General features: G+C 38.0%; 7 protein-coding genes and 1 pseudogene across 8 annotated transcripts; 6 read left to right on the top strand and 2 right to left on the bottom strand.

The window, feature by feature from the left end:
* Positions 1–7512: 7512 nt before the first annotated feature.
* LOC132281707 (uncharacterized) lies at positions 7513–8067 on the top strand. The gene has a single exon (XM_059783381.1). It carries the CDS (start codon positions 7513–7515, stop codon positions 8065–8067), a length of 555 nt encoding a protein of 184 aa, XP_059639364.1.
* A 28605-nt stretch (positions 8068–36672) lies between these two features.
* Positions 36673–45926, bottom strand: LOC132284005 (uncharacterized). 2 transcript variants are annotated; one of them, XM_059786068.1, is made up of 2 exons: positions 41105–45926; positions 36673–37508 (listed from the first exon to the last, which is right to left on the bottom strand). In XM_059786068.1, exon 1 carries the CDS (start codon positions 43838–43840, stop codon positions 42632–42634), a length of 1209 nt encoding a protein of 402 aa, XP_059642051.1. In that variant the 5' UTR covers positions 43841–45926; the 3' UTR covers positions 36673–37508; positions 41105–42631. The 2 variants fall into 2 exon arrangements, with proteins under 2 accessions (XP_059642051.1, XP_059642050.1); XM_059786067.1 differs by having other exon boundaries at positions 36758–37508; positions 38940–45926.
* Positions 44983–45081, top strand: LOC132287484 (small nucleolar RNA R71; annotated as a pseudogene).
* A 4518-nt stretch (positions 45927–50444) lies between the features above and the next one.
* Positions 50445–52640, top strand: LOC132281706 (exocyst complex component EXO70B1-like). Its single transcript, XM_059783380.1, has 2 exons — positions 50445–51916; positions 52022–52640. Exons 1-2 carry the CDS (start codon positions 50607–50609, stop codon positions 52353–52355), a joined length of 1644 nt encoding a protein of 547 aa, XP_059639363.1. The 5' UTR covers positions 50445–50606; the 3' UTR covers positions 52356–52640.
* Positions 52641–53180: 540 nt separating this feature from the next.
* On the top strand, positions 53181–54761 carry LOC132281704 (exocyst complex component EXO70A1-like). Its single transcript, XM_059783379.1, has one exon. It carries the CDS (start codon positions 53181–53183, stop codon positions 54759–54761), a length of 1581 nt encoding a protein of 526 aa, XP_059639362.1.
* A 1174-nt stretch (positions 54762–55935) lies between these two features.
* LOC132281703 (exocyst complex component EXO70A1-like) lies at positions 55936–57654 on the top strand. The gene has a single exon (XM_059783378.1). It carries the CDS (start codon positions 55936–55938, stop codon positions 57652–57654), a length of 1719 nt encoding a protein of 572 aa, XP_059639361.1.
* Positions 57655–59932: 2278 nt separating this feature from the next.
* Positions 59933–60721, top strand: LOC132281702 (exocyst complex component EXO70C1-like). The gene has a single exon (XM_059783377.1). It carries the CDS (start codon positions 59933–59935, stop codon positions 60719–60721), a length of 789 nt encoding a protein of 262 aa, XP_059639360.1.
* Positions 60722–68093: 7372 nt separating this feature from the next.
* LOC132284004 (uncharacterized) lies at positions 68094–70827 on the bottom strand. The gene is made up of 2 exons (XM_059786066.1): positions 69236–70827; positions 68094–69133 (listed from the first exon to the last, which is right to left on the bottom strand). The coding sequence occupies exons 1-2, from the start codon at positions 70568–70570 to the stop codon at positions 68318–68320; spliced, it is 2151 nt and encodes a 716-aa protein (XP_059642049.1). The 5' UTR covers positions 70571–70827; the 3' UTR covers positions 68094–68317.
* Between the last annotated feature and the right edge of the window lie 1262 nt (positions 70828–72089).

Below are 72089 nucleotides of genomic sequence, written 5' to 3'. Positions count from 1 at the left end.
GCAAATAAAATTAAATTGCCTCCACGCGGGCTCACGATTTATCTAAGAATTAAAAAACTTGCCACCATGCGGGTCGACGATTTAACTAGAGATTGAGTTAGAAAGATCTCACAAAGGGTCCTTAAGCAACTTCAATTCATTTTCAATTTTCAAGCCTTGCTATGCTTTGCAATTATTTTTAGATTTTAGCCCTTTTTGCTTTTACTTAACTTCATTTGACTTCCTTGCTTTTAATTCTCCTTTCCTCAACTTCCTTTGCTCAATTCACCTAGCCAAATAAGAACAAACACAATAAATAACAAAAAATAAAGTAAAGAAAAGACACGATCAAAAGAGTACTAATTCCTAATTATTTCCAAAACACAGCGCTGCCAATTCAATCCCTTGCAACGGCGCCAAAAACTTGGTGTGGTCATCGATGTACAACCAAATTTGTGCAAAATAGTGTGGCCAAGTTTTAAATTTATAAATGCCACTACTACCTCTAACTAAAAATATAGCTAGGGTGAGTAGGGATCGTCCCAAGAGATTGTGGGTGCACTAGCAATGGAAACAATATATAGGTTAGTAGGTCGAGTGATCAAAAGTGGATTGTTTGGTTGGTTAGACTACAAACTAAACTAAAAAAGTTCAATGTAAAATAAGCAATTTAAATGAAATTTAGAGAAAACAAGAGAGTGAGGTCTTGGGGTCTAGAGGTCACCACTAAACATCACCACTCTAGAAATTCAATGTATAATTAATGAGGGGAAACATGTGTTGCAATTTGAGAGTGTGTGATTGATTGTTTCAACAAACATGGATGACCAATTAAACATATATTGTCTAAGTAACCTAGTAAATAGCATAATACATCAAACTAAGCCATTAATATTTCCTTTAAGCTCACAATCCAAACACATTACATGGTTAGAGAATAATACTGCTTGCATTTATAAGCATGGAACATCAAACAACAAGCATATATTGTCCTCCTATCTAACAACTAAGGTAACTATACTACAACTAAGCTAAGGGCATGAAAATTAAACTAAATAAACTAAGGGAGAGGCACAATCCATCAAGACATGAGTATGAACCATCAAATAAACCACAATAGTATTCTATTAAGCACTATGCATTGACAATCTATAGATCCATAGCATCAACACACATAAACATGCATCAATAATACAAAAACTAGAGATAAACACATGAACATCTATTCTAATATACATAGACATATAGATAGAGTGAAATGATCAATTGGAAGTATTAAACTACACAAATCATTGAATAAATAAGATTTATATATAAAATAAGTGTCAAGACAAGATTATAACACAAATCCCCTCAAAATACAAAGCATTAGAGTCTAGAAGGCATGCTTAGGGCTAACTCTAGCCCCAAGAAGATATTTAGCCACTCATTGAAGTAGCCATCCAACCCTCAAGGGCTATCTCCATGGTAGGAATGACCTATTTCTTGATGGAAACCCTAGAAGAATGGAAGAACTCCCAAGAATGTATCTCTAACCTCTCCACCTCTTTTTTTTTCCTCTCTAAGAATGTTTCTAAGTATATATGTAAAAAGTAGCTCAAATCTTTATATAGGTAGCTCAAGTGTCATACCCAATGGTCTGGACTCGTGCACAAGGGCTCCTCCAATGATTACACCATGAGACAACTTTTAATGAGATGAAACTTATTTTTTTTCGGACTTGAGGAGGTTCGATCGATCGAACTGCGGTGAGATCGATCGAACTTAGGTGAGATTCATCGAATGCTGCAAAGATCGATCATCCTTGGTGGCAGCTTTTTGAATAAAAACAAATCTCTGAGATATTTTGGGATATTTTGGGAAAGAGACAAAAGTGATAGGTGGGGTGGTAGGTGAGGATAAGATCAAGCAATTTCGATTGATCAAAGGAATGTTGGATTGATCAAAGATGATGGAATCTTTTGGATAAGAACAAGGGCTGGGATCCATCTTGAAATGTCTAGATCGATCTTGCTTTGATCGATCGAAGGAATGTTGAGATCGATTGAAATTGCTGTTTTCCACACTCTGCTTCCACTTTGCTCCTTTCTTCCATCCAGCTTGAGTTAGCTTCTTTATGCTCTTATTGGGCTGAATTAGCTTATTTTTGGGATAAGCACCTGAAAAGGGCAATAACATGAAATTAGTCTAAGACGGGAAAATAAGATAGAAAAAGGTCCTAGAATACCAAAGCTTAAGGGGTTTAAATGCGCACTTTTCAGCGTATATCACTACCTAGTGCGCACTATGTTGTAGGGAGAACTCTTATCTCCCGTATTAGAGCCGAGCCCTAGTCGTCATATTTTTCACGTCTTTACAAGCTTTCCTAAAATTAATAAGTTTATGACATATACTCAACAACAATGCATGAAACTACCTACCAAGCACAAGCAGGGTGAAACCACACAAACCATGTCCTAAGGTTTCATATCTACAATGGCACACATCATGTTGAATCTTTAATGTGTAATTCGTTACACATACAATTATATACATATTGTCAAGCCTTCAATGTGAGACTTGCTACATCAAATAATGATACTATAAACCAACTAAATCAAGCTACTATCACGTATGTCACAAGTACTAAATATTCTACAACTTAGTAACAAGCTTCTAAGATAAGCATAGTAATACACAAGATAAATCTCTAGGAATTAACAAGTTATTAAATCAAATAACATCTCTTTACAATATTTATAAGCTATATATACTTTGAATTTCTAAATATTAATTAAATCAAGTTACTATCATACTAGTTATAATTACTAAATATACTATAATCTAGTAATAAGCCTTCAAGGTAAACATTATTGATATTATTCAAGATTTCATTATCACAACAACAAAATATCTAAAATTTAGAAATCTAGTAAATGAAACAATTTACTTACAACATGATATACAAATATATATATATATATATATATATATATATATATATATACACTAAACATGCTTTTAAATCATTAAACCCTAAGTCAAATCAAAGGTTTTCCATCTATATGCAAGATTATGATTCAATAAGCATGTACACAATATATATTAAGCCCCAAAAATAATTGAAACATTTAGGAAATCAACATACAACAACCCCTACCTCACTGGAGAATTGAATCTCTAGAATCCAAAGCAAACAAGTGTAAAATGTAAAACTAAGCAAAGGTGTTCTAGAGAATGAATAGATGAAGGTTTAATCTTCAAGGTGGAAGACCAAAGCTTCAAAGGAAAGGACTAAAAAATGAGATGTGGAGGCTAAGGTTTCAAGGTTTAACTATGGTGGTGGCTAGGGTAAGAGAGAGAGAAGGAAGAGAAGTTAATGGAGAATAGTGTATTCCTCCACTAACTAAGCACTATGTGTGCTAGCATTACCTCTTACATACACAAAACTCATCTCACCCCTCCACTTGTCAACTAACAAGACCTTCCCACAAGATTACATCCTAAGCCTACACTTGTCACCATCTAAAGCCTCCTCCCAAGGCTTAATCCAAGCCTTACACTTGCCCTCATCCAAGGCCAACAAGTGTACCAATCCTAAGTCAACAAATGGGTGAGTCCTCACCCTTCACATGTCATCATTCAAGGCTTCCAAGTGTCACCAATGACAAGCCTACAAGTGGACCAATGAAACTGTGACACTTGTCACACTTTCTAAAAATTGTAAAAAGGTCCCTCCTCCAAAATATCTCACAAATAAATTATAAAAAGGTCCCTAAGGTAAAAAATAATTACAAAAGTTAATTACACAATTACCCCAAAAAGCAAAAATGTTTCCGAAGAAACCATGCATCCATACCCTTACATGAAATGCAAACAAGTAGAATGTTTTTCTACAAAAGTAAAATTACGCAGTTAATGGAAATTAAATGTAATGGATGCTTGCAAAGCTGGAATTAAATCCGAGTACAAACCATAAAGTTACACGAAAAGAAACGATAAAAAGAAAATGAACGGAAAAAGAAAAATACCGGAAAAAGAAAGAAGATGACGCGGTCCCCACGAGGACAATACCAATCTCCAAAAAAAAGAGTGTCGGGAACTATTCTTGAGCACTCAAGATAACCCGAAGGGACAAAACCCGAACACAGAAAAGACATTTCAACGGAAAAAAGAAAATCCATAAAAATGGGAAAAAGAACCGATAATTACAAGGAGAATGTGCAAAGCAGATAATATCTACATGAGTTACGACAGGTAGTGACAGATATGAATAATATCATAAATAAAAATATACAAAATAGACAATATTTATATGAGTTTATACGAATCATACGTATATAAAATGGATATATAATGTCAACATGAATTGAAATTGAAATATGTGGTTATGTCAAACATGTATAATGATAAGGCATGGAAGTCAAAGAAAATTTCAATGGCATGGAATATCAAAAAGTGTACTAGGATGACTTAGATGGCATAGAAGACTACTCTCCAATAAGAAAATTAAATGCCCTGCAGATTGAGAAAATAAGCATACTTTATTTCAAAGAAAATTAAATTAAAATTATAGCTCACTTCTGATGCATTGGTCAAAGTTGTCACGTTTTTTTTTTTTTTTTTTAATCTGATCGTTAGTACTTTGAACTTGTAGTTGTAAGATAAATTTTGAATATATGCAATTAATTATACACATTATTCAAATTTGGGTATTTTTATGCTGGGTGAGAATCCGGCTCAGGATTGCCATTATTGTTGTAAGATAAATTTTGAATATATGCAATTAATTATAAACATTATTTAAACTTGGGTATTTTTATGCTGGGTGAGAATCCAGCTCAGGACTGCCATTATTGAACCCCTGAGACCCCTTAACATTGAACCAATCGCGCAGGTTAAAGCTGTTAATTTCAATAACTTGAAACATCATCATTGAACCTCATACTGTAGGTTTTTTCAACTTTATAAAATGCATACATCAACATTTTTCTTTTGCTAGGAAATGGAACTCAAATCAAGTGCAAACTGTTGATGAAAAGTCAGGCTTTTTTGCATGCTTACGTCTTTACATACTAGTCTTTATGAATAGTTCAATTCATTTGCGTCTTTACTTACCATATTTTCTTAGATATATACAAACTTGCTTCGAGTCTAGATGAATTCAGAATGGAGGAATCAAAAGTTATTATTGTTGTTATTATGTATGTATGTATGTATGTGAGGATACCAAAAATGACCTAGGCCGAGCATAACCCAGATTACTAAAAGTTGGATCCGGGAAGAACACTTGACCCAGTCGGATAACTACAAATCAAGCCCAGTATCTACTAAAAGCAATCCTTAAGCCCAATCTCAGAGCAAAGAAAATGGGCCCATATCCAAGACGAGCCCAAAGGATCGGCCCAACATGAAGAACTAAGTAGGAAGCTTCTAGAACAATTGTAAAGGTCTATAAATAGAGTGAAAATAGAGGGTAAGGGGTTAAGATATTTTGAAGTGTAAAAACTAATCTTTCTAAATTAAGAGAGTTTGTTTCTTGCATCTTCAATGGCGTCGTCGGTGGGAATCGAGGGAAGGATCCAGTTGATCATCGAGTTTGCTGCAAGCAAATTGATCGTTTTCTCAGAAGATCAAGATTGATTTACAGAATAGAAGCTTGATTTTTGGAAATTGGATTCTAATCTAGAAGATCGTGATCTGTTTTGCGGAGGGTTAATCCTGATTGTTGAAGGCTAGATCCGACGAGTTCGCGACAGGAAATATTCATATCCAGTCGGCAGAAATCGGAATTCGGTCAAGCCAAGGCCAGATTTAGTACATTCACGTCAGTAAAGTTTAGATCCGATCAAGAATTCTTGGTTCATGACTCTGCTCCGATCAGGAATGATGTTAGGGGATGAAAGTTCTTATCCACAGGAAAATGAACAACACGCTAAGCTTGACGAATTAATGAACATGATTAAAACTCTAAGAAGAGAGAATACGGAATTAAGAACAGGAATAGAGCGTTGAGAGGTTCCGGTTATTCCACGGCCGCCTTTGGTAGGAGAGAAAATTCAACAACCAAATGTTGCTCACCAGGGAGAACAAGAAGGAAACGTTCACCTGGATCTTCATTGCAAAGAGATCAGGCCAGAAGATTTTTCACCAAATGTCCATCATATGGATGATCTAGAAGGATCTATCCATTTGGATCCACATCGCGAACGGATCAGGTGAGAAAAAGTCATGGAGATTGATCCATACCGTTAATGGATCAGGTGAGAAGAAGCCATGGAGATCTCCGCACCATGAAAGGATTAGGCGAGAAGAAGCTATGGAGTTTAGTCGCAATAAGGCTGCGTCATCGTGGCAGAGGGAGTTAACGGAGGAAAAGTTGTTCAATCCGCTCTACCAATCGTCAATGGCCACGTATGACTACAGAAGTTCAGGCAAGAGATCTGTTGAGCAGAAGATAGTACCAAAGGAGAGTGAAACCCTGCGTTCAGTAGCTCTGACTATCAATTCGCCGTTTACAGATTGAATCTTGAGTGCTCCAAATCCAAAAAAGTTCTCCATGCCAATTTTTACTTTGTTCGATGAAACGAGCGATCCGATCGAGCATGTTTATTATATTCAACTGAAAATGCCTCTGAACACAGAAAATAATCCTTTAATATGCAAGGTTTTTCCTACAAACCTGACCATACTGGCCCTTAATTGGTTCAAGAACTTAGCAAGAGGCTCGGTGGAAAGCTTCCGGAACTTATGCGACAGATTCATAAGTCAGTACTATGAAAACAGGCATCCAACAAAGGATATCTCAAGTTTATTTACAATGAAACAACTGGAAGGTGAATGTCTCCAAGCTTTCCTCACTAGGTTTAACCTAGTAAAGAGCATGGTAATAGAGTGCCATCCGTCTACAGCGGTTTAAGCGTTCAAACTGGCTACGACTCGAGGAACACTGTTCTACATGAATCTAGTGGTGAATATGCCGAGGACCATGGATGAGTTGAACGAGAGAGTTAATAGTTTTATGCACTTGGAAGAAAAGGAAGCTGCTAACGCAAGGAAGACGTCCATGGTCATGACAAAGGAGAAGACCAAAACAAAGATCAGACAAAAGCAAGTTGTACCACAGCGTCCGACCTCCTAGAAAGTAGAAAAGAGGCCTAGAGAAGAGGAATCGGTCACTCCACTCAAAGTCACCTTGGTGAAGTTATTTCAAGAAAATAAAGATAAATTTTGCCCTCCCTTGTAATCAAACAACCGCTCGAACAAAGTGATCAATCTAAATATTGTGTTTTTCATTGTGATTTTGGCCATTTGACTAATGGATGTAGGAATTTAAGAAGAAAAGTGGAGATACTGATAGCAAAAGGAGAATTTACTGGTTACATTCAAGGACCAGCAGTGGAGCAGAACTGACCAGCTGAGCAAGTGAAAAGAAATCAGTAGCCAAACTACCATGAAGCTCAGCCTGTTCGGATAATAAATGCAATTCATGGCCGTCCTGAGCCGACCGAAGAGTCAGAAGAATTGTTTTGAATGCATCTCCGTCAAGCACAAATGAAGAAAATGATAGGCAGTGTAAACGCTCTGCACCAGCAAAACAGTTCAGTTCAGATAAAGTTTGACAGAATGGATTTGTTGCGAGTCCAAATCCCTCATAAAGATCCACTAGTCATTAGCTTGTTGGTAGCAGAATGCTTGGTACGAAGAATGTTGATTGATCCGAGGAGCAACGCGAATGTCATGATAAGAGTAACATTTGACTGGCTCGAGATTAAACCAAAAAAGCTCAAACCTACAGGAAATCCATTGTTGGGATTCAATGGGAAGTGCGTGGAGCCTATTGGTATAGTCGAGTTACTAGTACGTGCGGCCGAGAGAGAATTGATGGAAAGCTTTGTAGTTGTTGAGATTCACCCATCTTACAATCTTTTGATGGGAAGATGGTGGATTCACAGAGTCCAAGGTGTTCCTTTGACTTTGCACTGGGTAATGAGATGCTTAAGTCTAAATGGGAACAAGGTTATTGATATTCATAGGGACCAAGTAGCAGCCAAAGAGTGCTACTCTGTAACTCTGAAAGCTAGCGGGAAGGGAAAAGCTCCCGTCTGAACAGAAAGTTCGGGATAGCAATTACAGGGCCTCCACCCAAAGAGATTGGGGAGGAGGAAGATCCTTCGGTCCTTACTGAAGAACCCTCATGGATGTACAAATTAATCTTCTGAGGCCGGACAGAGCCACAAGAGTATCAGGGCTTGAAGAGGGGGAGAAACGGCAGCTAGTTGATTTCTTGTCTCAGAACGCAGACGTGTTTGCATGGAGCCATTCAGATATGCCAGGAATTGATCTGTAACAACCTCGAATTTTCTAAATAAAATTCCTCAATTTATTCAAATCAAAATGCTTCATTATACACCCAAGATCTCAAAAGATATTGATACAACAATAAATTTTCTCAAATAAATAATACAACATCTCTGATTAAATAAAATAATTCCTCAACACCGACTTTTCCATCTAAGCACGCAACTAGCAATCCTCGGTACCTGAAATTGGAAGGGGGTGAGACGGGGGAAGTCCCAGTAGGAAAAACCATAACAAGGATTTCAAAGAGTTTTATGAAAAATTAGCTTCACAAAAATATACATATACTTTTAAACAAAATACATATATGCAATTCTAAAAAAATAACAGTCAATAAAATATTTGAAACAAAATCATCCAAGCCATTCAAGGTATAAAGAACCCTATACTGCAAAATAAATAATCAACATTGATTATCCAAGTCTGTCCATCTCCATGCTCTCGGCTCTGTGCATTTCTCTATGCTCATAAAATCTAGGCATTCTCTCTATATCTCTAAGTTTTTTTCTTTGTGTGTACAACTCTAATCTCTTTACTGAATACTCAGTAGTGCACAAACACACCAAATATATAGGCAATCCACCCACATATAACAAAATAAAGATTTGTAAATCCAACAAATCAAGACCCAACATCATTAATAATTAATCTCAACAATTAAAAATGATAAAAATAAATATAAATTAAAAACTTAAAAATCCGGGTTGTCACATTCTCCACCACTTAAAAAGAATTTCGTCCCAAAATTCAGATCCCATAGTCTTCGTATACCCAAAAACAACAAAAGTGGCAAAACAAAATCCAAAATCCTTACCCAAGGCGATGTGAGATACCGTGACATGAAAAACGTTGTGGTAGCTGACAATGCTAGTAACCCGCCCACACGCTCCGTAATCGTTGTGGTAGAAAGTTGTGATACCCCTCAACTCCGAGACATGGGTTGATTAGGCCCAAGCCCAAACCCGAGGGAATATCAAACAATTAAAGTATTTAAATGAACACAGAATACAAAATGAAATAAGAATAATGAATAACGCTGAAGGAATACTAAATAATAAATCCTTATTAATTAATCCAATAATAAACCTCCAATAACAAAATCCTCTGATACCAGTAATTAATTAAAATTACAACTTGGAAATCCATCATGTGGACCCCTAATCCAAAATCCAACTGAAATAAAATAATATCTGACTAAAACAATAATAAGAAAATTATACTTTAAGATGGAGGAGCTAATAGATCGTCTCTACTAAGTATGAACAATCCTTAAGTTTGGAACTGACGAACACTTGAAAAATAATAGTGGGTCAGGCTCACAAACAAGTTCTAATCTACTACATCCCAAACAGAGACTCAAAACTCATATACATCCTAATCAATTCAACAATAGTTACATAGTTCGTATATATATAAATACACACTAAAGGAACCTCACTAGAATATAGGGTCGTCTCAACCTGAATAGTAGGCAACATGCAAAACGCACATATGGTGAGCATGAGTACCCAGACCTACCAGGATACACAACTACACAATATCTAACTAAACATCTCTAGCAATATACGCACCCTAACCATGATTCTGAGATTCAAGCTCATATCATGGCATATAACTCTCTCTATATATATATATATAATCCGTCTTATCCAAACATAAAATAAAATCTGGTATGTCATCTAACTGATTCAGTTGACTTGACATGAAAATATATAGGAATTAACATTTTAGTTAATCCATTTCGTTATATATGAATAGGTAGGACTTAACTTTTTTAGTTAATCCGTCCATAATATGCCACCATCCCATGCAGATGCATATAATGCATACAATCCATAAATGACGCTACAATTATGATATCACATCAAATAAATCCATACATAGCATGATATAAATCATACAGATATTCCTTTGCATTTAATTGAACAACAAATAACAATTCTAAGTAACATGCATTTAATTTATCTCATAAAAATCAAAATGCATCTCAAATAATTGTACTCCTTCATAATCTGATCAAATTTATTTAAAACAAAATAATTGATTAAAATAATTTAATCCAACCATATTTAATTAATTTAAACTTTAAAATTAATTAAATTTTATACTTAACATATGTACTTAAGTCATATTTTTAAAATCCTCCATAATCTAATTTAACAATTTAAAAATCATTAAAACAAATTAAACAATATATATACACACACAATATACAAAACCCATTACATAAATTATATATACTATAATTTCAGAGTTTATCATACAAATAGGCTCAATTAATTAAATTAAATATCCTGGAATTAATCTAAGTCTATACAGAATATGAATCAAAAGGGAAGAGAAGAAAAGAACTTGCCTTAAGGATTTTAATAAAAACCTTAGCCTCCTTCTTCTGCTTTTCCTTCTTTTTCTTCATTCTTTCTCTCTCTAAACTCTCTTCCTTTTTCCTCCAAAATATACTACGTGATTTAATCTCTAGCCCCCTTTTACTAACTTATACTTATAGGCTAAATAAAATAACCTAGTCCTTTTCCCAATTCAAGTCAACTTAATAAAAGAAAATAATAAAATTAAAATATTAAAAAGGTAACTAAAAATATATTACATATATAATCTATGTATATCCTTATTACACAAATATGTAATATATATATATCATATTGTTAATACAAAGTTATTTAATTAACAAACTCAATTAAACACACAATCAAATAGTCAAATAATCAAGTAAATAAATAAAATGCAATTAAAACATTAAAAATAATACCTAGACTATCCTTTTAAAATTAGGGGTATTACAAAAGTCAATGCCTTCACCTACCCACAAAAATAAAACAAATAGTGAACCCGGGAAATATGTCCAATCACAAAAATTAATTATCCAAGTAGCTGCCAGTGAACGGCATCCGAGCACACACACTCAGCTACGAGTAGTAGCTTACTAGAACTAAACACTCGCCCACTCACACCCATCAAATGCATCATCACTACATTCATACTTCCGACTGGGTACATGCTCTGATACCACCTGTGACGGCCTTGGTTTTTCAAGCTGGTGCGTCTTGTGATGAATCATATTTGACCCAATAACGAATCCGAAATGCGGAAGCGAAAACATAAACAAGGTCTCTAAGAATATATAACATCCCTAGGATTCCAAGGTGACTTTCCAAGAGGCCACGGAACTCAATTAGAACCAAGCGGAAGAAAATGATCAGAAAAGACCAAATAAGCCCTCAAGGGCAAAATGATCTTTTTACATGGAAACAACGTCTCTAGAAATGTATATCATCCCTAAGACACAAGCGTGACTTTCCATGAAGTCACGGAAACAAAAGGAAAACAAGCGGAAGTAACTTAAAAAGAAAAACAGAAAAGTTTAGCCCCAAGGGCAAAATAGTAATTTTTAGAAAGATTTGGGTGCCACCGAACACACGGTTGAAAAGACAACGAAAAATTAATCAAGTTAGACTCAAGAATCACTTGATTCAGAGTCCAGAGGGAAGAGAAAAGTCAAAACAAAATACGACCTATCCGAACCTCAAAATGCAAAGAAAATGCTTTAAATGGAAAATTTGAGACCAACACGAATCCATTTCATACAAATGTGATATTTTGTGCAAGGTAAGCATTCATGCAAATGTAATATACATATTTACACGCGTTCTAATGGCCTACGGCCTCAATAGTCGCTAAATACAAAATATCACCTATTAAACCTCAAATTTTGCCTAAAATGGCTTTTAAAAGAGAACCTTGAAACTAAAAATTGTTGATGAGCACTGAAAAGTGCACATTTAAACCCGTTAAGCTTAGGTATTCTAGGACCTCTATCTATTTCATTTTTTCGCTTTAGATTGATTTCATGTTATTTCCGTTTTCAGGCACTTATCCCCAAAATAAGGTAATTCAGCCAAATAAGAGCATAATTGAAGCAATCTTGAGATGAATGAAAGAAAGGAGCAAAGTGGAAGCAAAATGAAGCAAATGGTGGAAGTTCAGCAAAGTTCGATCGATCACAGAATTTCTTCGATCGATCTGACATAGATCGATCTCTGTACTCCAAAGTGTATCTAAGCTCTTTTGTCCTTATCCAAAGATCCCACAATGTTCTATCAATCCAACATTTATCAGATTAATCGAAAAGATTCCATCTTATCCTATTGTACCACCCCACCTACCACTTTTGTCTCTTTCCCAAAATATCTCAAAAATATCTCAGATTTGTCTTTATCTAAAAAGGCACCGCCATGGGAGGATTGATCCAGCCAAAGTTTGATAGATCTCAGCCAAGTTCGATTAATCTCAGCATAGGTTTGATCGATCAAACCCTCTCAAGTGCGAATTAAATCAATTTTCAGCTCATTAAAAGTTGTCTCATGGTGCAATCATTAGAGGAGCCCTTGTGTACGAGCTTAGACCATTGGGTGTGACATTTGAGCTACCTATATAAGGATTATGAACCACTTTTACATATAAATTTTTTAGATACAACATTTGATATCATATTCTTAGAGAGGAATAAAAGAAAAGAGGAGGCTAAAGACACATTCTTGGGAAGTCTTCCATCTACCTCAATAAAAAGAGCATTTCTACCATGGAGATAACTCTTGAGGGTTGGAGGACATTATCCATGAGTGGCTAGACATCCTCTTGGGGCTAGAGTTAGCACGAAACATGCCTTCTTTACCTTGATTTATGTATTTTTGAGGGGATTTATGTTGTAATACATGTTTTGACATTTTTATGTACATAGATCTTGTTTATTCAATGATTTGTGTGGTTTAATTCTTCCAATTGATCATTTCATTCTATCCATATATCTATGTATGCTAGAATAGATGTTCATGTATTTATCTCTAGCTCTTGTGTTGTTGATGCATGTCTATGTGTGTTGATGCTATAAATCTAGAGATTGTCAAGACATAATGCTTAATAGAATATTGTTGTGGTTTATTTGATGGTTCATACTCATTTCTTGATGGATTGTGCCTTTCCCTTAGTTTAATTAGTTTAATTTTCATGTCATTAGCTTAGATGTAGTGTAGTTACCTTAGTTATTAAATGGGAGGACAATCCATGCTTGTTGTTTGATGTTCCATACTTATGAATACAAGTAGTATATTTCTCTAATCATGTGATGTGTTTGGATTGTGAGCTTAAAGGAAGGATTAATAACTTAATTTGATATATTGTGCTATTCATTGTGTTGTTTAGACAATATATACTTAATTGGTTATCCATACTTGTTGAAACAACCACACACACTCACTATTGTTGCAACATATGTTTTCCCCCTCATTAATTATGAATTAAGTGTATAGAAAGTTAATGCTTAGTGGTGACATTTAAGTCCCAAGATCTCTCTCTCTTGTTTTCTCTATCCTTTAAGTACTTGTTTTATATTGAGCTTGTTTAGTCTTAATTGTAGTTTAATCAACTAAACCAACCACATTTTGATCACTCGACCTACTAACCCTAATCTTGTTTCCATAGTAACACGACCCACCAATCCCTTGGGACGATCCCTACTCACCCTAGCTATATTTTTAGTTAGAAGTAGTAGTGGCTTTTATAAATTTAATACTTGGCCACATTGCAAACCAAACTCTTAGTTCATTTCTTTGCAAACTTTTGGTGCAACGCGATGGCAACTATAACGACCCTGGTTTTTAGGCCAACATGTCCTGTGATGAACTGAAGATTCACCCGATAACGGATTCAGATGCAGAAGCAAGAAACAAGACTCTAAGAAGTCAAAGTGACCTTACATGAGGTCGTGCAACTCAATGAGAACTGACGCGGAAGCAAAAGATCAGAAAAATAACAATTAAACCCCCAGGGGTAAAATGGTCATTTCCAAAACTATGGATTCGGGTGCCACCGAGCTCACCGCTGGAAAGAAAATGAAAAACTAATGAAGGTGGACTTAAGAATCACATGATTCGGGGGCCGGTTGGAGAAGATATGAAACTCTATAGTTTCATAAAATCAAACTTTTGGGTTTTTGAAATCAATGCGGTAAGGGTACTTTACATGGGTTGAAATGGTCCTTTCAGACCAAACAAAATGCAACCGAGCATACCATTAGATAGACCAGGAAAAATTAATGAATCTAAACTCAAGAATCACTTGATTTGAAGTCCGGACGAAAAAGATATGAAACGTCAAAGTTTCAAAAAAACCAACTTTTGGGTTTAAAAACAGTGTGGCATGGGTATTTGACAAGGGGTAAAATGGTCTTTCAAGATAGAATTGGATGCAACCGTGCATATCGTTGGATAGACAAGCAAAAGTTAATAAACTTAGACTCAAAAATCACTTCATTTGGAGTCCGGATGATGAAGATATGAAGCCTCAAAGTTTCAAAAAAATAGACTCACTTTCCGGGTCAAAAATCTGGGCATGAATAGTGTTGTAAAAGCAAGCCACATTTGATTTTTTTTTTCCAGAACTGAGGCTATGAACGGACCCTTAAACGAGTTTTTCTGGAAAAACACGAAGAAAAAATCCCTATTAAAATCACGTTTTTTACCCAATATTGCGAAAGAAACCAAAAAAAATCACGATGTAAAGTCCCTAAAATGCCCCTTGAACAGCATAGGTCAAGATGGACCCAAAAAGCTGCTACATGAGTTTTTTTCACAATCTGCCCACAACAGAGAGCAAAAACGGGTTAGAAGATGAATTTTTCTGAAAAATCATAAAGAAGAAACCCCTATCAAAATTGAGATTTCTACGTGACTCTCGAGAGAATTAAAAAAAAATGTAATGTAGAATGCCCGAAATGCCCCTCCATGAAATTTGGTCATGGAGGTACAAAAAGCTGCTAAAAAAAAAAAACAGAAAGCTGAACTTTGCGATCGATTTCCGGCACCAAGACGACATTTTCTGGAAAAACACAAAAAAGAAACCCCCCCCCCCCCCTAAAATCATTTTTTCTAAGCGGCCATGTCAAAAGAAGAAAATAAAATTAATGTGAAAGGTCCATAATGCCCTTATGTTAGATTATGCAAAAAAAAATGTGAATTTCACAAGAGGCTCAAATCACCAAGGACGAGGTTTTACCCAGAAACAACCATGCATGCAAACGTAAATTACCTATTAGGTCATGCTACAACGGTCCACGACTTAAAAATACCACTGATACAAAATCTGACCCCCCCAACGGGCAAAAAGGCAAAAATGGAACTTGGAATGAAAACACGAAATCCAAAAATATAAAACGGGGTCAAATGACCGTTTGGCCCTTGGCCATACTTCAAACATAATTTATGAGACCCTATGAAAGAATGAAAACGGAATTCCCACACCCGATGCAACCATGGTGAGACAATGACTTGGCGTTTTTCAATATTTTCCTAATATTTCAAGAAGTTAGAAAGTTCAAAAAATTCAATATACAAGTGAATGGCCTCCGGCCTCATCTCATACATGTTAAATACATTGAAAGGAGTGCACTTAAGTACATATTACATACATGGAATCAAAGAATACAAGTTTTACATATAAGTCTACAAAATGACATTTCATGCTAACATTTGCATGAAATGAAAACTTAAAGCTACACGACATCCAAGGAATGCTAAGCATCACGAACCAAGTCTTCTTACCTGAAATATGCCCCAGTAACGTAGGGGTGAGAAACATAAAGCTACTCGTAGGAGATGAGCATGCATCAACCTAGCATTTTACAATTTTATCACCTTAAGGTGAAACATGTCAAAGGGGCTCATGCCACCTAACTTCTATGTCAAAGTAAGACTCAGGGCGCATCCTAAGCTATCATGGACCATGAGCAACAAGAATCATGATACATATACACATATGAAACAAGTCAAGTTTGGGATAATCCAAAGAACACGATAAGAAAGATACTTGAATACAGATCAACATGACAAGTTTACCATCTTCCATGAATCATATTATCTATGCAATTAAACAAGGTTAGGGACAATCCATACAACACGACACGAAAACAATGGAATATAAGGATCACATTATCAATGTAATTTACATGATTGGAATTAAACCAATTAACACGATGAGAATTATACGCGGAATCAAGAATAAGGCATAATATCTATGCAAGTATACAAGGATGGAACATTCCATATAACATGACAATAAGTATGCTCGGACATATGTTAACAAGAATTACATTATCGATACAATTAACATGACAAGGAGTATACTTGAAATCATGAATGGGGCATAATATCTATGCAATGAAACAAGATTGGAGCATTTCACATAACACGACAAGTTTAAATCTTCAAGGAATAGCAACTTGAAATTTAAAGAGTGAGATCAACCAATGTGGAAACTCTGATATCGCCCGGATTAAAACCGTACTCTTGAGATCACTTCAAGGCTACTAACCCATGGGTACCTTTCCCCTAGTGCGCACTATAATTGTAGGAGGACATTCCCCCTTACTAGAACCAAGTTCTAGCCATGATAATTCTTGATTGATATCCCAAGTCCCAAAATCAACAAGTTGTGCAAGTCAAGATTGTATCAAATACAAGAAATGCATTAACCACGTTTCATACACAACCAAGATTTTGGAACATACAAGTCATGCCCTAAGTACTCAACTATGATGGCATGTGAAATGTCAAGAAATCATAGTATGCATCTATATACATTATAACCAAGGTACATAGCATAAGGATTCCATTGAAGTAGATATACCACAAGTATAAGATACATGATTCAAGTACTCACTAAGCAACACATGTGTAAGTAAACCATTCCAAGACAAATGAGCAAGTTCATTAAATACATTAATGAAACCAAGATACAAGGGATCACGATGCTTGATAAAAGGTACAAGTTCTTGAAATGCAAGTCAAATTCACAAGCTTAATAAGAATTCAATAACAAGGCATGATTAACTCGATGGAAACATACAAGGGAATTTAATCTACTTAAGGGATTAAATTATCAAGGTTACAAGGCAAGTCAAGGATCATGTCATGGACGAATTTAATGTCAAATTACAAGTTCATTGCATACAAGACACCACTACGTGAGTTAAGTCCATAAAACCATCGAATGGATTTTAATTAATTCCATTAATTAAAATCTCTAGTTTTTGAAAGTCTTCCAAATGATCTCAATTTTAAATATGTTATACAACATACCAAGACATGATTTAAAAACACGATACAAGTGAATTCCATGCAATGAATGGCCATGAGCATTAAACTTTAATACTAGAAAAATAATAAATAATAGATTTCAAAACCTAACCAAATATTCTAGATTTAATATATGTGAAACCATATAGCATGCATACCAAGAATATCAAGCCGGAATTCCAATGGGATGAATAGTACACCCGGAATAAATTAATTAATCAAATTAATTAAATATTACTAGATTTCAAAACAATTCCAATTTCTCTCAATTTAATCTATGTTGAAGAGCATGTTAGGACCTAATATAATATGCTAACATATATTGATTCAAAGCTAGTTAAGGCTATATGAATTAATCTTTCACCTAAGATAAATATTAAATAAAGCTTTAGTACTTATTTAAATGCTCTAATTTTAATACACAACAATGAGCATATCATGGGGCAATATAATATCATGCTACATGTTTAAACCAAGTCACGAGCAACCGAGAAAATTAGATCCCGTACAAGAAAAATAAATAATAAAATTTCTAAATTTTATATTTAATCATGCAAACAAGTAGTATAAGCATCACAAGCATACTATATAACGAGAATTTAAACCTAGAACATCCCCTACCTCAATTTGAGATGAAAATCTCAAATCCCCACCGAAACGAAAGTGCTCCGAATCCTATGATACCGAGAGGTTTTGTCGGGGACAACACTGTGAACAAGAATCCATAAGAAGCCCCATGAAAATCCCAACTTGACTCCAAACCTAAACTCAAAAAATCATCGAAAATGGATTCTAATAAGGGCATAAGATGCGCGGCGTCAAGACAAGCATTAAACGTTAAGGCCGAAGACTTTATATCAAAGAAAAGTGAACCAAAAGAGGAGAGAAAAGATGGCAGCCATGGAAGGCTGTGGGATCTAGTCCAGAACGTGTGGGGAAGAAGAGGAAAATTATGTTTTAATTTTTCAAACCCCCTATTTATAGAAAATCACAAAAAGTGCCCTGAAAGGGCCCCGCCGGGTTTGGAAAAGTGGATTTTGAGCAGACACTCTCAAACGGAAAAACTCCATGGACAAAAAAGATTTAAAATGATAAAATATGAACAACGGAAGAAACGGCATCGAAAACTGAGTTTCGAGCAGAAAGTTATGCCCCGAACAAGTTCGGCGGCAACCGGGTCTAAAAATTCTGAAACTGGAGAAAAACGACCAGAACGGAATTCTAAGAGTCCATGACTCGACGAAATGTGAAAATGAATCCCGTACGAGGATCCAGGCTCTAGACGAGACATTTTGCAATAACTTTCGTTAATTGCACAATGGCCCCTACAAAAAGGGTTAACTGCGAAACTACCCCAGAATGAAAATATCTTCCAAAAGATATTTTCTTAGATAACCCAGAAATAAAATATCTTCAAAAGATATTTACGAAAAACACCCAAAGAAATGAAAAAGATTCTAAAGAATTGTGCATCCATGCCCTTGTGGGCACCGGGAGCAACCAAAGTACTTCTTACAAAAGTAAAGATACGTATTTCGAGAAAACCACTCAAGATGAAGGCACGTGAAGTCAAAAACCAATTCCGAGCATGAGAAGTGAGGTTGTGCCAAAAATTGACAAACGGAGATAAGACAGAATAGGGAAAAGGACGAAATAGCGCATAGTGTTCAAAAGTGAAAATGCATAAATGACTCAGTCCTTAAAGGAAGTTGTCAATTCACATGAAAGAGTCTCAGAAACCAATTCTGAGCACTCGAGATGACACTAAGCGACATAAAACAGAGCTCAGAAAAGAAAATTAAATGAAAAAAAAATTATCCATAAAATTTCAGGAAAAAAGAAAGGAAGGCAAATGACCGGGTCGTTACAGCAACCACCAAGTTTTTGGCGCCGTTGCCAGGGATTAATTTTAGGCAACATCGTATTGTGGAAACAATTAGGAATTAGAACTCTTTTGATCGTGTCTTTACTTTATTTTTATTTTTGATTACTTATTGTGTTGGTTCTTATTTGACTAGGTACATTGGGCCAAGAAAAGTGAGCAAAGAAGCATTCTAAGCAAAGAGCTAAGCAAAAGAAAGGAAAAAGCTAAGAATCTAAAAATTTGCAAAGCTAAAGTTTGAAAAATAATTTGAAGTGCTTAAGGACCCTTTGTGAGCTCTTCCTAAACTCGATCTCTAGTTAAATCGTCGGCCCACGTGGAGGCTTGTTTTTCATTTCTAGATAAATCGTGAGCCCACGTGGAGGCAATTTACTTTTCTTGCATAATTGTTGAAAGCATGGGAGTATGGGATCATTGTATGTGGCGGAAGTTTGTTGATTGATTTGTTGTGAAGGTGAAGTGATTGCTTACTATTCGTTGCTTGTTTGTGTTTTGTTTGTGCATGCATGGTCGGAGATCATTAAATCCTACTCTTGTCCCACTAAATTTTTAACTTGAATCCGTTATTCAAAATCCTAGGGGAAGAGGTAATTCTAGTCATTCCATTTCATCAATGGAAGACCATAATGAGGACCATTTGGAGGACCTTGGTCACATAAACCAACAAAGTATCCTCCACCCCAATGTGTATCATGACAACATCCAAGTTCCATTAGGCAAGTCGAGGCCATTCATTCACCCACCACAACAACAAGGCCAAGTCTCAATGATAATGCCTAGACCAATGTATGCTCCACAACCTCCCATAATCCAAGGCAATCAAGGTGCTCATATAGCACCACCAATTGTAAATCCCCCTCTTGCTTTCCGTGATCATTATGTGCCGAATGAATATAATGCACCCACATGCATTCAATTGCCACCATTTGGAGCACATCACTATGAGATTAAATCACAAACCATTCAAATGCTTCCTAACTATCGTGGACTTCCAAGTGAAGAACCTTACAAGCATTTGGATGAGTTTCTTGAAGTGTGTTCCACCGTGAAATACACGGACATGCCGGAAGAGGATTTAAGTCTTAAACTTTTTCCATTTACCCTTAAAGACAAGGCAAAATATTGGTTCAACAATCTTAGGCCTTTTTAGATAACTTCTTGGGCAGAAATGCAACAAGAGTTCTTGAAGAAGTACTATCCGGTTTCTAAGACCAATGCCATGAGAACCTTAATTCTAGCATTTAATACGTAAAACTGACTTTCCTCCACAAACCACGTTGTTTTCTATATGGAAGACATCCCAACCAACCATTTCCAGATAGTAACTCAAAGACACGAGTTCAACCATTTACTAAATTCGACTACCGCCTTCAAACCATGCGCAATCCCCTACAAAAGAGAGTACGTCTCTCCAATGTATCCTTAAAGAAGACCAGGTCTTATTATATAACATCGCTTTACGTCAGACCAACCAATGAGAGGTCTGTACAACATACTATCCAAAATCCCAAACATTGTCGCACTAACCCCCTTATACCAACAACATCACAGATAATAACTGAAAAGCTAAGTAACGCTTTCAATTACCCATGCCAACCTAGGATATATATCCTAAGCATATTTGTCATGATCCAATATTATAGTGTGATTAAATCTCCCATTTAGAGATACGAAGCATAGTTGTTGCTCCAACACGTTCAAAGACTCCGTTGCCATAGCAATGTTTAATCCTTATAAGAGATAACCACCTACTATAACTCCGTTATTAGTGCAATGTAGAACTGACATAACACGCCAAAACAACACCACTCACAGTGATGTCCACCATCGAACTTGCTTATCCACAACTCTTAATCCATATGGAATTAAAATTCCAAACAATGTCGGTACTTTCTACCAACCATCTACCTCCTGATTAGTCCTACTTCCCTGTTGATATAGGAAGTGGCTAAAACCTCCAATGATATTCGAGCCTCAATTTTCCACCTTGTTAGCAGGTGATACACTTTGAGACAGTGATGTTCATGTCTCTATCCGTACCGGCTCACCAAGACGAATCTGGTAAGTCGTGTTGTAACTCCTATCCATTTGACTGCACCGTAAAATTTATGAATTTTACATCTCAGTCACTCCGACCGTCCAGGAATCAGTAAGACATCTACCAAGCCTCCTTCAGTACCTTAAACTCCTCTGAGTAAAGTACAACTTCCTGTGGGGTCAGCTCAAATATTCTAAGTTGATCGCCTCCCTTTCCCTGGTAACAACAAGCGTTAATATTTCCACATACTAAAACTCAATTACCTTCTCGGCTGATAATATCATCCTCCTCCCTATTACTTTCACCAGATGAAGCTTAATGCAAAGTGTGAATCACCACATCTATCCATCCAAGCCGTTTCATAATTAATGCCATTCGTAGGAACTGATATCTTACTAGTTCCCAAAATAGACAAAGTGAAGCTGATTTAATTTTATCAGTCAACCGATATCCCAACCAGAATCCTGACCCTAGTGTAGAATCAGAAATCTCTCACCCAGATCCGTGGAAACTACTCTGTCAGTCCCGCTCTAGCATGAGAAGTGGCCGTAAGGATATAATGATCTCTGACGGTCTATCTAGATTATTTACCAGACATCAGACTTTGAGACAGATATTAGATGTTCGGTCTCATCTTCAAGTCTTTGACATCTTACTTTTCTAACACAAGTAAGAGTGTATTAGACATCCCGTCTAATAGCAACCGCATATGAAAATCTTTTCATCCTCCAAATAGTCAACAATTTCCGAGTAACAACTACTTGTTGCGAACAGAAACCAAAAAAATTTCCATATTATTTGTGTAGATGAGTGACTCTGCCTCCTCCTTGATATGCATCTCCAGCACTTCCTCCTAATGACACTCCTTGATGAAAATAAAATTCTTGATTAAGAATTGACTGATGACTAGTAAATCCGTTTACTATCCTCAGTCAGTGTCATTCCAACAAGTACTTAAACCAGTTCCAAAATCCTCCTACTGACTTAGGAACACCTGTTTAAAATTTTCCTAGAAGATATTCAGCCAAGCCAGTTCCTCCGATAAACCAGCATGACGTTACAGCTTATCAAATGAATCTATATCATTTGACTCAAATTGCTGGTTTTCTTATCCCATCCTGAACACATACTATAACCACGCATGTCTAGGTTCATTAGATTGGCTAAAGTTAGATATACTTACCAAATCCTATGATCACATGCCTAAAATCCTAGAGTAATTAACGTTATTCCTCCAAAACAGTAGTTAACTGATCACTCACTTGTGTCCCCAACTAAACCGTATTCCCAATCCTGAATACTTGACGAAAAAGAAACACATAAAGCACACACAATAAAACACAGTAAACTCCTACGTAAAACATCATTCCTCCTAGCAAAGAAAATCTCTTTTAAAAATCAACTTTACCCGATCGGTTCACAATCTCCTTTCTACAGTTTCGGAGGTAATCATCCAACCTCGAAACATAGCTCAAAACAAACTCCATTTGCCTCAACAAATGCCAAAGGCTTAACCTTCATCCTCTTTATACACAGAATACAAACTGTCTAATGTAGTTATATAAAGCAACCTAGATCGTCAAAACCTAATCCCCCTACTCCCCAGAACGTGCTGTATAATCTTTGCTTTGTTCTGAGAAGAACTCCATCCGATTCCTAAACCCCTAAAGAGTTCCCTTTATCTACCTCGTTTAAAGGTAATACACAAGGTTAGCTATCCACCTCAACTCTATAAGTATTGTTCACTATACTATCAGCGAACAAGATCACTTTCACGTGATCCTTGATTTTCAACATTCAATACCCTCTTTCTTGGGTATGTTGAAATCTCTTCCACTAGAATCCTCTTTGGACTCCTATTCCTCGGCTGTCTCCTTTATGAGAACAACTGAAATCGTGTTAGTCCCTTTATACGGTGACCTAAAACACACTCATATATCCCTCATTGGCTTATACTTCGAAAAGTAGCGCCAACCGGAACTAAACCTTCAATCCAAAATTCTGCTTCTGATAGAGAACTCGATAATGTACTCCTCTACTCCGTCGAGTCTGATTCGCTATCGCCTTCGACACCATCCTCCTTCTAGTGTCAACCATTCCATAATTATGGAATATAATTGACATCAGCTGCTCCTCCTAACGAACCGTAACAGAGTACAACGAATCCTGATACAGCTCTAAGTTTTTAAAAGATGCAACGCGGAAGACTTCTAATGAAAGACACTCCTAAGGACACTAGAACCTGGAGTGCTCTGATACCAACTGTGATACCCCTCGTTTCTAGAGCCACGGGTGATCAAGTCCGAGCACAGATCCGAGGGATACCAAACAATCAATATGTAAACAAGCAGGAATAAAACTGAAATAAGATTTAAATAATAATAAACAGAAAGAATACTAAAATGAAAATCCTCAAACCTTAAATAATAATTTAATATAATTTAAATCCGTACAACTCGGAATTCCACCTAGTGGACCCCTAAATCTAAATCTTTAGATAAATTTACAGAATTAAAATCCAAAACCATAATAGAAAGGAAATCCTATGTAACCGGTAGAGTGAGTGTCTGTATCTGCAGCAACACGATCAAACTCTAAGTTGGAATTGGCGAATACCTGAAAAATAGGAGTGGGTCAGTCCCACATGCAAGTTCCAATCTACTACAATCCGTATATAAACCCGATACGCAGATACATCCTAGATAGCTCGGGAATATCTACAATAGTCCATATATATATAAATACACACTATAGGATGCTCACTAGCCTATAACATAGTTCAGCCTGGGTAGAAGGTGACATATAAAACACGCTTTTCAGCGGCCAAGTACCAAGACCTACCAGGGAACATTAGTTATATCCAGCTACTCAACCTTTGCAATATACGCACCCTAACCATGATCAGGAGACTCAAGCTCGTATCACGGTACCATAAATATATATATAAATTCCTTCCTAGTGCAGAAAGATAAAATAAATATCTATTATGTCATTCAACTGTTTTAGTTGACAGGACATGCATCCATGTAGGATTTAACTGTTTTAGTTAATTCATTCCTTATGTAGAAGGGGTAGGCCTTAGCTTTTTGATCTAATCTATCCCTGATATGTCACCGTCCCATACCGGTACATATAATGCAAATGATCCTTGAATGATGCAACATTTTCAATAGTTCATCAAATCATACCCACGTAATCCAAATAGTTAATATACAGAGTTTAAACAGTTCATCAACTTGCAATCCAGAATCCATCCATGTAATTAACGAGACAAAGTTTAATAATTCATCAAGTTAAGATTCAGTTTCCATCCATGTCATTGACAATTTAATTCATTTAATTAAATTTCAACTTACCCATTGTATAGTCTAGCAGTTAACAATATTAACAGTAGTAAGAGTCAATTATAAAGCTGAGAATGCCAAACTATAACTCAGAAAAATCCACAGTACTAACCAATAGTTGTTGAAACATAAAGAACAGTTTAACCATTAAAATAACAATCTCCATTTAATTAATGGAACCTAATTTATTAGTTCCTTAATTAAAATCCAACCTATGCACAAATAAGGTCTAATAAATACATGACCCTATTCTATATCTAACATAGATTTTAAAACCATCCTCTAGTCATCTAAGTTGCTAAATTAAATTTACACAACTAGATACTTTACAATCGCCAACAATGTGCGTCATTACTTAAAACTCCCACACTGTGAAAACCCTTAGCATATTAGGATAAATTATTCATTGTGAGTCCTAATATAGCATAATATCATGTTTAGATTCCATGCAATAGTCCATTAAATTTTTAAAACAAAACTTAGCGCACTAGTCCTTCCTATCCGTTAGCAGCGTACAAAGTCGCTTATTTTTACACTGTTTATTCCATTTGCCCTATGAACCAAAATATAAAATTAGAGGAAATAAAAACCCTTGAAAATACTTTTAAAATTCTCATTCCAGTCCCTAAAACCATTTAGAATTTCAAACATAGCCCAAACAGTGCCCAAACAGCTCCAAAACGCATCCAAACGTGTCTTAACCAAGGGAGCCTGCTCTAAAATAAAAAAGCAGGCTCTATTCTACCTAGAGCCAGCTCCCTAACCCCTTGGAGCCGGCTCTAAGAAGGGGGAGACAGTTCCCACAATTTGGATCCCTCTCTCTCTCTCACTTTGAGCCTTCTCCTCTATTCCAAACTCATCTCTGCTTCGTCCGGTTGCCTTCTATGCTTCCGGTGAAGCTTCCTATCCTATCCCCAAACCTTTGTAACATCTTTAGAACTCTATTTAAGTTTCTTACAGTCCTAGAACCCCTCAAACTCCAATGTAAATCAATCATCAGAAAGTAAACTCACAATAGAACAGTTCATGCAACAATAAGTTTAAACTTTTAAAAAAACGCAGAACAGATTACAGAAAACATCTAGCATGCATAAAGTCCGTTTTTAAAAAGTTTAATTAAGTTCCTGGAGTCTATATAAGATGCACAGAACACAAGTTTACAGGAGAGGAATAGACTGAAACTTGCCTTAAGATTCCGGTTTGAAATCTTCATCGTCGTCTCTAAGTTTCAGAACTTCTCCAAGACTGTTCATTCCTCTAATCACTGCTCCAGTTCAATCTCACAGTAAACCATTCCTTCCTCCTTGATACGACCTTCAGTTACATTACTGAAAGCCTTTCCCCAGTTTTCCTTTCATGTTTTACCCCTCAGCCTCTCTGTTTCTCTTTTTCTCTAGTTACGGGAACAGAGTTCGTTTTTTTAAAACCCTTGCCAGACCTACAACTTATATATATATAGGCTTCATTAAAACCCTAATCCTAATTTCCATGACTCATTATATGACGGCTATACAACATAAACCCTAAACTTAATTTATAAACCATATAAGCCATATACAACACACGTCAGTTAAAACCAATTAATCAATCAATTAAATTAAAACAAATAATCAATTAATTTAAAATACCAATTAATCATCCAATTAAATTAAAACAAATAAACAATTAATTTAACACAAAAACAATGCTAATTAAACATATAGCCAAATACTCACACAAAACACAAAATCCAAATAATGAAAAGAAAATTCAAAGAAAATTTAATTTAAATTCCAACTATATCCTTTTAAATATTAGGGGTATTACATGCTGGGACTTCATTTAGAAAAAGGATAAACTATGGATACAATGGCTGCAAGCATCCTATCTAAATAAAACTGTGTTCTGGTTGGTGGTTCCAAAAGCCACAGATTCTGCTGTTTGGAAACATGTTTTCGAGGTGAGGGATTTGATGCTTGATAAGGTCTTGTTCCAGGTAGGTGATGGTAATTGTTCTAAGATTCTCACAGACCCCTGGTGCAATGAACAATCTCTCATTCAATTATTTGGAGCTGCCGGGTTCAGAGGGGTTGATAGACAAACTGTCTTGGCTTCTATTATTGATTATGGGGCTTGGAGTATTACTGAAAATCTTGATTTCATTCAAAATGTCATTCAGCAAGTGGTTATTCATAAGGGACCAGATCAAATTAAGTGGAAAGATGGGCAGTTCAGCCCGAAAGCAGCATGGAATAGTTACAGATCTTCAGCTCAAATAGAGAAATGGGCAGGTTTAATTTGGAAGAAATGCAGGCCCAGCATTACTTTGTGTGATGTTATTATTCTTCATAATAAAAACTTGTCATTTGTGAACTTACAGAAAAAAGGATTACAATTAGTATCTGTCTGCCATAACTGCTTTGCAGGAGCTGATACTAATGATCATTTATTTGCCTCTTGTGATTTTGCTTCAAGAATTTGGAGAGAAATTTTTGAGCTGGTTCATTTATAGTGTCCAGAATTTGTATCTTTGAATTAGGTGGTGGATTGGTTCATTCAATATACTGTGATAAAATCTATCAAATCAAATATTCTATGCGGTTTATTTGCAGTGACAATTTGGAAGATTTGGTCTGTGCGAAACAATGTGCTTCATAGTGGGATTCAAGATCAATCTAATCAGGTGGTGCAGGCTATTATTTGGGATGTAATTGCATATCTAAATCTTAGTCTAGTTGATTTTATGATAATTTTTGGAGATTAATATCTGAAGTGGAGGTTTCTAGCTAGTAATTTCCAGGCATTGATTTTGATTTTCAAGGATTTTGCTTAGTTGTGGACAAGCACATTTGAGGTTTAAAGATAGTTTGCAATTTTGAAAGCAGACTGCTGACAGAATTGATTCCTGTTCCAGTTAGTGGTTGTGTAGTTTGACAGCATACTGTTGTTGAGGTTTGATTTTTGTAATGACCTGGTCATTTTCATTCCTTTCCTTTTCTCGGATTTTCACGGATATTTTTTTCCCGTTGATCTCTTCCTTTCTAAGTTCGGTTTCTCGTCACTTAGTGTCATCTTGAGTGCTCGGGGATGGTTTTCGAGACTCTCTTCCTTGGATTGACGATTTCCTTTGAGGACCGAGTCATTTTCATATTTTCACTTTTGTGACACTATTCACTTTCATCTTTTTCTTGGTTGTCACTTTGTTAGCATAACCTCACTTTTCGGGTACGAATTTGATTCCAATTTTACATGCATACACGATATTTAAATTCCATACTATGTGTATTTTCACTTTTATAGAAAAGCATGCTAAGTGCTTACTTTTCTTATAAAGGGTATAGATGCATGACTTTTTTGTAATTTTTCTAAACTTTAGGGATTTTTGTGTAATTATTGTAAAGTAATTATTTTTTGTCTTAGGGACCATTTTACAATTTAGTTTGGAAGATATTTTCAAAAAGGACCTTTTTGCAATTTTTGAAAAAGTGTGACAAGTGTCACACTCTCATTGGTCCACTTGTTGACATGTGTGTGGAAACACTTTGAGGCCTTGGATGAGGACATGTGGAAGGTAGAGATTTAACCACATGTTGGCCTAGGATTGGTGCACTTGTTGGCTTGGATGGTTGACAAGTGTAGGCTTGAGATTTAGCCTAGGATGGAGCCTTGGATTTGTGACAAGTGTAGGCTCACAATTTGATCTTGGATTAGTGTGTGTGTGTGAGGTAGTGTAAGAGCACATAATGAGTGGAGGATCTCTATCCCCTCCACTCACATTTCATCCTCATCATTTTTCATTTCCTCCCTCTCTTGTAAAGAAAACTTAGCCTCCATGGATGGAGCCTAAAGCCTTAAGCTTTGACCTTGATTTTTGAGAGCCTTCCATTGATTTCTAAGCTTGAACTTGGTAATACATTTTGTTCCCCTCATATTCCTCTTCATAACCCTAGAAGGGTTTGCCATTTTGTGTTGATTTTGCCTTGGATTCTAAAAAGACGCTTCTCTAGTGAGGTAGGGAATGTTATAGGGTTATATGTTTGTTGTCTTGCATGTTTTTTATGCTTGTACAACTTGTATACATGTAGTGTATTAATTTGAGAAATTATGATTAATAGTAGTTTGTTTATAACTCATTTTAGACTTGGTAAATGGCATGGCCATAAGTTGATCTTTGATATATATTAATTTGGGTTGATTTAGATGAGTTTTCAAATCTAGAGATTAAATGGATTTAATTTAGTTTAAATTCTAGTAAATTGTGTTTTGCTTGTAATCCATCTTAGACTTGATATATGGTATGACCATGACTTAGTACTTGATATAAATTAATTTGAAATCATTTGGACAACTTTTGAAATCTAGAGATTTAATTGATTTAAATTAATTAAATTCTATTTGATGATATCTTGCTTATCTTACACTTTTGATTTGATATATGTAAAAACCATGATATGTTGCTTAACATATATTAATTTGAGGTTATTTGAAATTTAGAGAATTTAATCACCTTGTTTAATTAAATTCTATTTAATGGCTCCATGGATCTATTGGTATTTTAGAACTTGTTTCTATATTCAAATCATGGACTTGAACTTATTATGTATTCACTTAATTGTGTTTTGAGCATTGAACAACTTTGTTGTTATATTTATATTCATGAGAACATGTTTTCTTTATAGAATATATTGATGCCATGTGTAGTGAATTGCACACTTTGTAATTGACATTATGTATGTCATTTTAGAATTGAAACTCTAAGGCATGGATTGTGTGGTTTCAACCTACTTCTGCATGGAATGTGTTTTCATGCATTATATAAGTTATGTATAAGTTGTGAACTTATTTGGTTTAATTTTGGAATCTTGGAACATTGTTGAGTTGAGATGGCTAGGGTTTGGCTCTAGTACGGGGACGTGAGTCCTCTAAGTCATTGAGATAGTGCGCACTTAGGGTGGTCTTCCCTGCGAGTTAGTGCCCGGAATAACCATTGAGGTCTCGGCAGAATTCCGAGCTTAGATGTCCAAGTCTTCCATTATTTGTTTTCGCATTCAATTCCAAGTTAACAATCATGTTTATATTGTAACTTGTGGTTTTAGTTATTGACGATTTTGATGTTGTTAAGTACATCCATGTCTATGATTTTAATGAATCATTTTGATGTTGTTAAGTACATCCATACTAAATTGATATATTTAGTTGATTTCACACTTTTAGATTTCTAGTTGATAACCTAGAGAACCTATGTCTTGATGTGTGGTATTAGATATTCTAATTATACTAAATTGTTATATTTAGTTGATGTTGCATTTTAGACTTTAAGTTGATTACCTTGAGAATCTATATGTTGTTGTTTTGTGTAAGCATGCTCCTATGTTGTTGCTTTGTGTAAGCATGACCCTATGTTGCTAAAATTGCATGAATGAGGTGATTGATGTTAGAAATGATCCTAGGTAGCTAGGATGCTCTTTGAGTCTCACCTTTGACATAGACGTTAGGTGGAATAAACCACAATAATTAAATCATGCAAACTTGTAAAACGTAGGTCGATGCATGCTCATTTCCTACGAGTAGCTTTATGTTACTCACCCCTACGATACTGGGGCATATTTTAGGTACAAGAATCAAGGTTGCGATTCTCGTCATGCTTGGATGATTGGTGGACTTAAAGATTTTCATTTCTTGTAAAGGTTGGCTTGAAAAACCATTTGTAGCCTTATATGTCAAAATATGTATATTTAAATTTAAACATGTAATGTGTACATGAGTGCACTCCTTATAATGTATTTGACATGTATAAGATGAGGTCGGAGGCCAATGACATGTATTGGTATTCTATATAGTTTTGACTTCATGAAATATCATGAGAATATTGAAAAAATGTTAAGTTTTGTCTCACTATGTTTGCATCGGGTGTGGGAGTTCCGTTTTGATTCTTCCGTAGCATCTCATTAAATCATGCATGAAGTGCGGCCAAGGGCCAAACGGTAATTTTCAACCATTTGCTAATTTTGGTTTTCAAATTCATTTTCGCCTTTTTAGCCGTCAGGGGGTCGGATTTTGCATCGGTCTTTTCCGGGAGCCGCGGACCATTTCCGCGGGCTCAAAATCACTTTTTACGTTTGCGTGCATATTTGTTTCATCCTAGAAGTGCATTTGGGGTCAAAAGTATGTTTGGTGCAAACTTACATTTTATGCCGTTTTGAGCCTAAACTGAGCATAAGGACATTTTGGGGTTTTCACTTAAAAAATAAAGTTTTCTTTTGGCATAGTTGGCCAAAAAACATGATTTTGAGGGTAGTTTCTTCTTTGTGTTTTTCTCAAAAAGGCCTAGAAAGTCCTCAAAATTGCATTTCAAGTCAGCATTTCAGAAGCAGCCTACAGGAGTTCGAGCGCTCTAAATGGGGAGTTCGAGCACTCGAACTTTGGGCAGATTTCTTAGGGCAATTTTTGAGCGCTCGAAGTCCTTGTTCGAGCGCTCAAAGTACTATTCACAGGTGTGTGTGTCTTGATTCAGCACTGCACCTCCGACTTCAAATCATCATAACTTCTTCGTTTTAACTCCGAATTGGTCCGTTCTTGAGTCTAAATTGATCGCGTTGAAATAAGCTTTACAATGGTACTAATTAGAGCATCAGATTCTTCTTGTGGCACAAGTTATTCAAGTTTTAGTAAGGTAGTGTCTGTTTTTGGTTCGAACCGAGATAGGGTTTCCCTTCCTTCGACTTCAGAACTTGATATCTTTTCCGTCTGGACTCTGAATCAAGTGATTCTTGAGTCTATCCTTATTAATTTTTTGTTGCCTTTCCAATGGTGTGCACGGTGGCACCCATTTCAGTGTGGAATGACCATTTTACCCCTAGGTTCATTCTTTTCCGTTTTTGAAATGTTGCTTCCGTATTTTCTTTCATGACCTCGTTGAGGGTCACATTGGTGTCTTAAAGAAGTGTTGTATCTCTAAAGACCATTGTTCTATCTTTTGCTTCCGCATTTTGGATTCGTTTTGGGTCATCACAAGACACACTGGGTTGAAAAATCCAGGGTCGTCACAATTTGTGTTGTGATGCCAGATGTCTTCTTGCACTTGGTTATTTCTGCTGATAGATGGTGGGTTGTCTTTTGGGTTTCATGGTTAGAAGCAGCATGTGGAACAGGGCACAATGGTTATCTATGTGTTGCTTATTTGTTTTAGTTTTTTTTTTTTTTTTTTTTTTTTTTTGATTTATGGTTTTGATTATCTAAGGATAAGTTAATTTGGTGGTATATGGGTTTGTCCATTACCTTCTTTGTATTGGAGTTTTTTTACTCCTACTGTAATTGTACTTTTTGAAATATTATAAAAAATCCCATTCAGGAAAAAAAAAAAAAAAAATCAATCATATTCTCAAGGAAATTCTAAATGTCCCACTTTTGAGGAAAAAGTTTTAACTGTTTTAGGCACTTTAGAGGCAAACACTCAATTACTTCACTCTCATTCTCAATCCATTGCTAAGCTAGAAACCCAAGTATGGCAAATAGCTAGTACTTTAAATGTTAGAGAGAAAGGGAAAATGCCTTTGAATGCCCCACCAAAGCAACAATGCATTGTGGAGACTCATTCTTCATCGGAAGGTCACACAATTGAGCATGTTAATGCAGTGACAACCTTGAGAAGTAAGAAGATTGTGGACAACCAACTAGGTATGTCCAATGAAGAGAGTGAACCGGTGCAACCAAGAGTTGACACCCGTCCCGTTTTACATCCTATTCCTCCTTCATTGCATATGCATGATCATTCAAATGAGGAAGTGTTAGAAAGTGATTTGAAAAGTGAGTTCAAAATTGATTTGAAAAATGAATTCAAAAATTCTTGTGTTGAAGAAACTTCAAAGAAAACTTTTGAAAAAGATTTTGAGCTAAAAGCTCAATTTCCGGATACCTTAAAAGGATCCATTTCCATTGACAAACAAAAGGCCAAAACAAATGAAATCATAGATGTGTTTAGGTAAGTGAAGGTTAATCTTCCACTTTTGGATGCAATTAATGTGACGACCCTGGATTTTTCAACCCAGTGTATCCTGTGATGGCCCGAAGCGGATCCAAAATGCGGAAGCAAAACAAAACCAAGCCCTTAGAGATATACATCATCCCTAAGACACAAGAATGAACTTTTAAGGAGTTTCGAGGCTCAAAGGAAGTAAAATGAAGATAAGGGTATCAAAACCCTACCGAAAGAAGGATCAAGGGTAAAATGGTCATTTTACCCTAAAAGGAAGGAATTTGACTTCCAAAAAGTCAAATGAGATAAATAAATAAATAAAAATAAAAAATAAAAAATAAAAAATAAAAAAAAAACATCCTTTGGTAATTTCACATGAAGTCCCAAGGCCAAAGGAAAAGAAATCCCAAATGAACCCTATCCCGGTTCGAATCGAAACTGATACCCCCTCACTAAAACAAGTATATCTTGAGCTAGGAGAAGAATCTAAATCTGAAATTTATACCATTAGAAAGCTTACTTCGACGCGGTTAATTTAGACTCAAGAACGGACCAATTCGGAGTTAGAACAAAGAAGTTACATCAGTTCAAAGTTGGAAGACCAAAGCTAAACCTGCAAAACAGTTCTGCATGACTTGAACTGGTTCAACATGGGCAGTACGCCCATGCTGGACCACAATGACATCTTGAACCGGTTCAACCTTCTTGAACTGGTTCAACTTGACCAGAGTTGAACTTAAACAGTAAAATTGCATAAAAAGCAGAAAAATTAGATTGGAGCACAGTTTTCGAGGCCAATATGACATTTTTGGAAAAATGTCGTGAAGAAACTCCCCCTAAAATCACATTTTTTTATGTGATAGAGTCAAGAACGGAATTTATTTCCCAAAGGAAATCCCTAAAATGCCCTTAAATCGAGTTTTTTAACAAAAAGGTGAAATGAGTCCATAGGAGGCTCAAAACACAAATGAAAGGATTTTTCATGAAAACAATCATGCACGCAAACCTAAATTGTGATTTTGAGCACGCGGGAATGGTCTATGGCTCCCAGAAATGGCCGAGTCCAAATCCAACCCCCCAACGGTCAAAAAGGCGAAAATGAACTTAAAATAGAAACTTTGAAAACCAAGATCAAAAAATGACTTCAAATGATCGTTTGGCCCTTGGACACACTTCATACATGATTAATAAGATCCTATGAAAGAATGAAAATGGAATTCCCATACCCGATGCACCCATGGTGAAACAATAACTTGTGATTTTTCAATATTTTCATAATATTTCATGAAATCAAAATTTACATTGAATACAAAATACACGTCATTGGTCACCAGCCTCATCTTATACATGTCAAATACAATACAAAAGGTGTACTTATGTACACATTACATACATGAAATCAAATATACAAATTTGACATAAAAAGCTACAAGAGGCATTTCATGCTAACATTTGCATGAAATAGAAACTTATAAACTACTAGTCATCCACGGAATGGTGAGCATCACGAACCAAGTCTTCGTACCTGAACAAAACCCCCAGTAACTTCGGGGTGAGTAAACAAGTTTACTCGTAGAAAATGAGCATGCATAGACTCGATTTCTTTAAAGATTTTTACATTAACTTGAAACAATTCAAAAGGATCATGCCACCTAACGTCTATGTCAAAGGTGAGACTCAGGGAGCATCCTAAGCTACCTTAGATCATTTCTAACATAATCCACATCCCTCATGCAATTTAAACAATATAGAAGTATGATATACAAAGCAACAAGGTAAAGATTCTCAAAGCCAGCCACTTGAAATCTAAAATACGAAAACAACAAAGTGGGTCATGCCACCTAACGTCGATGTTCCAAATGAATCTATAGGTCCATTCCTAAACTACATTTGAACATTTAAAACACAATTCATCATATCGATGCAAGTTAACCAACATTGGAACTTCTAACACAACACATTAAGCACAAATTCTCAAAGTTAACATCTTGTAACTTAAAATGGGAAATCAAATAAGGAACAACAAGTTACAACATCATATAGTTATCAACTTGAAATGAAATGCGAAATCAAATAAGGTGGATACTTGGACGTCACGCCGGATCAAGCCGACACCATGGTTACTTTAGGGTTACTAGCCATGGGTAACCTCCCTATGTGCGCACTAGACTATAGAGGGACAATCCCCCGTACTAGAACCAAGCCGTAGCCATAGTCAAACAACGACATCCCCAAGTTTCCAAAATCAACAAGTTATGTAACAACGTATATAAATTAACATGTATATATAAGATAATCAACTATCTACTATGCATAACCGAATTTGGAAACACATACAATACATGCTCTAAGTCCACGACTACTATGGCATGAAAAGATGTCGAATACAAAATGTGCAACTCGCTACACAAGACAACAATATAATCCATAAAGAAAACATGCTCTCATGAATATAAATATAACAACAATGTTATCCTATACTCCAAACATAACCAAGTGAATATACAACAAGTCTAAGTCCATGATTTGAATATAGAAACAACTTCTAAAACACGCTTAGATCCATGGAGCCATTAGATATAATTTAATTAAACAAAATAATTAAATTCTCTAAATTTTAAATCAATTTCGAATAACCTCGTATTATTATATATTCAATAATATAGCATGTTCATTACATATATCAAATCAAAAGAGCAAAATAAGTAAGACATCATCATATAGAATTTAATTAATTTAAATTAATTAAATCTCTAACTTTCAAAAGTTATTCAAATGATCCCAATTTAATATATAGCAAGCAACAAGTCATGGCCATACCATATCTCAAGTCTAAAATGGAATACAAGCAAAACACAATTAACTAGAATTTAAATCAAATTAAATCCATTTAATTTTTAGATTTGAAAACTCATTTAAATGGTTCCAAATAATTATATAACAAAGATCAAGTCATGACCATGCCATATACTAAGTCTAAAATGAGTTATAAGTAAACTATGATACATCATTAATTTCTCAAATTAACACAAAAACATGTTTACAACTTATATATTCATACAAAAGCAAATAAAACCACTTAGAAAATAAATTATAACACTCTTGATGCGACCCGAGTGTGTGCACAAAATAATGCACAACACTTTAGATTTAGAATTAATGTCAAGTGGGCATCATATTTTATAATTTATAAACCGCTAGACACTTATACTATGGAGTATGAAGCGAGTAGGGATTGTCCCAAGGGATTGAACACGTGTTGGGATTAAACTTGGTTTTAAAGTTAATTAGATTGTGAAAGAGAGAGAGAGAGATAGAGAGACAGAAAAAGATTTTTGGTGAAGTGATTAAACTAGAGTTCAATTGAAAGCATAGAAATAGAAATGACAATGCAAGTAAATTAAATTAAATTAAACTAAGAATTAAAGAGATATAAAGAGAGTCTTAGGGTTAGGATTCACCACTAAGCTCATGCAATTAACCATATGCTTTCAATTAATGGGGAATTCATTAGTGTAATTATAGATGTGGTCACATTATCATCACAAATCACAATTGTAAGCATAGATTATCAACATCAAGAATGAATTGTTTACCTAATGACAATTAAACTAAAGTGTAGAACCCATTCAAGACTACGTCATAACCCACCATACACATTCACAAATGTATCCGATAAAAGCACACATCAATCAAGAGGATAATACTAATCGTAATTAGAAGTATGGATTAACATAATCAAGCACAAATTGCCTACTTTACTACAATTACCTAATGACAATAAGCTAATTTGTAGAACAACCCATCAAGATTAAGCCTTTATCCATCAAATTAATTTACAATTGTATCAACTAAGTCTCATGCTCTGGCCATCACTAAACACAACTAAAAGAAGTATCTAGTGTAGAGTATAATTCTAAATCAATCACACATAGACATGCAATTTTCATATAGAATCAATGGAAGAATTAATTTTCAAACATCTAATGAAGAATAAAATCACTAATTAATCATAGATAGACATACAATCAACTTGGAAATTTCAATGGAAGAATTAATCAATACAAGCCCTAATTTGTCAAATCAAGCATGTATATATAAATAAATCACAAGGCCAAATATTTAATTACAACTTAATAATTCCCCAAGAAAAGAAAAACAAAGGTTTAGGTTACATGAACTTAGGGCTCATCCAAGCCCTAAGTGAAGAACTAGCTCATGGAGAAGATGATCATGGTGTTAACAAGCTCCATCCCTATCTTTTGGCTCCTTCTTTTTATTCCTTCAATTGTAGACAAAGCCTCTGTAAAAATGTCCTTCAAACCCTAGCTTTTCCTTTTTCCCCCAGAGAGAACGTGATATCCCCGTACAGAAAAATAAAATAAAACTTAATAATAAAATAATAAAACTCTCTCCTAAATAAAATAAAAACTAACCCTAAACTAATGACTCACTGGGCCTTAAGTAATAACCCTATTAAAGCCCAATAGTTCACAAAATAAGCCCAAACAATAAGAAAAATCTGTAATGTTGCCAAGTCCTGGGGGATCGATCCCCCACCCTGGGGGATCGATCCCCCCAGAGTTGGAAATTTCCTTTAATCCTTATTTAGCTCCATTTTGGCTCCGAGCTCATTAGTTTGCTTTTTCATCTTTGGGAACATCATCAAAGGCCTGAGATTGACCGCTTTTGAAGAATAAACACACTATATGAGCAATGGGCTGCGACCTCCTTTTTGCCATTTTCTGAACTTTTTCTGAATATCTTTGCTTGACTCCAAAAAAGCTTTAATGGACCGTTCTTAGCTCATTTTAACTTTATTGCCCTGAAATACACATAAATATAAATTAGGACTAAAACATGAAATTAAGATAGATGCAATGACTGAAATACCCTAGCTTATGTGCTGAAATGTGCAACATTTAAGCACTTATCACATCCCCAAAGTTAAATATTGCTAGTCCCTAGCAATAAACTAAAACATGGAAATAAAACAAACATATATACAACTATGAACTAATAAAGCAAATAAAGATAACACCACTTTCGTAGGGATCACGGTTGCATTTGGCATATGCAACAAGCCTTTTAAACCCCTAGGTTACCCCTAGTGGACGAGTGAAGTTTCGTGAGGGTTTCTAGAAATGGTACCCACAAACATCAAAAGCTCTTTCTTACTTGAGAAGTAATGACACATACTAAACAAGTGTTGAAAGTAGACTACCTCAAATATGCAAATTCTGCCATTTTCAAGCTATTCTCAACATTTCAACATCATGTAAGCAAGAATGGTCCTCCACACATCAGCAATTAATCATGCAAATTGAATCAATTCTATCATTCTTTTTGAGTGAACCAGCATCAAAATGTGTTGCTATCCTAGCAAATCAAAGTAATGGCGTAGCCTTACCTTCAAACTAGCATACAGATATAGTACCAATCCTCAAGACATTGAATGAACCTTGTTATTCAATCAAACATTCTTTTTTTTTTATTGATTTCATTTTCTTTTCTTTTTTTTTTTTTATGTATGACCATGTGCAATGTCCAAGTTCCTTAAGCTCTCTAATTACCCCATGTAACAAGCGTTGAGCCAACGACTCCTAAACCAGATGGTCTTAGGGCGTTAAGTGTAAAGACACTCCTAAGGGCGTAATGACTCGGAATGGTTAGGCTACGAACTCAAACTAATCATACATCTTACATTCTTCCATTGTCTTCCTTTTTAATCAGTTGACATGTTGAAAGAATGCAGTTTTTTTTTTTTTTTTTTTTCCTCACTTTTGGTGAGTGCTTTTATTTCTTTTCTTTGTAAGGTCATTTTATCAAGAATGAAAGCTTTCAAAGCTACTAGCTCAATTAGGATAAACCAAGACAATAATCAACTAAGCATGTACCCCACAAATTGAATGCTAGTGTGCGCAAGTGCAAGTGTAGAATTCTAGAATCAACTTTTAAAGCATTTTCAACCAATAAGATGATGTGTACCACAAAAGCAAACATGATGTCAAAAATTAAAATGTTCCCCTAAATGGCATCCTAGAGCATACAAGAAGTATTAGACTCTAACAACTTACTTTCCAATGGCATTATGTTTCAAAAGTTCGAAATCATTGCCAAACACATCTAAAATCTCATCATGCATTTAAAGCTTAACTTAACTAGAATGAATCATGATGACCTTACCCCCAAACTTAAACTGTACATTGTCCTCAATGTGCAATGAGAACAATGAAAAATGATGGAAAGAGTATACCGTAATGGCAAAGACTATGAAGTCCGGCAATGATCCAGTAGGAAAGATGTCTCCCCTAAACTTGGATGCAAAAACCTAGCTGTATAACCATACTAGCAAACTCACATCAAATACATATGAAATAAGCAATGCATACAGTTCAAAACAATATATAATAAGAGGCAAAGAAATAATGAGATGAATGACCTTGATAAAAGATAAAAACAGTCATAACCAAGCATAAGGGCATACTGGTAACACATTTTTTTTTTTTTTTTTTTAAAGAAACAAAGGAAAAGAACATGTATATACAACCAACAAAATAAAATAAATAAACAAAAATAAGAAAAATGGGCTAAGTTTAACGTCTCTAGCAAGACGGAATGATACTTTGCAATTTTTATTTTTTTATGTTTTTTTTTATTTTATTTATTTATTATTGTTTTTTTTTTTTTTTTAAAATGAATATGAATAACAAAGCCAAAAACAATCATCCATGTATATATCTATAGCAAAAACATCAATACAAAACATATATGGATGAATTAAACCAAAGTATATCATCAAATCCCAGAATTACAAGTTCCCAAAATAGCCAGCTCTAAATCACAAAAATCTAGCTATAGCCACATAAAATTCCATCCACCTAAAATAGAAAAAGACAAAAGAAATCATGCATCAGGTGGCAATGTGGAAGTGCGTGGGAGACTCGATGAAACAATCTCATATAGATCTCGTAGCATGCACTGGGTAGTGGTGTGCTGCTGTATAAGCTCAGCATGCTCGACTCGATGCTGCTCTCGAGATTCAGCCAACTCGGTCCTCAACTGCCCCACAATGGCATTGAACTCTGCCCTAGTCACCCTTGCAAACTCCTCTGCATGTGGTGACACAGCCTGTGCTATCTCATAAGTAGCACCATCAGCAATCTGCTCCTCAGACCTCCCAACGACGTCCTCAACCAGAGCATTCACGTCCTCACTAGCACCTGCTACCATGCCATCACCTTCCTTCTTGGCACTAGGCATATGAGAAAGGCTTAAGTTCGACTATGCTAGCCTAAAAGTCACCCGTGGAGCCTCAGAGATCTCATCATTATCAACCATGAAGCGCCGAAGGACAAGGAGCTGGGTAATAAGATACGGAAACGGAAGTTTCCATTTTTTCGCATTCGGATCCCCACTTGCCACTAAATGCTTCCAATATTTATACATCTGGTTAAAGACGAAAGCTGGAACAGAAAACCATGTTCCAGTGTGGGTAGCATACAACGCTATTAAGAACTCTTGTCCCCGCTGTACCTTATGACCTATTGGAAAAACATTCCGTTTCAGAACCTGATCGAAAAACCACATATCCTTAGGTAGTGAGGACTTGCTGGCACAATTCTTCTTCTTCTTGTCACCATACTTCCCGTCACACATATCTTTAACAATAGAATGCACAGTAGGTTTTTTCACGAATTTGCCAAAACGTAGCTCCCCATACTGTGCTAGCAAGTCAGTGGGGCACAAATGTGGACACCCCAATGCCTGGGCTATGTCCAAGACACCAAAGTGAATTCGGACACCATCAATGGTTGTAACTAATATGTCCGGTGCATCACTAAACCATTCCATATTCTGATAAAACAGGCGCACAATACGGGGATAGACAACCTCTGCAGCTGGTCTAAAAAGGCAGGACAAACGCCTCCTTTCAAATTCTAACACCGCCCATTCAGTCGTGTTATTGTGGCAAAACGTACCTTCAATGTCGAAGGTAGTCTCAAAATCCAGACGTTTGTTGCGCCACACAACTTTGGGAGTCTCTTTGGAGGGTTTGAAAAGTTTGGAAGAAGAAACACGAGTCATTTCTTAAAGATTGAAATATATGGAAAGTAGTCCAAAATCAGTAACCCTACTTCAATGACAATTTTTTTTTAAATCATCAATTCAAATTTTTATGCACTTTTTTTTTTTTTAACAACAATTCAACTGTTTTTTTTTTTTTTTTTAAGTCATCAATGTAATTTTATTTTATTTTTTATTTATTTATCTTTTTTTTTTTGTAATATTAATTCAAAAAATTTTTTTTTTTAAAACATCAATGCAAATTCTTTTAAAACAGTGGAATCTGGAACCCAATTAACAACTCACAAACTTGCCAGAATCACAAAATCACAAAATCACAAAATCAACACTTACCCACATACTCGTCGGAGAAACCTAGTCAAAAGCCGCCAGAATCGTTGAAGAAACCAAATCAAAATCCAGCCAAAATCGCTGGAGGGAACAGCCAGTTGCAACGCCGGAAAAATAAAGGGCGAGTCTCAAACAGCGCCGGAATTTAAGCCCAGCCGGAATCGCCGGAAAGAGCTGCCACGACAGAGAACCCAGCCGGCGCTGGAAAATAAAAGGCGAAGCAAACGGCGCCGAAATTTTTTTTTCAGACCTACAACCTACCAAATCGGCAACCCAACTTCCCCAATCGCACCCAACCGAGATCTGAAACAGAACCAGTCGAAATCCAGCCAAAATCGCTGGAGAACGACGTTTCGCATTCTGGCCGGAAAGACCCGCAATCCAGTTGCGATGTGAGAAGAACCAGCCGCGAATCGCTGCACAAGCCCAGTCAAAATCGCCGGAATATGAAGCAGCCGTGACCCATATCCAACGCCGGAATACGAACAGATTTGATCGCCGGAAAGACGATCAGATGGTGCGACCAAAGAAGAACAGAACAGACGCGATCAGAAAAGAACAGCGTCCTAGCCGAGATCGCAACACCGAAAAAATAAAGGCTAAAACAGCCTTGATCGCCGAAGAACGACCCATATTCGACAAAGAACAGCGAACAGATGCGACGAAGTTGAAGAGAACAAGATAACAGCGGGAGATTTCGGTTCGTGTTCCACTCGAACGCCAGGAAGAAAATTGGGTGAAGAAATTTACGGGGAGGAATAGAAATTTGAAGAAACAGAGAAGAGGAATGTATTCGTGGTGCTAAGGGGCGATCGATCTGCTTTGACAGGGGATCGACAATTTTAGGCAAAAAAAAATGTCCCCTTCACTGTTTAATGAGAAGGGAAAAATACAAGTAAAATGGGATCGATCCACCTAGACGGGGATCAATCCACTTGGGCTATTTTTTTGTTGCTCTCTGCCAAGAAAATGGGATTGATCTCCCCCTATTTTGGGATCGATCTTTTTTTTTTTTTTTGTAATTTTTTGTTTTTTAAAAAAAAAATAAACTAAACTAAAAAGAATATATACACTAAAATGAATAAAAATAATAATAATAATAATAAATTAAAATAAAATTACTTATCAATCTATACTAACTAGTACTTTTTTAAAAAAAAAATTTAATTTTTTTTATGTTTTTGAATAAAGCAAAACTAACATGAAATATATATAAAAATAATAATAATAATAATAATAATAAAATAGAAATAAAATCAAACACCAACCTACATTACCCATTTACAAATTTTTTTTTTTTATTTTGAATTTTCGAAAGCAGAATTGTACAAAAAATAAAATAAAGTAAAAGAAGAAAATAAAATAAAATTTTATTTAGACGAAGATGTAAGAAATAAAATAAAGAGAAATGAGGGAGAAGTAAAGTCGGGAAACTCTACGAAAAACTAGTATTTAACGTCACTAGAAAGACGTTGGGGCGACTCACTAGTCGAAAGAATCAAAAACCGGATATAAGACATCCTCATTGATCTATTTATCTATTTTCCCCAATGGATGTTCTCTCACAACAATGAATACATCTCCTAAAAGAATGATTTGGAAAGAAATGATGGAAGATGCAATTTGTTCCCTTTCATCCACGGTCTTGAAGATAAAGTCCATCATGATCGGCCTTGCACTTGGCAATGTAATGTCTTTCAAAGACTCGGTTGGATTATTAGGAAACTCAATCTCTTCATCCTTTTTGTCAACTTCCACATTGATCACTTTTTCCTCCTTCACTAAGGTCGCCTCAATGACTTCATGCTCAATATTACAAGGAATGTCCTTATAAATTGGATTGGCCATTGGTGAACTTACAACTTCTTCCTCTTTTTGATAAGAAAGAATACATGTGATTGGAGGAAGAGGTTCTTTTGAGTTTTTCCATGGCGAGAAGTTTAAGATGGCTACGGAGTCCATTAAAGAATTCACTTCATATATGGAGCTTTCAATGTCAAATGCATCCATATTGAAGTGAGATATGCATGCCTCAAGAGGATCTTCAGAACGAATGGAAAGATTTGAAGGAATGGCTTCTTCAACAATATCATCCAAGACATTCACCATGAAACACTCGCCTTCATCGATGGGATGTTGGCTCGTGTTAAACACATTAAGCTTAACCATGATATTGCAAAAAGAGATGTCCATAATGTCGGACCTATAATTGATTGTCGCATTAGCAGTGGCAATGAATGGTCTTCCTAAGATGATGGGAATGTAAGTGGTAGGATTGGGAACCGGCTCAGTGTCAAGCACAACAAAATCAACCGGGAAATAGAATTTGTCGACTTTGATGAGGATGTCCTCAACAATTCCCCTTGGTTGTTTTGTAGACCTATCGGCGAGTTGAATAACTACCGAAGTTGGCTTAAGGTTTCCTAAACCTAATTGAAGATACACGGAGTAAGGAATAACATTAACACTAGCTCCTAAGTCAAGAAGAACCCTTTTGACCTCATGGTTCCCTATGGTGCAAGAGATGGTTAGCGTACCGGGGTCTTTGAACTTAGGTGGGGTGTTAAGCTTAAGGATAGAGCTTACTTGCTCCATGAGAAGCACTTTCTTTGGGCTTGGTCCTTTGTTCTTTTTCTTTTGAGTACACAAGTCCTTCAAGAACTTGGCATATGGTGGAATTTGTCGAATAGCATCAAGAAGAGGAAGGTTGATTTTAACTTGTTTAAAAACTTCCATCATGTCATGGATTTTTCCTTCTTGCCTCGAAAATGGAGTAGAGTTTAAAGCTTAAGGAAATGGAGCTTTTGGCTCATAAGGCTTCTCTACATGGGAGGAAGATGATGATGATGGAATTGGCTCCATAATGTGACCACTTGCCTCTAGTGAAGTAGGGATATAATTGGGAATGGTAAATGAGTTAACACTTGGTTGCACCGGAACACTAACTTCACTAGGTCTCTCAACTTTGTTATCAATTTTTCTCCCACTTCTCAAAGTGGAAATGGAGTATGCCGTTTGGTTAAGTTTGGGTTGAATAGGCCCTCCCTTTCATTGTTTGAACCATTTGCCCAATTTGGGCTTCAAGTTTTGCAATTGATTGAGAATGTGAATGAAACACTTGATTTTCCTTTCGAAGATCACCCAAAGCTTCTAAAACCTTGTCTTCAAAAGTGGGATTTCTAGGAGGCTCTTGAGGTAGATGAAAATAAGCTTGATGATTTGAAGATTGAGAATTTGAGAGTTGATTCACATTTGGAGGAAGATAAGATGGAGAGAGGTATGCTTGAGAGTTTGCATTTCAAAGGTGGGGAGGCACATACTTTTCTTGAGAATTTTTATGAAGAAAAAGAATGATACCTCCTCCTTGATTTCTCCAAGAAAAGTTAGGATCACTCCATCCGGAATTGTAGGAGTTAGAATTTGGATTACTTCCCGGATGAATGGAAACAGCATTGACTTGTTCTTGATACTCACTTGGAAAACTTTGTCCAATAATACAATTGGAAGTATTATGAGTACAACTAGAGCAAGTCATGCACGTCATACTTTGAGAATGGAAAGAGTTGGATGTTTGAATTGCCGGGTTTTGGCTCGAAAGGAATTTATCAAACCTTTGAGTAAGAATTTTGACCTCAGCGGCAATTTCCATGGAAGTATTTATTTGAGAAAGATTGGAGGTTATCTGCCCTCCTTCATTCAAATTTTGGCCAAATCGGGACGATGAAGAATGATGCATTGAATTTTCGCTCATGCGATCAAAAAGATGCCACACATCGTCTTCATTTTTGTCCAAATAAGCTCCTCCACATGAAGCATCAACCATACCTTTTTGGGTATCGGATAAACTTTCATAGAAGCAGCAAACTAACTGCCACTTTGGAATGTCGTGATGTGGACACTTCCGTAGCAAATCGTTCAAACGCTCCCATGCTTCATGTAAAGGTTCTCTCTCATTTTGGGAGAATTCACAGATAGAAGCTCTCATAGCATCGGTTCTACTTGCGGGGTAAAATTTTTTTAGGATTCATATTGTAGTTGAGCCCAAGATGTGATTGAATTTGCCCTCAAGTTATTGAACCAATATTTAGCCTTTTCCCGAAAAATGAAAGGGAAAAGCTTCATTTTTAAGACTTCTTCCGGAAGGTCCGTGATTTTCACGGTTGAACAAACTTCCAAAAACTCATCCAAATGTTTATGTGGTTCTTCATTGCTCACCCCAGAGAAAATGGGGCACATTTGGATGGTTGCGGGCTTGATTTCATAATAAGTTGCCCGAAAGTTTGGCAACCGGATGCATGTTGGTGCATTGTATTCATTTGGAGTGTAGTGATCCCGAAGAGATAATTGAGGATTTGGGGGATACACTATATGATCTTGAGGATGAATTTGTATTATTGGAGGTTGTTGCATTTGATTGGGTTGTGGAAACATATTAGGATGTGGAATTCTCAAGGGTGGATGCACACCTTGAGGTGGATGCCCATTAAGAGGGTGATACTCACCTAGATTATCCATATGCCCTAGATCTTAGAATTGATTTTCCATTAAGTGTGGGATAGTCAAGAATGGGAAGAATTCTCTTAGAAACAACAAACCACAACAACAATCAACAACAATTCACCACTTCCACATACGATGTTCCCATACTCCCATGTTATATCAATGCACAAAATTAAATTGCCTCCACACGGGCCGATGCTTTCAACCAAGAAAGCAATAGCCTCATTTTGGGCTTATGCTTGGACAAGAATTTAAACAATGTGATAGCCTCGACAAGGGCTATCTCGCAAGCATGTAGAGAATTGAACAATTATAGTTAAAGAAATTCAAGGAAGCTCACGAAAGTCCGTAACAACAACGTCACAATCGTGCCAAGATCCAATGCTTGCTCCTCTTCTTTTCAAGTACCTAATTGAACAAGAGGGATTTGTAAGAAAATAGTAATTTAAAGAAAACAATCAAATTAACCCTAATGCCTAATTCAATTCCAACTAAACCGTCAATCCCCGGCAACGGCGCCAAAATTATGATGCGACCCGAGTGTGTGCACAAAATAATGCACAACACTTTAGGTTTAGAATTAATGTCAAGTGGGTATCATATTTTATAATTTCTAAACCGCTAGACACTTATACTATGGAGTATGAAGCGAGTAGGGATCGTCCCAAGGGATTGAACACATGTTGGGATTAAACTTAGTTTTAAAGTTAATTAGATTGTGAAAGAGAGAGAGAGAGAAATAGAGAGAGAGAAAAAGATTTTTGGTGAAGTGATTAAACTAGAGTTCAATTGATGTAACGTAGAAACATGCCTAGGATTCATGAACATTAAATAGGGATTAGGTTTGGGTTTAAATAAATTTAAATACACTCAATCTTGAATAAGGATCTCTTCATACCTCCACCTCAAGCTCTTCATAGCTCCACCTCAACTGAAGATTTTTCCACCTTAAATAAAGCATTATGATGAACTTGAGAAACACTCTAACAATCTCCACTTTTTCTCAAATTCATCATTCTTTATTTTTTCTTCTATTTTCTCTATCCACCTCATTGGTGTTCAATTGCTCACGCATGGCAACCCACCAATCTTTAACTCATCCTCATAAATTGCTTTTCTGGCTCAAAGCAACAAACCTCTCCTCTTCACTCTTCATATTCCCTTTTGCTCTTTATCGGGCTTAGAGCAAACCCCTTCATTCTTCACACCCCTTGCCCCATCTTGAGAACTAGCACCCACTCTTGGCTTATCCCCAAAACTTGTTCCTCATGGGCTTCATCTCTATCACCTTTGCCCCATCTTGAAAAATGAGCATCCTCTAGCTTGTTCCAAGACTTGTTCCTCATGGGATTCACACCATCACCTTCTTCATACCTTTGTGTCATCATCAACTCTGATTGAATTTCTATAGTACTTTACGATCATCTTTTGCTCTGACAAACTTCATAGCAATCTTCTTTTACTGATCTTCAAGATCAATCATAGGCTCTGACCCACCATTGGCTCTGATACCAGTTGTTGGGGATAATTAACTACCTCCAACCCACTCAACGGTCGGTTGTTGTTGAGAGTTAAATCACTCTTTCATCACACACAGCGGAAACATCATCACATCACATTAACATAAGCATATATGGAGATAACAATCATACACATTAACGCACAACACAATATTTTACATGGTTCACCCAACTCTAGGGTTACATCCATGGGAAAGAGAAATTTCACTATTATGAATCAAGAAAGAGAATATACAACCACATGTCAAAACCCCACTCATTCACTCATCATCTCCTTTGAGGCTACATGTATATACTCGGGAATTACATATACTCTTCCCTCTCTTCACAACACTCACCCTTAAACCCCTTATATATTTTCTCTCATCCCTCTTTCTCTAAACCTCTCATACCTATCTCTATTTATAGAGTCTTCAAAACCCAATTCCTTGTTGGACAAGTATTCCTCAAATTCAATTCCTTGTTGGACAAGGATCAACTTACGTATAAAGAGTTACCATATCCATCTTCAACTCTAAATAGTTGGTATAATGGGATATAATTTCTTCTACAAATTTCAACCTTCCAAAACGAAAAAGGAAACTAATTTTCTGCACACAAATTTTGAGCCACAAACCCAATAATCTCCACCTTGGCTCAAAATTCTATCTTCACGTGCTTCTCCATAGTTCCACCTCGAATAAGGATCTTTTCATACCTCCACCTCAAGCTCTTTATAGCTCCACCTCAACTGAAGATTTCTCCACCTCAAATAAAACATTATGATGAACTTGAGAAACACTCTAACAATCTTCACTGGAAACCCTCATGAGGCTATAACTCGTCCACTAGGGGTAACCTAGTTGTTTAAGGCCTTATTGCATATGGTAAATGCAATCGAAAGTAGTCTACGAAAGTGGCACATCTTTTTGTTAATAAAAGTAATATTTTTTGTGAACTTATCTATTTTTGCCTTTCTTTGCTAGAGGACTAGCAAAAGCTTGTTTGGGAGTAGTTTGATAAGTACACAAAACTTAATATTTTATGCACTAAAATAAGCTTTTAATTAGACTTTTATATTATTTAAACATTTTTATAAGTGTTAATGTATGAAAAAGAAAAAAAGAAAGTAAAAATAAAAATGAAGAAGAGAAAAGAGGAGAGAGAAAGAAGAAAAGAAAAGAAAAGTCAACAAAAGTGTGTGCACGTGAAGAAGAGAAAGGAGGAGAGAGAAAGAAAAAAAGAAGAGAAGAAAAGAAAAGAAAAGTTAACAAAGGTGAAGAAGTGGTTGAAATAGAAGTGGTCAGAAGTTAGGAAGAAAAGATGAAGAAATGGTTAATATAGAAGAGGTCAGAGTAAGGTGTAGCGAGGTGGCGTGAAGGAAGAAAGAAGTCAGAAGTATTGATCAAAAGGCAACAAGTGGGGATACACAATTTTGGCTATAAATAGCCGACTCCGGAGCATTCAAAAGGGGATATAGATAGAATGATATAATAGATTCTTAGAGTTTTCCTTGTTGTTTCTAGTTGTAATTTTCTTCTCAATGCATTATTGTTTTATTACTCATCAGTTTCTTGCTCTCAATTTATATATTTGAAATTTCTCATTATAATATTGCTTTAAATATTTGTTGTTCAATATTCATTTCTAGTTAGTGACAAACTCCAAAATCAATGTTTTAAAAATCTCTTGTCCAAAAATAAAAACTCACTTGAATACATGGTTCGATCCTAGTTGCCATTAGACATTTTTAATTAAATGGTTGTAGATATTTTATCTTGATATGGAGTGTATTTGACAATGATAAGTCCATAAATACACGCCTATCAACAAGTATGTTAAAACATTATATTTATCCAGCCGTGTAATTTTTCATATATAGCATACATAAAAAACAGTTGAGGTAGATTTTAAAAAGGGAGAAATAGAAATGGTTAATTCATTTTTTTTAAAGATAGTTTTCTATCTTAAGAAAATTAAAAATAACAGAAAAAGGTAGGAAAAACAATTTTCCATTAGTTGTTCTCTAGAAACAGAATTAAAAGAATATGCATTCAAAGTTAAGTAATTTTAAAACTATTTTTTTATTATTTTTTAATATGATTCTAAAAAACTGCCTAGAACTATTTCAGAATTAAAAGAATTTTTATTATTCTAACAAGTGAAAGTCTAGTAGGAAATATTAAGATTTGGAATGATTGGCAACCGGAGATAAGGGAAAAGAAAAATGTGAATGACCGAGTGATATACATAGATGGGGAGCAAAGAGAGGAGAAAAAAAAAAAAAAAAAAAAAAAAAAAAAAAAAAAAAAAAAAATTGTTGAGTTTAACCCTAAAAAATGGGTATAACACATTTTTGTTTTTTTTTTTTATTTTTAAGTTTAAAAGAGGTGTCAGCCTCTTATTGGGACTCGTTAGTGTGCAGGACACAATCTGTCTTGATAGGCAGGACTGAAACATTATCCTTTTTAAAAATTATTTATTATCATAAATTTACATGATATATAAGTATGTATTTTATTTTAATTATAAAAATTATAGCTTTACACTATGGTCCTAAATTTGAGGCCCTTCCAAATTAGAGGTTCTAGGTGACCGCCTTGGTCACCTTGCTCCAGGGCTGGCCTTGCAATAGATGCATAAAAAAGTAGCTGATGTTGCATAAGCAATAAAATGAAACTTGAAAGAATTAGGCTCATCACTTAAATCTTAACTATCTGTGTTATTCTCCCTCCTTGGTATAGCATTAGCAATACCGGTTACTAATGTACATGTGGCTTGCTAGCCACGTCAGTTTTTGGGCTAACGTGGCTAGTAACGGTGTGTTGCTACTGGTTTTTTACCGTATGATTAATCACTATTTAATATTTTATTATTATTTTTATATGTTTTTTTACACATTCGCACTTTCCTTTAAGGCCATTCATTAAAAAAAAAAATGCAGTTAATAACAAGCATGTGGTCTGTGGCGATTTCAATTGCTATCCAAATCGTGGGCTCCGCCTTTTGCTACTACCATACTTCCCTGCCTCCTAAGCAATTCTTACGTTGATATAGCAAAAAAAACACACGTTTTGGCCTTAATAGCTATCCAAATCGCTCGAGATGGCTAAACTTCTACTTTCGTAATCTTGGTATGTCTTGTTGTCTGGCTACTCACAGCAATCTGATGAGTAATATTGTCCTTTAGGCGACAAATTTCCACAAGGCCACAAGTTACCAATGTTTGACTTACTATTCTTTGTTTTGTCTCTGTCTGTCTGTCTCTCTCTCCCTCCCCCACCATTGAATATCAAAACGCGTCGGTCGATAAGGTTTTGTGAAAAAACTGTTTTAGTGTTATTTTGTGGTTGTTGTTTCATTTGGAATTTCATACCCAAGTCCTTCCATACATGAAATTTAACAAGTTCACTACCCTTTAAGGCTCTATAGTTGGTTCTTAATGACTCCCAATTTCTTCAAAGTCTCTGAATATTGTCTTAAATCCCCCTTGCTCTTAAATTCCCATGGATGCTTCATTGCCTCCAATGAAACTGCAAGAAAACGGTGATGGGGCATTCAAATCCGCTGGGGAGATCATCCTGCAATGGGAGTCAAGAGGGGCAAGAAAGGAACACCTCTTTGGAGGCAGCCGCCAAGAAATTGATGAATACTTGCAAGCAGTGTATGAGATTCAACGATCAATATCGAGCTCCATGTCTGAAGATCAAAGCAGAGCCAAAAACTTCATGAGTATTGCCATGGCTCGGTTAATGGAAGAGTTTCATGTCGTTTTAATCAGCCCCAAGAGTTCAATAGGAACCCATTGGTTACCCGGTACAAGTTCTCTTTATTGGAGTTCAATGAGTACAGTCTGTGAGTTACAAGACTATCATCATCAACTGAATGAAGAATCCATCCGTGATCTCAGGAATATTGCAGAGATGATGAACTCTGCCGGATATCTTCATGTGTGCGTTCAGGTTTATGTAAGTGTTTGGAAGTCTTTCATGGACAAAAGTTTTCAACGGTTTGGCATTGAGCATATAAGCATTGCTGGTGTCAAAAGGATTCTTTGGGAAGAATTGGAGCTTAAAATCAGACGATGGATGCAAGCAGCTAATTGTCTCCACATTTTCTTTGCAAGGGAGAAGCAACTCCGTGAGCAAATCTTTGAAGGTATTGCAGACGAAACGTGTTTTATGGAAATGTTTAAAGAGCATGCAATTCTGTTGGTGTTGCTCAACTTTGCACAAGTTGTGAGTAGTGTTAGTCCCCGTCCTGAGCAGTTGTTCAGGATTTTAGACCTCTACACTACACTGTCGGATCTTTCGCCTGAAATCTATGCTGTTTTCAACTCAAAATCACTGGAGTCTATCCGTATTCAGGCTGCTGAAACACACATTCAAGTTGCTGAAGCAGCAAGAGGGATGCTGTCAGAATTTGAGAATGCGGTGCTTCATGAGGTGTTAAAGGTTCTTGCGCCTGAGGGGACAATTCACTCCTTGGCCAGATATGTAATGAATTGTATGATCCTTATGGCGTCTACTTACAGGAAAACTCTAACTGAATTGATTGTGTCGAAGCCCTCAATAGGTTTGAGCTATTCTGGTGAAATGATGATTAATATGGAATTTGTGGAACTTGATTGGCATACTCCGTTGGCACTCCATTTTATTTGGATAATTGTGGTTTTACAATTCAATTTGGAGGGCAAGTCCAAGGGTTATAAAGACGCCTCTCTGGCACATTTGTTCATGATGAACAATGTTTACTACATTGTTCAGAAAATCAATGGGTGCAGAGAATTGCGAGAGATGACGGGAGACAATTTTCTGTAGAAGTTATCAGAAAAAGTCCAGCGCGACGCAAGTAAGTATGTGACATTAACCTGGGATAGGGTGTTGTACCAATTGGACTGCAAGGCACTAAAAGCGGGGTAGTGTTTATATTTTGGAGAGAATAGTTTGAAAGGTAAGCTAAAGAGATTCTATGCCATGTTTGAAAGAGCTCACGAGACTCAAGCGAAATGGTTGGTTTTGGATTTGCAGCAGCGGGAGGAGCTTCATCTATCCATATTGAACAAGTTGATTCCGAGTTACAAGTCATTTATGGATCGGTTGCATGGAATGTATGGAAAAAGATCAGATAAATACATCAAGTACACGGTTGAGGATCTAGAGAATGCAATCTCGGATTTCTTCGAGGGTCATCCAGTATCCAAGAAATTGAGGACATCTCAATCGAAAGGGAAGAAATGTGGAATAATTCCATGAGTTGGAAGCCAAGACACAATCTTTCAGTTTCCTAGAACTGTGTTTCGGTCAGTGTTGCTTTCAGGAACTCTGTATTTTTAGAACTACCAGTCAGTCGATTAGAAAAATCATCGAAATGGAAAGATCAGGTAAAGCCGTCAGGATGACTGAACCCCCATAGTTTAATCCTTTTGTATAGAAGCATGTTGTTTGTTTTGTTGCTGTGGTGTATATTTGTATCATCAGTAGCTCAGTTCAGTTCAATATTTATACATTTTGAAGGAGTTGATGTCCCGCTATTCATTATGAGGATTGTGCTTGAATTGTTGAATTTAAATAGGCTGCTAGTGAGTTGAAAATTAAGACCAAAGTGAGCTTCTTCATTATTTTTTATTTTTATCCTTACGTAATAGAATGATCAAAAGAGCTCAATAAAATAGTTTTATGCAAATCAAGGAACTCAAGAAGATAGTTTTATGCACATTTATGTAACTAATAAAAACCCAAACCCCTGTTACAATGAAGTATGAGAGGACAATTTTTTTTTGTCTTCTCCTTTACTTTTTTCAGTACACTTGGGTTTATTCGTTCATTATTTGTCCACTTCGCTGATAAATTTCCACCAAAGGCGTTGATAACACCAAACCATTTTAATAATCATCCTCGTTACATCTGATCAAATACTTTTGTTCTTTTATCAATTAATTTTCGATCAAGTTCAAAATCCCATTCAGCATAATCTTTTTAAATTGTAATGTAAGCTGTGTGTATATGTGTTTCTCTCTTCTGTTCTAATATCTTAAAATCAGTCATACTATACTGTTATGCTCCATGTTGTCGGCATCCATGTCTCATCAGAGGCAAGAGAATGATGGTCACAGAGATGGTAAGTACGTATTTGAAAGCCATTCTCTTTCTGCCCTCAAGGCAGAGTTCCAAACTATGTTAACGGATGGCATGACGAGTCGAATAGAAACCCACTCGCTTGCTGAATATCATTCAAGTGGTTCGACTTCTTCGAGTTCATTAAGCACTAGTTGTGAATTACTACAAGATGATCACACACCGAGTAAGGAATCCATCAATGCTCTCAGGAGTATCGCGGATAGGATGTTCTCGGCAGGACATGTCGATGATTGCATTCAGGTGTATGCAAGTGCTCGAAAATCATTCATGGACATGATTTTTCAACGGCTTGGTATCGACAAACTGAGCACTGTTGATGTCAAAAGGATGGAGTGGCAGTCATTGGAGAGAGAGATACAACAGTGGATACAAGCAGCTAGTGCTTGTGTTCAAGTTCTCTTTCCCAGAGAGAAGCAACTCTGTGAGCAGATTTTTGAAGGTCAAGAAGCGGGATTAGATGATGCTTGTTTTTTTGAAACGGTTAAAGATCATGCGATTCTCTTATTCAACTTTGCAGGAGTTGTAAGTGTTGGGCGCAAATCAATGGAGAAATTGTTCAAGATTTTAGACCTCTACGATGCACTGTCAGGTTTTTGGCCAAATATTTCTGTTGTTTTCAAGTCAGAATCAATGGTCTCAATTAGAGTTCAGGTCTCTGATACACTGACTCAGCTTGAAGAGGCAGTAAGAGGGATTCTCTCTGAATTTGAGAATACAGTCCTTGGAGAGAGAACCATTCCGGTTGTGGGAGATCAGCCAATCAGCACCATGACTATTTATGTGATGAAATGTATGACGCTTATGATCTCTAAATACAAGCTGACTCTATTTAAATTGATTGTATCAAAGCCAGAGTTGAAACAAGATGGAGGAGACTTGATGATGATGTCTGATATAGAATTAATGGAAAACGAGGGTCGAACTCCTCTGGCCATCCATTTGGCTTGGATCATTGTGGCTCTACGAAACAATTTGGCAGGCAAGTCCAAGCACTATGCAGATGCTTCTCTGGCTCATGTGTTCATGATGAACAATGTCCACTACATTGTTCAGAAAATTAACGAGTCGTTGGAATTGAGAGAAATGGTGGGAGAACATCTTTTGGAGAAATTAAGAGGACAGATTCAGCAGGATGCAAGTAAGTATGAGATATCAACTTGGAACAGGGTGATGCAGATTTTGGACACTACGGAACTAGTGCGTGCAGGCAATTGGAAATTCAGTTTTAAAAGAGACGACAAAGCGAAGCTCAAGAAATTTTATGTTATGTTTGAAGGTGCTCATCAGACCCAAGCGATATGGTTGGTACCTGATCCACATCTCCAGGAGGAGCTTCGCAAGTCCATTTTAAAAAAGTTGACTCCAACTTACAAGTCATTTCTTGATGAGTTCCGCAGATTGCATGGAATAGATTCAGAGAAATACATCAAGTACTCAATTGAGGATTTGGAAAGATTTGTTTTTGATTTTTTCAGAGGGCGTCAAGTATCCAAGCAATTGACGAGATCTCAACAAAATTAAGGGTAAAATGTTTAAAGGAAACCTTTCATGTAATCTTTCGATTTCTTGGAGAATAGGATTTATTGAAAGTTACTTATAAATGGTAATAATTCAAGTGCTATGCAAGTTGTATAAGTATATATATATATATATATATATATATATATATAATCCACCATTTCTGGCAGCTCCTGGAAACTCCCTCAATCCACACTCTGCTTCATTATCCCATAAATTAATTCCATTCCACCACTATTACTCTTCCTATAAGACTTTCTCGTGGGCTTTAAACTCATTAAACCGTCCAAGTCTGTCCACTAAAATTAAATTATTTGAACAGACAAATTTAAGTAAATGAGTCGGTCATAGATAAAAAGTGGGTACCCATACCCATCTTATCCCACTTATATTGTGCAAATAATCTTTATATTAAAAAGATGTGGTGGTTTGGAACAGATTGACTCGTTTTAACCCGCAATGAGTTACTGCCCCATCCATATCTAACCCATTCAAAACCCCGCCCCAACCCACCCCTACTTGAAAGAAAGTAAAAACCAAATTACAACTCTATTCCCTTCTTTCTTAGTATCTCCTTCCTTTCTCCTCCATTGGATGAAACAAATGGAGAAAAAAATAGTATCCATTTTTTAAGAATGTCAATTTCAAATTTTCTTCTCTTGCAAAGTCGGTTCACCAACTTACAAAGTCGGTTGTCCTGGTCTTCAACATTCTAGAGATAGACAGCAGGAAAGAGTGTAAGTCACCATCAACGAAAAGAAGAAAATGTGTACCAGCAGGTAGTACTGAATTTTCTTCATTTCGCTCTGACGGAAGGGATTGGAACACGGGCTAAGGACCATTACCAACCAACCACCCATTTCGATCCTTGGGCAATTATTGCTTGGGTCGGTTGTGTTGGTCTTCAACATAGAAAGCAAGAAAGAGAAGAAGAGAAATATTTGTATTGAGAGATGGTGAGAACTTTCTAAAAAGAGAGAGACGGTCATAATTTCAACACCAACAATTATTAGATGGAGAAAGTGCTCTTAGCTCTGTGTCCTCTACCGCTAAGATAAACAAGTCTACGAAACTACTTTTAGCATTCTTTATTGTCAGTTTCCTTTGAATTTTGTATTCAAGCTCACTATCCTTCTTATACAAACTACTCCAAATATTTTGAGCTTCATTCTCAAAAATGGAACTGCCAGAAAACTATAGCAGGGAATTTGAATCTGCCGTGGAGAGGATCCGGGACTCCATCTTTGAGTGCGACCATGATCAAATTGATCAATACTTGCAAGCCGTTGATGAGATTCAACGATCAATGGGGTTCATGAAAGACGACAACCTAAGCAGAGCTAACAAGATGATGCAAATCGCCGTGGCTCGGCTCAAGGAAGAGTTCAGGAACATATTAATCAGCAACGTCTGTTCAATTGAAACGGATTCGCTTAGTTATCCTCCTGATTATTTGGCTTATTCGACTTCATTAAGTACCGAATACATAAAAGATGATCCACCACTGAGTAAGGAATCCATCTCTGGTCTACGGAGTATTTCGGAGAGAATGAGCTACGCAGGCTATATTGGCGACTGCATTCAGGTGTACGTGGATGTTCGGAAGTCTTTCATGGATACAAATTTTCAACGGCTTGGTCTCGAAAAACTTGGTACTGGCAAAATCAAAAGGTTGGATTGGGAAATCTTAGCTGCCAAGATTGTGAGATGGATACAAGCAGCTCAGGTTTGTGTCCAATTTCTCTTTGCGAGGGAGAAGCAACTCTGTAAGCAGATCTTTGAAGGTCTTGGAAGTGGTGGAGAAGATGATGAATGTTTTACGAGAACGGTCAAAGATCATGCAATTGTGTTCCTCAACTTTGCAGAGAGCGTGGCAGTCATTCGTCCATCGCCAGAGAAATTGTTCAAGGTATTAGACCTCTACAATGAACTTTCCCAACTTTTGCCTGAAATAAGAGATGTTATTTTCAGGTCGGAATCATTTCTCCAGATTCGAGTTCAGGCCACCGAGACAGTGTCCGGACTTGCAGAGGCAGCAAGAGGGATTCTAACGAAATTTGAGAACGATGTGCTCCGCGAACTGTCAGAAATTCCAGTTCCCGGAGGGTCAACTCACCCCTTGACTAAATACGTGATGCATTATATAATCAGAATGATTTCTGATTATAAGCAAAACCTTATTGAACTGGTCATACCAATGCCTTCACCAAGTTTGACATGCTCTGGTGATATGGATTTGGTGAAACTTGCAGGCCAAACACCGTTGGCATTCCGTTTGTCTTGGATCATTGTAGTTCTGCAGTTCAAACTGGATGGCAAATCCAAGCACTATGAAGATGAGTCCTTGGGTCATTTGTTCATGATGAACAACATCCACCACATTGTTCAGAAAATCAACGATTTCACAGAATTGCAGGAGATGGTGGGAAATAGTTTTGTAGAGAAGCTAGCAGAAAAAGTTCAGCACGCCATGGAAGATTATCAGATATCAACTTGGAACAAGATCTTGTTCCCTTTGGACCTTGTTGCACCGAATGCTGATTGGCGTTTTCTTTTTGGGCGGGATACTTCGATGGTGGCGCTCAAGAGTTTCTATGCTATGTTTGAACGTGCTCACGAGACCCAAGCAGAATGGCTGGTACCAGATCTGCGGCTCCGGGAGGCGATTCGCCGTAGCATATTGAATAGGTTGATTCCAAGTTACAAGTTGATGCTGGATAAAATGGATGTGTCGAAGAATAACAAGTTAATTCGGCACAGAATGGATGCGATGCATAGAGAGAATTTACAGAAATACATCAAGTTCTCAGTTGAGGATATTGAGAGTGCAATTTCGGATTTCTTCAAAGGCCATTCTGTGTGGGATCAATTGACAGAAATACATCAAATACACTAGTTAGAACCAAGGAGTACCTCTAGTTTATGAACTTTCGGAGAGTCACTAGTCAAATTATATTCTTTAGATCAGAAAAGCTCAACAATTGCGTAGGTAAATCTAATTAATAAATACGAAATAAAATTTTCATTTCGTTATATCTTTTACAAATTTTACCTATAAATTTCAAGGCATCCCGGCAGGCACATCCGGGTGCACAGCATTTTACTTCTTGCACCATGTAGAACCTTTGGCATCTTGCTATGATTGATTGATCCGTTTGAAACCAAATCTTTCTAAATTTGGGATTTGAAAAAGAAAAAGGAAATGAAAGAATTCACAATGAAATATCAATTTTCAGTTGGCAACAAATTCGCTTCAATGAAACCCTCTTACCCATGGCATCAACAAAATTCTCATTCGAAAATGGAAGCATCACCAAAATTTACAAAAAAAAAAGAATCACCAAAATTTACAAAAAAATAAAACAGAATCACCAAAATAGAAAAAGACATCAAAGAGTGGAAGAATAGTAACCGAGAGCAGAGATGATCACCAGTTAAAAAAAAATGAGTCGTCACCGAAAAAAAGTAGACATTAGTAGAAGAACAGTATCAAGATTACCAAATATATATATACATATATTTATATATTCTCTGTATCTGTTTTTTTCCCACAATTTTTCTCAAAACTACGTAGTTACACATTTGATTTATCAAACCCAGAACAACTTGGAACACAACTAAATATGCATAACTCTTTATATATTTTTCTTTTACTTTTATTTTTTATGTAATGGAATGATAGGTATTTCACTCTAATGTCATCAAAGGAACTCAATAGAATAGTTTTATGCACATCTATTTCAATAATCCCAATTATTTGGTGTCAGTTATACATATTTTTATTGTCAATTTACTCTATTTTAGACCATAATATCAATTAAATCACAGTTGACTGACTATTCTTTGCTTTATCTGACTCTCTCTCCAACCAACCCCAACCAATTTATATGACAAAATGCATCAATCAATAAAGTTTTGTGAAGGTCCACACTACTCTTTAGGTTCTGTAGCTCGCTCTACACGATTCTGAATTTATTCGAAGTCTGAATATTTTCTTAAATCCCACTTGTTCTTTCAATTCCCATGGCCGATGCTTCATCGCCTCCAATGGAGCTGCAAGAAAACCCTGATGGGGCATTCAAATCCGCCGTAGATATACTCTTGCAATGGGAATCAATTGGTCTGAATATTGTCTTAAAAGACCCAACTTGCTCTCCAAATTCCATGGATGCTGCATCACCTCCAATGGAACTGCAAGGAATCGCTGCTAGGGCATTCAAATCCGCTGTGGAGATAATCTTGCAATGGGAATCAAGAGGGGCAAGAAAAGAACATCTCTTTGGGGGCGACCGCCAAGAAATTGACGAATACTTGCAAGCCGTGTATGAGATTCAGCGATCAACATCGAGCTCCATCTCTGAAGATCAAAGCAGAGCCAATAACTTCATGGATATTGCCATGGCTCGGTTAACAGAAGAGTTTCATGTCATTTTAATCAGCCCCAAAATTTCAGTTGGAACCCATTGGTTAACCAGTACAAGTTCGCTTTACTCGAGTACTTCACTAAGTACTATAGTCTCTGAGTTACAAGACGATCCACAACTGAATAAAGAGTCCATCCATGATCTCAGGACTATTGCGGAGATGATGAGCTCTGCTGGATATCTTCATCTGGGCATTCAGGTTTATGTAAATGATTGGAAGTCTTTCATGGACACTTGTTTTCAACGACTTGGCTTTGAGCATGTAGGCACGGGTGACGCCAAAAGGTTAGGAAGTCTTTGATTGGCGCATAAAATCAGACAATGGATGGAAGCTGCTAATTGTTTCCGAATTCTCTTTGTGAGAGAGAAGCAACTCCGCGAGCAAATCTTTGGAGGTTTTTCAGATGAAACACGTTTTATGGAAATGTTTAAAGACCATGCAATTATGTTGCTCAACTTTGCACAAGTTGTGAGTAGTGTTAGTTCCCGATCACCGGAGAAGTTGTTCCCAATTTTAGACGTCTACAATACTCCGTCAGAATTTTTGCCTGATATTTATGCTGTTTTGAGGTCAAAATCATTGGAGTCTATCCGTATTCAGGGCGCTGAAACACTGTTTCAAGTTGCAGAGGCAGCAAGAAGGATGCTGTCAGAATTTGAGAATGCCGTGCTTCATGAGCTGTTAAACGTCCCAGTTCCTCAGGGGACGATTCACTCCTTAACCGAAACGTAATGAATTGTATGATTCGTATGGCGTCTACTTACAGGAAAACTCTAGTTGAATTGATTGTGTCAAAACCCTCAATAGGTTCACACTATTCTGGAGACACAATGATTAGTGATATGGAATCCGTGGAACTTGATAGAAATACTCCATTGGAAATCCATTTTATTTGGATCACTGTAGTTTTACGATTCAATTTGGAGGGCAAGTCCAAGGGTTATGAAAATGTCTCCCTGGCACATTTGTTCATGATGAACAATGCTTACTACATTATTCAGAAAATCAAAGGGAGCACAGAATTGCGAGAGCTAATAGGAGACTATTTTGTGGAGAAGATAATACAAAGAGTCCAGCACGAGGAAAGTAACTATTTGACATCAACCTGGGATAGGGTGTTGTACCCATTGGAGTTTAAGGCACTACAAGCGGGGTGGAGGGGCTTGTACCCAATGGAATATAAGGCGATACAAGTGGAGTGGATTAGCACATATTTTACAGAGTATACAGTGAGGCATAGTCTACTGATATTCCATGCCATGTTTGAAAGAGCCCATGAGACACAAGCGAAATGGTTGGTTTTGGATTTGCAGCTGCGGGAGGAGCTTCATCTGTCCATATTGAAGAAGTTGATTCCGATTTACAGATCATTTATGGATCAATTGCATGAAAGGTATGGAAAACAATTCGAGAAATACATCAAGTACTCGGTTGAGGATCTAGAGACTGCAGTCTCAGATTTCTTCAAGGGTCATCCAGTATCCAAGCAATTGAGGACATCTCAATCAAAATGGTGGAAATGTGGAATAATTCCATGAGTAAGAAGCGCGGACACAATCTTTCCATTTTCTGGAACTGTATTTCAATCATTTTCGCTTTCAGGCGCTCTGGGTTCTGAAAATCCCAGACAATAAATAGGAACTTGGAAGAACTCAAGGAAATGGGAAGATCAGGTAAAGATGTCCGGATTACCGAACCTCACAATTCAAACCTTCTAGCCTGGAAGAATGTTCTTTGAATTGTTGCTATGGTGTGTAATACCCCTAAATTTCTGTAATTTATTTAATTATTTTAATTATATTTTAATTTAATTATTTGGCTATTTGTTTATGTGCTTTTATATTTAATTGTGTGTTTAATTGATTAATTGTTTTATTTAAATGTTTTAATTGAGTTAACTAAATTAATTTATGTTGGCTAATTGTATGTGCATTTTTATTTGCTTCCATGTGATGTGTTTGGGTGATTGAATTGTTTTTAAATGTTTAATTGTATTAGTTAAATGATTTGTTTATTTTATTTTTATCTTAAGGATTTGGGTTATAGACCATGGACCAACTAGATGAGAATTAGACTATTTGAGTGGGATCCTAAATGGGTTGAATAGTGACCCAAGGGGATTAGTAATTATATATATATAATGAGGTGTGTGTGTGTGAGGAGGCCCTGGATGACATGGGCCAGGTCCGACTCGCAAAACACAACCTTCAGTCCGAACAGCTGGGTCAGCCCATAGAAAGATACTGCCATATGGGCCGAGCGGGAGTAAGCCCATCAAGGGTGACCAGGGCTTACAGAGGAATAGGCCCAGGTCCAGCAATTAGTAAATATCTTGTAAATATCTTGTAAATATCTGGTAAGTATCTATAAATAGGAGTAGGAATGAAGAGGAGAGGGATCTTTATTCGGGTTGAGGTGTAAGAATTCTAGAGAGAGAAAGAATAGAAAGAGTTTCTTGCATCTTCAATTGGCGCCGTCTGTGGGAAACGCATGAAAGTTTGGTTGATCAATGAGGAGTATCGAATGGATTCAAACCAATTCGGTTGATCGAGACTCGATCTTGCGGATTTGAATCCAGATCTGAGCGATTGTGACCTACTCTGGAGGAATTACGATTCTTGAAGCTTTGGCAGGAGTGACTTCAGATCTACGCAACCACGAGTTGCTCGATTGTGGCAGGATCTGACGGATTTAGAGTTCAGACAATTCAGATCTTGTAAACAGTGAGCATAATTCGGAGAATTAGAAGCCAGATCTAAAAATTCCTACTCACGAAGCTCAGATCTACTCGCGAACTTGAGATTAATGCCTTTACTCCGTTCGGGAATAATGATAGGTGAAAGCTCCAATCCGATGGAGGCTGTCCAGCAAACAAAGCTTGAAGAGTTGATGAACTTGATTGAAGCTCTCAGAAAAGAAAATGCAGAATTGAAAGCTGGATTGCAGCATCGGCAAATACCCGCAGTTTCGCATCCGCTTCCGGTCGGAGAAGGAGGTGTTCCATCTAGTATCGCGCATCAAGGCGATCAGAACGAGAACAATCAGTCAGCTCACCACCGTGATGAAAGGATGATGGACAATTCGCCGCCAAATGTTCGTCGAGTTGAAGATCACGAAGGCTCGACTCACGTTGATCCGCAGCGGGAAAGGTTTGACCGAGAGGAAGTGATGGAGGTAGATCGCCGTCGAGTAGCGTCGCCTTGGCAGAGAGAGTTCATAGAGGAACGGTCGTTCGATCCGTCTTACCGGCCCTCCATGGTTACTGTCACTCATCACGGTTCGGAGGGCAGAACCGTAACTCACAGAGCTACCGCTGGACTCCAGAGAGAGAATGAAGCTCTCCGATCCGCAGCTCGGACGGTGGATTCACCATTCACCGACGAGATCTTGAGTGCGCCGCATCCAAGGAAGTTTGCTATGCCAGTCTTTATTCTGTTTGACGGAACAACCGATCCGATCGATCATGTGTATCATATCCAGTTGAAAATGGCCCTGAATACGGAAAACGACTCTTTAATGTGCAAATGCTTCCCTACAAGCCTGGCCGGACCGGTGCTCAGCTGGTTCAAAAACTTGCCTAGGAGCTCCATTGGCAGTTTCAGGGACCTGTGCGATCGGTTCATAAGCCAGTACTATGGGAACAAACGCCCGCCGAAGGACATCTCGAGCCTGTTCACGATGCGGCAACACAAGGATGAACGGCTCCAGGCCTTTCTTACCAGGTTTAATCTCACTAAGAGTATGGTAATCGAATGCCATCCTTCTACGGCAGTTCAAGCCTTCAAGTTAGCCATGACACGCGGAACTCCGTTTCACACCAGTCTGGTAGTGAATACGCCAGCTACCATGGATGAACTCAATGAGAGAGCCGATGGCTTTGTGCGCCTCGAAGAAGAGGAGGCAGCTAATGCTCGGACAACGTCGCTTGTGTCGACCGAGGAAAAGTCCAAGGCAAAGATCAGGCAGAAGCAGGCTCAGCCGCAACGTCAGACCACTTGGAAGGCCGAAAAAAGGTCCAGGGAGGAAGAGTTGATTACTCCGCTGAAGGTCACTCTGGCGAGGTTGTATCAGGAGAACAAGGACAAGTTTCATCCACCACTGCCAATTAGACAACCCCTCGAACAGAGGGATCAAACTAAGCATTGTGCTTTTCATTCTGATTTCGGACATCAGACTAACGAATGCAGGAACCTGAGGAGGCAAGTGGAGATGTTGATAGCTAGAGGGGAGTTTGCGAGTTATGTTCAAGGCTCGGCGATGGAGCAGAATCGACCAGTGGAACAAATAAAAAGGAGTCATAAACAAAGCTCCCACAATTCGCAACCAGTTCGTATAATCAATGCTATCCATGGTCGACCCGAGCCTAGTGAAGAGTCAGATGAGCTGCTACGGGTGCGCCTGCGGCAGGCGCAGATGAAGAAAAGGGTCGGCAATGTGACCACTCTACACCAACAGAGCCCGTCAATGCAGATAAAGTTCGACTGGACAGACCTGCAGCGTGTTCAACTGCCTCATGACGACCCGTTGGTAGTCAGTTTGACAGTGGCAGATTGCTTGGTGCGCAGAGTTCTGATCGATCCTGGGAGCAGTGCGAATGTTATGCCGAGGGACACATTTGACAGGCTCGACATTAAACCAGAGAGGCTCAAGCCCACCGGAAATCCCTTATTAGGGTTCGATGGGAAGAGGGTGGAGCCCGTCGGGATGGTGGAAGTAGAAGTTCAAGCTGCAGAGCGAGCTCTTATGGAAACTTTTGTGGTTGTGGAAATTCACCCCTCGTATAATCTCCTGATGGGAAGAGGATGGATTCACAGAGTCCGAGGTGTACCCTCAACTCTGCATCAGGTCATGAGGTGCCTCGGGCCCGATGGAGATAAAGTGATAGACATTCGGGGGGATCAGGTCGCAGCCAAAGAGTGTTATTCCGTCACACTAAAGCATGCAGGGAAAGGAAAGGCGCCCGTCCGGTCGACAAGCCCCAGATAGCAATTACAGGAACCTCCACTCGAGCAGAATAGGGTGGAGGAGTCAGCCGACTTGACCGAGGAGCCCCTTCTGGATGTGCAGATCGATCAGTCCAGGCCAGAACGAACTACCAGAGTGGGTATAAGACTGACCAGAGAAGAGCAGCAAGAGCTAGTGGATTTCTTGTCCCACAATGTCGACGTATTTGCATGGAGTCACCTCGACATGCCTGGAATTAGTCCTTCCGTCTCCTGTCATTCCCTGAATGTCAATCCTAATTTCAAACCAGTGAAACAGAAGCAGCGAAGATTTGCTCCAGAACGTAATCAGATCATAACGGAAGAAGTTGATAGGCTGCTTGATGCGGGATTTATCAGAGAGGTGCACTACCCTGAGTGGTTGTCCAACGTCGTTGTGGTGCAGAAGAAAAATGGGAAATGGCGCGTATGCATTGATTTCACCAATTTAAACAAAGCCTGTCCGAAGGACAGCTTCCCGTTGCCTAAGATTGATCAAATGGTGGATGCCACCACGGGGTATGAGCGTTTAACCTTTCTGGACGCATATTCAGGTTATAATCAGATTCCTATGGACCCCGCAGATGAAGAAAAAACTTCTTTTGTCACCGAGCGAGGAACATACTGCTACAAAGTTATGCCTTTTGGATTAAAGAATGCGGGAGCAACTTATCAACGACTTGTCAACAAAGTTTTTAAGAATCAAATGGGTAAGACTGTCGAAGCCTATATTGATGATATGGTGGTAAAGAGTAGGAAAAAGGATGATCATCTGAAGCATCTGCAAGAGGTATTTGATGTACTAAAGCGATATGGGATGAGGCTCAATCCGACCAAGTGCTCGTTCGGTGTGAGTTCCGGGCAGTTTCTGGGACACGTGGTCAACCGCAGGGGCATCGAAGTTAGCCCCGCTCAAGCAGAGGCTTTGATTAAGAATGCCGAGCCAAAGACGATCAGAGAGGTGCAAGCCCTAACAGGACGAATAGCTGCATTAAGTCGATTTATTTCAAAGTTGTCAGACCACTGCAAACCATTCTTTGACACGATTCGGAGCCATGGAAGGCAGGTCTGGGGGGATGAGCAACGACAGGCATTGACTCATTTGAAGCAATATATGCAGAATCCACCAGTCCTGTCAGCCCCAGAACCGGAAGAAAAGTTATTTCTATATCTTGGAGTATCTGGTGTCGCGACGAGTGCCGTTCTGATTCGTTGCAAGGAAGGGGTGCAATACCCGGTATTTTATGTAAGCAAAACACTGATGGAGGCAGAAAAAAGATACTCAAAGGCCGAACGAGTGGTACTTGCACTTGTAAATGCAAAAAGAAAGTTAAGGCATTATTTTGAATCCCACCCCATAGCTGTTCTAACAACTTTCCCAATCAGAACGCTCATGCACAAGCCAGAGCTCTCGGGCAGAATGACAAAGTGGGCCATAGAGTTGAGTTCATTTGACATAACGTACGAGCCGAGAACAGCTATTAAAGGGCAAGCGGTGGCCGATTTCCTACTAGAATGTGATGCCGAAGATACGGAAGAGGACCTTAGAAGCGGCTCTTGGAAACTTTTTGTGGATGGCTCCTCTAACCAGATGGGGGCTGGGATTGGGATCAAACTGCAAACCCCAGAGGGTACTTCCTTGAGCCAAGCACTCAGACTTGAGTTCCGAGCCACCAATAATGAAGCGGAATACGAGGCGTTGCTAAATGGATTAAAGTTGGCCAGAGAGCTACAGATCAAAAGTTTGACAGTGTATAGTGACTCGCAGCTGATTGTTCGGCAGGTAAATGGTGAGTACGCAACCAAGGATGACATGATGGGGGCATATCGTTCTGCCGTTCTGCGTAGAGCCCAGGACTTTGCAAAGATTGAATTCATACAGTTGCCGAGGGAACAGAATGCAGATGCAGACCGTTTAGCATGCAGTGCTTCGAGTTGCGGTGAAACTTTGGCGAGGGTGATTCCAGTGGGAATAGTGACCCAGCCGTCCATTTTCGAAGAACCGATGGACTCGGACCCTTGGCAAGTCAACGTCATACCGTATGAACCGAGTTGGATTGACCCAATCGTTACCTATATTCGAGATGGCGTTTTGCCTATGCAAAGGGATGAAGCTAGGAAACTCAAAAAGAATGCTGCCAAGTACGCCATCGTGCGGAACCAGCTGTACAGAAGGTCCTATTCTGGCCCGTACTTGAAATGTGTCACCCCCGCGGAGTCGCAGCAGGTATTGCGAGCTATTCATGAGGGTGTGTGTGGTAATCATTCTGGGGGAAGATCGTTAGCGCATAAAGCAATGACACAAGGGTATTTCTGGCCAAACATGTCAAGAGATGCGGAGGAGTTCTCTCGAAGGTGCGATAAGTGCCAACGATATGGACCAATGATCCACCAACCACCTGAGGAATTGCACGTAATGGCCTCGCCGTGGCCTTTCGCGCAATGGGGGATGGATGTGGTCGGTCCTCTGCCAACTGCAAGAGCTCAGAACAAGTATGTGTTACTGGCCACGGATTATTTCACTAAATGGGTGGAGGCAGAACCGTATCCTAGCGTGACTCAGACTCAGGTGAGACGATTTATCTGGAACAACATTATCTGCCGCTTCGGTGTTCCCAGAACAATAGTCATGGACAATGGCACAAACCTCGACAGCAGGCAAGTAAGAAAGCTGCTGGAGGAGTATGGAATCAACCAGAAGTTGGCTGCAGTAAGTCATCCTCAGGCTAACGGACAAGCAGAAATCACAAACAGAACCATTTTCGCCTGCATTAAGAAGAAGCTGGAAGATCATAAGGGGAAGTGGTTGGATGAACTCCCGAACGTTCTATGGGCTTACAGAACCACCCCAAGGCGGCCGACTGGGGAGAGCCCGTTCGCAATAGCGTATGGTACCGAAGCAGTTATACCGGTTGAGCATTTAGTCCCCACTATCAGAAGCTTAGCATGGAGTCGAGATCAGAACGACAAGATGTTAAGATTGAACCTCGACATGATAGACGAAAGGAGGGACGCAGCGGCTATAAGGCTAGCATCGTATCAGCAAGTGCTGGCGAATAGTCACAATAAGAGAGTAAAACACAGGGATTTTGCCCCGGGCGATCTGGTTCTGAAAAGAAAGGTGGGGATGGTCAAAAAAATGATGCCACCCTGGGAAGGCCCATACAGAATTGCAGAAGTCATTGGCAAAGGGGCATATACGTTGGAAACCATGGCGGGAAAGTTGGTCAGCAAGCCCTGGAACGCCACGTCTCTGAAGAGGTACTACCAATAGAAGCTAAGTTCTGGCTTTAATTGGATGTTATTTGTTGTCAATCAAATACGTATGAATGAGCAAGTTACCGGAATTTACAAAAAAAAAGAATTTTCTTTTCCAATGGTCTACTATAAAAATTTAAAGCCAAGTGGCAAGTGGCATTCTAGCCGAGCGCCAGGCACTTAAGCAAGGTAAGTGGCAGCTGGCACTATAAGCCGAACGCCAGACACTTGCTAAAAATTTAAAGCCAAGTGGCAAGTGGCATTCTAGCCGAGCGCCAGGCACTTAAGCAAGGTAAGTGGCAGCTGGCACTATAAGCCGAACGCCAGACACTTGCTAAAAATTTAAAGCCAAGTGGCAAGTGGCATTCTAGCCGAGCGCCAGGCACTTAAGCAAGGTAAGTGGCAGCTGGCACTATAAGCCGAACGCCAGACACTTGCTAAAAATTTAAAGCCAAGTGGCAAGTGGCATTCTAGCCGAGCGCCAGGCACTTAAGCAAGATAAGTGGCAGCTGGCACTATAAGCCGAACGCCAGACACTTGCTAAAAATTTAAAGCCAAGTGGCCAGTGGCATTCTAGCCGAGCGCCAGGCACTTAAGCAAGGTAAGTGGCAGCTGGCACTATAAGCCGAACGCCAGACCCTTGCTAAAAATTTAAAGCCAAGTGGCAAGTGGCATTCTAGCCGAGCGCCAGGCACTTGCCGTACAAACACACAGCGAAGCTAATATAAAAAGTAAAAGAGAGAAAAGATATATATGTACTGAAGATAAGTTGAACAGAGCACAACACATAGAGAAAAAGAGTTCGGCCATTTCATTAATATTGAACATTTAGTTTACAAAAGAGAGATGTCCATCATTACAAGAAGATATGAACTGGAAGAATTCGAAGGAGCCCTAGCTAGACGCCTCAGTACCAACAGCATCCTGGTCTTGCCGACTCGCCTCCTCGGCCCCATCAGCCGCCTCACCTTCATGAGGTGGGGAATCCAGGTGAATAACTGAGTCGTTCGGCTGGGGTTCAGCGTCAGCAGTGGCTACAGAGGGAGCCACGGTTGACGATTGGGGAGCGGTCAGTGGCAGAGCGGTAGGAGGAGCTGTGATGATCCTTGAGGATGCGATGTCCTGGCACTCATCAAATATACGTTCCGCTTCGGTGGGTTCTGGGTCGACATAGACCCCCAGAGGCTCGATCCCCAGATCCTTGTCTACCTCATCCGGAGTGGAGCTGGTCTGTCCCTCATCCGGAACCCGGTCAGCGAAACCTTCCCGGAATCCTTGAGCATACCGAAGAGCACCGACCCTGGAGAACCGAGCGTGAAGGGCCAGCATCCCACCACCCACTCTGCTGATAGCGTCGATCAGAGCGGTACGCTCGTCCAGAGCTCTTTTTTCAAAAGCCATCCGAGCAGACTGTTCATCAGCTAGAAGACGTTGGAGTTCTGCCTTCTCTTCTCTGAGTGATTCCTGCTCAGTCTGCCAGACGCTCTTCTCAAGCTGGAGGGCGTCCTTCTCATCCTGAAGGGAATCATTCTCCTTTTTCAGGACATCTCTCTCTTGCTCGGCTTTGTCAAGCCGAACCAGCACCTCGGTATTCTTCATGGCAAGGAGGTCGTTTTCTTTATTAGCCACCTCCAGGCTGTCAGAATACTTTCGGGCCCTGGCGTTCCCCATTTCCACCTGCTTCTGCATGGCCATCATCCCGAACAATGTCTGCATAGGTGCACAATAAGAACGGTTAAACCAATAGTCAGAACGGGCGAAGGCAAGACCAAGTAATATAAGAGAATTCATGAGTTAGAAAATAAAAGTCACCTCCATAGCAGATTGGGGAAAGCGACTGAACACGTCCTTCTGGGAAAGGCCCTTTGCCGCCTCAATGTCCTTCGGAGTCCACATGCTCCTGTAGTAGGCCATAGCGGTCTGGCCATCCTTCAGCATGGTCTCGTTCGGTTTCACGAACGTCCCATCCGTTCGAGTGTACCGAGGGGCCCATGGCGGTAAGCTGGGGATAGAAGGGGGGCCTGAAGCAGAAGCAGAGCCACCAGCTGCAGGAGGCCCAGAGTGAGAAGGAGCTCTGATCGCTCGGTGCAAGAGAGTACCCGGCCCAGAGACTCGGGTCCTTCTAATAAGAGGCTCCTCCTCAGGGTCGATTTCACTGTCAGGATGAGGCCTTTTGCCTCGCTCTTTGTCCCGACCGCCCCCCGCAGCAGCAGGAGCTATGGTAGCTGGGGAGGGCGCGTTCTGGTTGGCAGCAGGGGCGCTGGCAACAGGGTTAGTAGCCACTGCGCTCGGGACAGTGTCAGATATGGTGGCTGAAGAAGAAGCCGACGCTGGAGAGGAGGTCGCGCCAGCAGCAGGAATGGCTGGGGGAGTATTTTTCCTCCTGCCAAAAGAGGGAATCTGCAGTCTGCTCATATTGTAGCCGAGTGATGAGAGCGCAAAAAGGTTGTCTGAAGTGAGGAGATCTGAGCAGGAAGGAATATCGTTCAGAACGTATCTCTTCAAGTAGTTACTCCTATCTCTGCAAACACTGTAGCTCAAGTCATCACAAGGTATTCCCAAGGAGCGGCATAAGTAAGTACAAAAACGAGGAACGCATGTTTCACAGGGGCAGTCGTGTTTATGGGATTTGAATTTTTTATAGGAGGAGACAGAGCAGACACCAAAGGCGCTCGGGATTGGGTAATCCTCTGCAGCCGGCGAAGACCAAGCCCCACTAATACCTACTATGCTATCCCTCCAACCCTTTTCAGATTTTATTGTGTCAGTGCATATGGACATCTTCTCGAACGGGTAGAGGTGGTAGAAGGGCTCGTTAGTACGGATCTTACTGACCTTATAGCACAGAAGGAGGTCTATGAGGTCAAGGTCCAGATTTCTGTCACGCATCAATAAGAGCATAACAGATATGATCCTAAAGAAGTTGGGGTTGACCTGCAGAGGGGATATCCCCAATCTGTTGAAGACGTAACTAAAGAAAGGGTGCAGAGGGAACCTAACAACATTCAGTTGAAGGTTCGTGAATAAGACTTCGCCGGGCAGGAGGCCGGCGCCGGTCGTAATATTAACGTCTTGGGGGCAAACCCTAACTTCGATGTTGTCAGGAAGTCTAAGTCTCATACGAAGAACACCCAGATCTACAACCATGGTGGAAGTGCAAGAAGAATCTAAAAGAGGGAAAATGGAAGCCTGCCGAAAGTAAAAAGAACGAAACTAACCTCGGAGGACTGCAAGATCGCTGGGAGAATGACTCTCGAAGGATTTCACCGGAAAAGGCTTAGCACAGTTCTAGAAAGAGGGAGATTTGGCTGATGATGGAGACGGTAAAGGGAAGTGAAGTGGAATTCTAGAGCATTATAAAGGCAAGGGGGCCCGAGGGCCGAAGCGTCGGGAAGGCAAGAAATCCCTCGAACCCCGGAACATTGATTTTGGATCTGACCGTTCGCTCCCCCACGTGGTTATCTCGAGCCGTCAGCGTCATGATGAGACGCCATCAATAATTACCCCTTATTAAATAAGGGGCAATTATGGGGGCAGTTGAGGAGGCCCTGGATGACATGGGCCAGGTCCGACTCGCAAAACACAACCTTCAGTCCGAACAGCTGGGTCAGCCCATAGAAAGATACTGCCATATGGGCCGAGCGGGAGTAAGCCCATCAAGGGTGACCAGGGCTTACAGAGGAATAGGCCCAGGTCCAGCAATTAGTAAATATCTTGTAAATATCTTGTAAATATCTGGTAAGTATCTATAAATAGGAGTAGGAATGAAGAGGAGAGGGATCTTTATTCGGGTTGAGGTGTAAGAATTCTAGAGAGAGAAAGAATAGAAGGAGTTTCTTGCATCTTCAGTGTGTGTGTGTGTGTGTGTGTGTGTGTGTGTATATTATTTTTCATTAAAAATAATGTTTCATTAAATTAATTACTTAGTTTGTGAATTGTCAGACCTATGCTAGGTTTAGAAGATAGGTAGTATATTTTACCTATATATATATATACATAGAGAGTAGATCTAGAAAGAGAAAAAGAGAAAGCCAAAGAGAGAAAGAGGAAGAGAGAGAAGGAAGAAGAAGAAAGATCATTAGAAAACAAGAACAAGGAAGAAGGAGTTTAGCCTTCGATCTGAAAGTTAAAGACAAGTTCTCCGTTCTACACTTCTCCCATATATCTGTGATTTATATGTCTCTAGTATAACTTTAGGAATGATTAAAGAACTATTAAAATCTGAATCTATGTTTAAATTGATCTAGAATATAGATTTTTATGAGTTTATGTTCACGGTTGTTCTTGTTTTATGAATTGATAAATTCATGGTTTAGATCTGATTTTTAATGGATTTCTACATGTTATACTGATGCATTTTCGTGCTTGTGTGTTGAAAAGACTTAGTAAGATGCTTTAAGACCCTTAACAATGAAGAACATGGCTTAAATTGGGTTTCTCGGGCTCTTTCACGAAACAGTGCTCGAACACACTGTTAGAGTGCTCAAGCATACTGTTCGGCGAAACAATGTGTGCTCGAGCACCTTATGGGGAATTTTGATAAAAATGCTTAAATTGACCCCAAATTGATTATTTAAGGTCCCGAATACTAAATAGGGATTAGGGATGATTTTAAGTGAACTTTAAATAGGCTTGAGGTCTTGAACACAACGATGCATGCAATTTG

This window comes from Cornus florida, unplaced genomic scaffold, assembly GCF_030987335.1.
Source record: "Cornus florida cultivar Cherokee Brave unplaced genomic scaffold, ASM3098733v1 CherokeeBrave_3.0.0_Hap2_Chr11, whole genome shotgun sequence".
In the NCBI taxonomy this organism is placed as follows: domain Eukaryota; kingdom Viridiplantae; phylum Streptophyta; class Magnoliopsida; order Cornales; family Cornaceae; genus Cornus; species Cornus florida.
Note: the sequence above shows the minus strand (reverse complement) of the source record. Positions and strands in the feature narration are given on the sequence as shown.

What these genes read in the sequence shown, in the direction of transcription:
- LOC132281707 (XM_059783381.1), top strand. Translation starts at nt 7,513, where the DNA reads ATGAAGAAAATGATAGGCAGTGTAAACGCTCTGCACCAGCAAAACAGT.
- LOC132284005 (XM_059786068.1), bottom strand. Translation starts at nt 43,840, where the DNA reads ATGATGGAAGTTTTTAAACAAGTTAAAATCAACCTTCCTCTTCTTGAT.
- LOC132281706 (XM_059783380.1), top strand. Translation starts at nt 50,607, where the DNA reads ATGGATGCTTCATTGCCTCCAATGAAACTGCAAGAAAACGGTGATGGG. An exon ending in ATGACGGGAGACAATTTTCT is followed by an intron (nt 51,917 to 52,021) that starts GTAGAAGTTATC and finishes AAAAGCGGGGTA; the next exon opens with GTGTTTATATTTTGGAGAGA.
- LOC132281704 (XM_059783379.1), top strand. Translation starts at nt 53,181, where the DNA reads ATGTCTCATCAGAGGCAAGAGAATGATGGTCACAGAGATGGTAAGTAC.
- LOC132281703 (XM_059783378.1), top strand. Translation starts at nt 55,936, where the DNA reads ATGGAACTGCCAGAAAACTATAGCAGGGAATTTGAATCTGCCGTGGAG.
- LOC132281702 (XM_059783377.1), top strand. Translation starts at nt 59,933, where the DNA reads ATGGCGTCTACTTACAGGAAAACTCTAGTTGAATTGATTGTGTCAAAA.
- LOC132284004 (XM_059786066.1), bottom strand. Translation starts at nt 70,570, where the DNA reads ATGGTTGTAGATCTGGGTGTTCTTCGTATGAGACTTAGACTTCCTGAC. An exon ending in TTCCCCAATCTGCTATGGAG is followed by an intron (nt 69,134 to 69,235) that starts GTGACTTTTATT and finishes GCACCTATGCAG; the next exon opens with ACATTGTTCGGGATGATGGC.